This window comes from Hemicordylus capensis, chromosome 3, assembly GCF_027244095.1.
Source record: "Hemicordylus capensis ecotype Gifberg chromosome 3, rHemCap1.1.pri, whole genome shotgun sequence".
NCBI classification, from domain to species: Eukaryota; Metazoa; Chordata; class Lepidosauria; order Squamata; family Cordylidae; genus Hemicordylus; species Hemicordylus capensis.
This window is the reverse complement of record NC_069659.1, coordinates 22,494,523-22,566,611: the sequence shown is the minus strand read 5'-3', so window position 1 is coordinate 22,566,611 and position 72,089 is coordinate 22,494,523. Positions and strand designations below refer to the sequence as shown.

Here is a 72,089-nt window from a genome sequence, read left to right as displayed (position 1 = left end):
ATCATGTTGATCAGGGGCGTATCTATGGTGGGGCATGCAGGGCATGTGCCCCGGGCGCCACTTGAAGGGGGGCCCCATTTTTTAAAATTAATTTTTTTAAAAAAAAATGGCTGCTGAAAACAAAATGGCCACTGCACATGCTCAGATGGCCTCTGTGAGGCCTTAGCAGAGGCCATTTGAACACGTGCGGTGGCCATTTTGTATTCAGCAGCCATTTTAAAAAAACAAAATTTATTTTAAAAAATGACCACTGCACATGCTCAAATGGTCCCTGCAAGGCCCCAGAGGCCAGCGGGGGAGGGGGAACCTTTGCAGACCCCCCTATGACCTTTAGGAAGCCCCCCAAAGGGGCTACAGGTTAAGAAAAAGAATTATTATTTTTTATATAATATAAGTCACTGAACACATATTTAGTTTGGCACTATGTACAGAGAATCAGGGCTTGTGAATACTGAGCTGAAGCTAATGAGCTAGGACTGTATTCATTTGCTCTTACTTTGCTTCTTGTGATAAGTGACTTAAATGTGATGACTTAATAATATGGCTATTAATGGTGAATTTGTCTTTGAATCAGTGTGAGATCCTTAGTATTAAGGCCCACTGGGAGTTTCTTGCTCTCTTTCTCTCATTTTAACTGTCTTTCTGAAAGACTAGAATATATTCCAAGCAGTGACACAGTTTACTCTGCATGTCCTTTAATTATTTTCAGAGTATCTGGGAAAAGCCAAATTCTCCATTTATTTTTAAAACATATGTAATAGTGATGCTACAATGCATAGTAGAGAATTAGACAGACACTTCTGTTTCGTTTTCCAACTACGCCTCCACATAGTATTTGCTTATTTCATGAGCCCCAGCATACTGAAATTTGTAGTTTTCCAGCATTTTTTGGTCTGGCTGCATCCACTGCTAAATAGTTTTTGAAATATTAAAAGATTAATGAGCTTGCCTTGTATTTTTCAGCTGGTATTATGGTAAAGTTATCAGAAAGAAGGGTGTCAGATGTTTGGTAAGGGGGTGCAATTTCAGTGCTTGCCCTAGGCACTATTTTCCCTAGATACGCCTCTGATGGTGATGCTGTTTAAAATGTTATTTCAATGCTATGCTGTTGTGTTAATTCTATAATGGTTATCGCTATTGTTGTACACCACCCTGTGTATAGTGTTTTGTTTTTACAGGAAGGCAGCCTGTACATCTAAATAAATAAACAGAATACCCTGGAAGTCATTGCTGGGATGCACAACAGATAACAATGAAGAAGAGAACTGTGAGGACCATAGCCTGAAAACTACATGCTTGTGACAGAACAGCTGAACTAAAGGGAATCCTTAAAAGCATGATTATGTTATAGCCACTTTCAAGGTCACATTACAATAGGTGCCTTGTTCCAGCCAAGCTAAGCCAAAGCAATGACCATCAGTTGGAATTGCCCAGTAGCAGATAACAAGTTCCAGGTAGCAGGTCCAGAATACAAATTATGGCAATAAGAAGCCAGGTCAGAGTCAGCCCCCGCAGATCCTCGGAGAGTTCATGCTGAGAGCTTGCAAAAAAGATGGTTGTCAATCAGCAGAGCCCATGTGGATGACAAGACTACCCTGGGATGAGCTCTTTCACCCCAGAGTAGTTTGGTCATCTGTATTGTCCTGACACCTGGATCAGTACACATTAGGTACAAGTGTGTGATAGAATGTCTGATCAAATGGCCATCTGCAGCCAACCAAATGGGAAAAACTGGGAAGGCACCAAATATGTAAAAACGACAAAAAAAGAGACTACTTAAAGGCCCCCAAAGAGTCCTTATTAGCCCAATACTTTTGGAAGAGAGGAGGGTTTTTTTTTAGCCAGTTTGGTGCAAGTATCAGTAAGAGTCCTTGATAAAGGATTCATCATCTGAAATGCAATGGACACAATAAAGATTCTTTGAGGCATTTTGAGGATCTCCCAGTCAGAGTGTAGAGCTTAAATGAGCTATGATTTCACTCAGCAAGGTCACATATCAAGCAAAGCTGCAGTGTGGAATTTAAAAGAGTGGCATGCTGCTAACAAAGCCTCCCATGGTGGTGCCACTGAATGGTCTCAGGTTGCCTTCTCCTTCTCAGAGAGTGAACCACATTGGGTGGTGATCAGCTCCATGCAGATTCCAAATATTCTTAGCTGTCTCCCACTCTGAGTGAAGAGCCTAATCACGTGTCCTCCTCTTCAGGATGGTCTTGGAGGAGTTCCCTCTCAGCCTCCAGGTCTGGAGGATTTAGGGACTGTGGCTTCTTCTGGGCAGATTGTTCAAGAACAGCAGAGTACTGACACTGGCAATGGCCCATGTCTAGATGTTTTAGTTGCTCAGCCCACCACCACCAGCCTCCACAGTGTCCCTCCACTCACCACAGCTGTCATCGCCAGTTGTCCTTCACTCACCCACTGCTGGCCTCCATAGTCCCAAGTAACAGCTGTGGTGGGCTGGGCAACCAATAACCACTGAGCCACACCCTCATCCCCTAAGGGGAATCTCTTACAGCCAACAGAGCTCACATGAAATCACCCATCCAAATGCAAACCAGGGGGATCCTGCTTAGCAAAGGGGGCAATTCATGAACCAAGTCTCTTTTGATGCCTTCTCATTCTATAGAATATAGAGAATCCATAGAAACCACTGGATTTTATAATATCTGATCTACAAGCGAACAGGAGGGAACTGGAAGCACAAGTTTCATTGTGAATTTCTGCAAGAGAGGAATTTGTTAACATTTCTACTCAAAATGACTTGCAACATTTCACTTTATCTAGCTTTACAGCCAAATTCTAGATTTATCTTATGCCCATTTGCTCAGAAATCACTCCCACACAGTGCAAGGAATTTGCAACTTTAAGTGCAATTTGGGCAGATCAGAAACATGTGCAAGAAAAAACATTTAAGAGAAGTAAAAAAAGAAAGTTGACAAGATCAGTGATTTAGTAAAAGCAGTTCTTTTGTTAACCTCTCAGCCTGACCTGTCTCTGTGGCTTATTTGTGAACATAAATGAGATAAAAAATTGCAAGATGTATAACACTGAAAAGCTAATTGCTATGCAAGTTATTAATCATAGAACACCAAAAAAGCTATATATGCTCAAAGAGAAGAGCCACAGAGGCACTAAATGCCCACAGCATATCTTGTTAATGCAGCCAAGGTTAATGCAGGATTTTTGTTTACTTGGATGAAATGCTGGACCATACTGGAGGGCTGAACAAAGATGAACAAAGATGCTTTCAATTTAGTGAACTGGTGAACCGTATTTGGAGAAATGGCAGTCTTCCAGCACATCCATGCCTTGGCTGTCTTGGCCTTCTGTGTATTGCTCAGAGTCACATAATTAACACATGTAATTACCACCTCCTCCCACCACAAGAAAGAGCGCATTACCCTAATATTCAGAATCAGACTTTAAATAATATTGAACCAATGGGGGCAGGGGGCAGGGTGCTTCACATGATCCACTGTAAGTCCAGTGTCCAGGAAAATGTGATCAACTGGGAGAGCACACTCCCAGCAGGGGTCTAGTTTCTGAGCCTTTTGCCCAACATTCTCTGCCCAACTTCAAATGCTGGTTACAAATGGACGGAGACAGTTTAGTGAATGTCAGGTGGGAGACTTGGGAACTGGACTTTGGCAGGTTCAGATGACATGACCACTGGGAGTCGGGCATGCGCTCCCAGTGACATGCACTCCCAGTTGCTAACATATTCCTGGGCATTGGACTTGCAGCAGATCACGTGAAGCTGCCCAATGAATAAGAAAAATGAAAAAGATGAATTGCAGGGAGGGGGAAAGAAAGGTGGTGGTGTGAAAGAGAAACATTTTTGTTTTCCTAATTTTTAAATCTCAGTTACTTTCATTTGTATTCATTCTGCTTACCACTTGATTCATTTTCGTTATTGTTTTCCTTCATTTCATCTGGCCATTAGTTTTTATTTTGCACTGATTTCATCCCATCTTCTGATAGTTGTCACTTTGGTGTTTTCCAACCAAATTGCAAGATAGTTCACTGGCTTGGACTACTCTCTTGGGGCATTATACCTGCCAAACTTCAGAGAGATTAATTACAAGGAACCTGTTTTATATTGTTAAAAAGGCACATATTAGTATACAATCTCAATTTATTTTAATTAGAGAAATCCAGCAGCTTTTCTGCTGTTTGCAACTTTTGTGCTTCCCATCCAATTTAAAATAGTTTTGTGGATCTTCTACTCGTTTCATGTATTGTGTCTGGGGGGCGGAATTCAGATTTATAGAGCAAAAGTTTCAAATTTTATAGGCAATTTTTAAAAAATGCACAAGTACAAGCTTTTCATTAATTCCACTGGAGACCCAGCAGCTTTTCTAGTGCTTGTAACTTCCACTCAATTGACATTTTCAAGTATTTTACTACTTCCTTAAACCATCATGCATGAAAATGTTCACATATATAGGGTAAAGCTTTCTCACCTTATAGGCAATTTTTAAAAAGTGCTCAAGCAGTTAAAACTTTGCCTTGATTTCAGTGGGAAAGACCCGAAGGTTTCATGGTAGCAAGCATGACTTGTCCCCTTAGCTAAGCAGGGTCTACCCTAGTTGCATATGAATGAGAGACTAGAAGTGTGAGCATTGTCAGATATTCCCCTCAGTGGATGGAGCCACTCTGGGAAGAGCAGAAGGTTTCAAATTCCCTCCCTGGCTTCTCCAAGATAGGGCTGAGAGAGATTCCTGCCTGCAACCTTGGAGAAGCCGCTGCCAGTCTGTGAAGACAATACTGAACTAGATAGAACAATGGTCCGACTCAGTATATGGCAGCTTCCTATGTTCTGCTGCATCAAACTTCTCTATTTTCCAAGCTATTGGCAGGATATTTCTAGGCATTCTCCTGCCTTTCTAAAGACTCAGACCTTCAAAATTTCCAACACAGAGGGTAAACGTTTCTCACTGTACAGGCAACTAAAAAAGGCACACAGCGGGCACTAAGTGGGCACTAAGGATCAGTGGGCACTAAGGAAAGTGACTGACATACAGAGCAAAGAGGTAATGGTCCCATGAGAGCAGCCTAAGTGAACTTCCTATTTATTTATTTTATTTTATTTATGTTTTACATTCTTCTCTTCCTCCAAGGAGGCCAGAGCAGTATACATAGTTAAGTTCCTCCTCACAACAACCCTGTGGAGTAGGTTAGGCTGAGAGATCAGTGACTGGCCCAGAGTCCCATGATACCCATCAAGTATCATGGCTGAATGGGGATGTGAACTCGGGTCTCCCCGGTCCTAGTCCAACACTCTAACCACAACACCATGCTGGATCCCACAACATCACTCTGGCTCCTAATTTCCTAATTAACTGCATTAGTGCAACAGGGAAGTAGAAGTTTTTGACATCTTCTCCTTCCACATGAAGTCCTCTGTGACACCCAAAAGTATATCCCTAAGGATTACACAACCCTCAGGGACATATTTCTGGGTGCCACAGAGGGTTTCCTGTGGAAGGAAAGGGTGTCAAAAATTGCCACTGCACCAGCACTGTTAATTGGGAGATTATATTAGGCTGCTCTCTTGTTAAACTGGAGCATCCAGCCTATGTTAATAGTGTGATGGGGTCTGTATGTATGTTTGTAAAATGCAAATCTCAGGGACTAGATCAAATCAAACCATTTTATTACAGTCAGTGACCAGCTTAATACAGAATACAGAATATCTCTCTATATATTTCTCTTAAACATACCCATTGCTAATCCCATGCATGACATGCTGGATAGCAGCTGGGACAGGTGGACGGCAGCCAGGCTGGCCAACGGGAGGGGAGGGAAAGAGGTGGCCAGGCCAGCTGGCTGGGCGGTGGGTGGATGGGTGGTGAGGGAAAGCGCCGCTGGAGGGTGGTGAGAGAAAGTGGACTGGGAGGGGGAGAACTGACTGGGGCTGAAGGGAGGGGGGGAGAATGGACTGGGGCTGAAGGTGAAATGAAGATGGGGAGAGATAGGGAGAACTAGGTGCGCAGATGCTCAGCACCACATCAGTTAGTAATAATTAAAACAAGAGGCTCTTCACATGAGCAGTGTGGAGAGACAGATGGGGATTGGCAGGCTTGACCCACTCTCCCTGATTCAGTGGGCAGAGTGGCTTGACCCACTCTCCCTGCACACAAGCATTCAGCCTTCCCCGGGCAGCCGGATTGGCCACCCACATGATTACCAGCTCCATCACGGAGTCAGTAGGGGCAGCAGGGATCAGGGGCCGCCTGGCCCCCAGAAGCCCCAGAATGCCACGCGCGCATGTACGGGGCGTTCTGGGGAGCCCCCCAATGTCAGGAGGCTTGCTGTAGCCTCCTGGTCATGGGTCTCCTCATGAGTCACCGTGGCATGGAGCTGCACCGTGGTGATTCACGATCCCAAAATTGGGGTTAGCAGAGTGCTCACTAAGCCGTTTTCTCTGCACGTGTGAATAGCCTCCAAGAATATTTTACATGACTTAATACACATAACATAAAACTACTAAAATCTTGTGCATTGTAATTATTTATCAGGAGCCTCCATAACTAATCATTTTTGTGACTTATATGCTGCAGCTCAGAACTTAGTGACTTTACAAGTGACTCCTGTATGTTGCTCTGACAGTAACCAAGAAACATAGAATTCATCTGAATCCCCCCGGAAATTTGAATAATAAAGGGAGCAGCTATTCACTTCATGAGTCACGGTAAAATGAACAATATAATAATACATGTTCAATGGTTTCATCAGCTTCTGCATTGCAAGGACATTTGTGATCACTGTGGGGGATTTTATTAAACCTACCTTCCAGAAGTGCTGACGGCAAAGCATCAAATCTTGCCAGTGAAAAGGCTCTACTATAGGTCAGGATTGAAAGAGAAGAAAGGTACTCTGCTGGCCTAGTGTTTTGGCTCCATCTCCATTTTCTAAAACAATTGGATACTACAGCTAATCATTCTGGCAGTTGATATCAATCAAACACTGTTTAATTATTGCCTTTGCTTGCTTAAACCCATTGTTGATCAAATGGCCTGGTGCAAGACCACAAGAACTAAGTTTTTTGTGTAATGCTTGCTTCCATCCAGAGCTAAACTCATCATTCAGTATTAAAAGTGCTAATCCTAAAGGAAGCTATTTGAGTTTGTCAGTAAATACAGATGCAAATGCACATTCTAGAATCAATTTTGCAAAACCCTCAGAGTACAGCGCTTGGAACATATCTGGTCACCTGAAATACTGCCCTCAAAAATTTAGTTTGAACAGTTTCTATGAAGGCTGGGTTGACATATAGTCCAAGTTGTGACCCATATAGTAATTGTGACACAGTCTTGCACTCAAAGAGTTTAAAGACTGCCAGAATAAACGGCCCTCCATTGGATCTAAAAAACTTCAGGATAGCTGTCATGCTCCTTTGGGCAGTTTGAATCAGATATTCTTTTTGTGCCCTTCTTTTGCCAGAAGCATGTGGCACCACACCTAGATACTTAGAACTAGGGTTGTGTGAATTGATTCATGGCCGAATCAATTAGACTTCAATCTAGGTGAATCAAGAAATTCAACCTTGGATCAAATCACCCTTGAGGATGCTTACCACATTCACGGACAAATTGAATCACCCTCAATTAAAGCTCGAATCGATTCAGCGAATAGAGCCTCCATTTTGTCCACAGCGATTTCCATTTTGTCCCCTCTGAGCTTCTGCCATCACTGCCAGGAGTGCATTTTTAGGAATTTTTATGTGTGGATTCTCAGTTGGGAAATGACTTCTTCATAGGGAGTCCCTATGAAGGATAGGAATTTATAGGGAATGCCAATGAAGAAGTCATTTCACAACCAAGAATCCACAAAAACTCCTAAAAACATACCCTTTTGCCTGATTCCTTAGCTGGTTGGGTGGCAGTTGGCACGTATGAGATCCTGCAACCCAACCTGCTTTGGTGCCCCCTAGCCCTTAAAAAAAACAAATCTCATTCAATGATAGCAAATGAGATTTTTTTCAATTAAAGAACTCTCATGACCCCACTTTCACTTTTTCACACTCTCACTTACTATGAATATTGAATAAATCAATCTACCACACTGCACTTTATGAAGAAAAACTTCAGAAAATCAACAAAATCCAGCCCTCTGGCCAATCACTCTGAAACTGGGGACGGGTGGTAGCCTCCATCCATTAGGCACTATCTACCAGCCCAGCCCACTCTTTTGGGGCAGATCCACTTTCTGCCCCCAATCTGCCCCAAAGACACCCAAACTTCAAAAATTCCCAAAAAATCAGCCCTCTGCCCAATCCCCCTGAAATTGGGGTGTTAGCTGCCACCCATTAGGCACTACCACTCCAGCCCACCCTTTTGGGGCAGATACACTTTCTGCCCCCAAACTGCCCCAAAGACACAAAAACTTCAAAAATCCCCAAAAAATCACCCCTTTGTCCAATCCCCCTTAAATTGGGGTGGTAGCCTCCACCCATTAGGCACTACCACCCCACCCCACTATTCTGCCCCAGGCCTTTCTGCCCCAATCTGCCCCAATCTGCCCCAAAGGCACGAAAACTTCAGAAATTCCCCCAAAATCACCCCTTTGCCCAATCCCCCTGAAATTGGGGTGGTAGCCTGCACCCATTAGGCACTACCACCCCACCCCACTCTTTTGGCCCAGATCCCATTCTATGCCCCCGAACTGCCCCAAAGTCACTAAAACTTCAAAAAAAATTTCAGCCCCGAAATTCGGGTGATTCGGCTCGGCCCCGAAAAATATCGGGGGACATCGGGGGTGATTCGGTTCGGCCCTGAATCACCCAAAATTGCTCATTTCGGGCACAGATCGATCTGCGCCCGAAATTTTTTGCACATCCCTACTGTAGGCACATACCCTTGTGAAACCTCATTGTATAAGGCATAGTAAGTTTCTGTCAGTTGCAGATGCAATTAGAGTCTTCCATAGCCTACCTCTGGGAATGGATTCAAAAGCAAAATTGAAGTCTACGAATGCCACATATAAAGCAGATTTCAGCCTGCTTGTATACTTTTCTATTAGATGTTGCAACACCAATTCTTGGTCTGTGGTAGAACAACCACTCCTAAAACCCACTTGTTCTGCAACCATTACATTTTCTTGCTCTAGCCAAACTAGTAGTTTTCCATAAAGGTGCCTGGCTTACAGTTTGCTTATCACACTTAGTAAACTGATCATTCATTCATTCATTCATTTATTACATTTCTATATTACTCTATCCATACAAAGGCTGTGGGTGGTGTACAAAAACCAAAAACAAACAACCATTTAAAACAATCAGTATTAAAATAATATAAGAACAAATTTTAAAACAGTTTAAAACCAGTTTAAAAAACACATACGAACAATTCAAAAACCTTGGCAGGCCAGGCCAAACAAATAGGTCTTCAGGGCTCTCTTGAAGGCCAACAATGAGCCCTAACTATAAATTTATTCTGCAAATGCTACCCAGGAGCAGCTCCAGAGAAGGCTGGTTCTGAGTCGCCACCAGACGTACCGGTGGTAACTGGAGATGGACCTCCTCAGATGACTTTAACATGTGATGGGAATCATGCAGAAGAAGGCACTATCTAAGGTAACCCGGACCTAAACCATTCAGAGCATTAAAGGTGATAACCAGCACTTTGTATTTTGCCTGGAAACGTATCGACAGCCAGTGCAGCTGTTTTAAAACAGGCATAATATGGTCTCTCCGGGTTACCCCAGAGACCAGTCTGGCTGCCACATTTTGAATTAACTAATTTTCCAAACTATGTACAAAGGCAGCCCCACGTAGAGTACATTGCAATAGTCAAGCCTAGAGATTACCACTTGATGCACCACTGTTTTTAATGACAGAATGGAGCCCTGAGGGATTCAATATAATAGCTCCCATTTCAAAGAGCAACCATCAGCAAGCTCCACCATCTGGAATCTACCCAAGAGATAAGAGTGGAACCACTGCAAAGCAGTGCCTCCTAGCCCCAACTCCCCCAGGCAAGCCAGAAGGATATCATGGTCAACAGTATCAAGTGATCCAAAATAACCAACAGCTTCACACTCCCTCTTTCAATTCCCTGGTAAAAGTAATCCATCAGGCTGACCAAGGCTGTCTCAACCCCATAGCTTGCTCTAAAGCCAGTTTGAAATGGGTCTAGATATTAATCATTTCCAGTAGAATAAAATCACAACCTGGGGCCTTGCCTACTTTGAGCTGATCAAATCTGAGGGACATAACTGTCAGGGTCAAATGTAAATGACATAGGTTTGGTTCTGCTTTTGGAGGTGACCCACTGATTATGTAGCATTAGCCAATATGCCCACAAAACGTGCTGGAGAGAGTCTCAGTGGGCTGTTCCTGAAAAACTAATCCAGAGGGCTGTGAGGTGATAAGAAACAGGGAAGGAGGGCCCCACCCTGACCAGCATCTTGAAGAGAGGGAAAGCTTAAGCTGTATCACTGTTCATAGATTTGCAAGTATCATGCTGTCTCCAGCCAGCTATTTGGAATGAAGACATGACCTTCTACAGCCCCTATGATGTAGAGCTGCCCACCCTGGGGCGACAAACCTGACTGCATGCCTGGAGATACCCTTTGTAGGATTTTGTAGGTTCTAGAGCTGCATGCTAGCACTGAACAGCAGACTATGGGCATTGTCTAACCATATCAGAGAAACATAGAAACACAGGACGTTGCCTTATATTGAGTTAGACCACCTGTCCATCTAGCTCAGTATTGATTGGCAACAGCTTTCCAAAGTTTCAGACAAGCATCTGTCTCAGCCCTACCTGGAGATGCCAGGGATTGAACTTGGGACATTTTGCATGAAAATCAGGTGCTCTACCATCTAAGCCTAAGCATAGCCCCATCCAATAGTTGTTTACTGATTCTTCATAGGGCAACCATCCAGGTGCCAATGGAAGCTCATGAGTAAGAAAGAAAAGGGCTGGTCTTACCCCAGGGGCGTAATTATAGGGGGGGCAGGGGGGGCACGTGCCCCAGGCGCCACTTGGGAGGGGGCGCCAAAAAGTGCCCCTGCCAGTCCCCTGCTTTTGGCAAAAAAAAAATTTTGTGTGATTTTTTTTTCGGGGGGGGTCATTACGGAGATCTCCGGTGGGCGGGAGCTCCCATTGGCTGCCGGAGAACACATGACCACCATGCTGGTTGTCTCAGTTCCTCCCTCCCTGCTTGCTGCACACAGGAGGAGTGGAGCAGAGTAGCTTGCAAGAGCTGCTGCTGCTGGGGACGTTCCTTGACTCTGCCTGCCTCCCGTTTGCCCACCACACTGCCCTCTGGCTGCATTTTATTCTTCTGTTCTGCATTAACAAAGTAAGTTTCATTGCTCAAATCTCTCTCTCTCCCCTGTGTGTGTTGTGTGTAAGAGAATGCCCCTACTCCCTTGCATAACGTCCTCCTTTTAGCTCTTCTGTGCTTTGCATAGCAGGCTTCACCCCCCACCCCTAAACCAAGGGTAGCTGCCTGCAAGTGGAGCCAGTGGCGCTCTCCTGGCTTGCATCGTGTGAGTTTCTGGCTTGCATTGTGTTTCTGGCTTGCAATGTGTTTCTGGCTTGCAGTTTCTGGCTTGCATTGTGTGAGTCCCGGTGGGATTGCAAAAGGAAACTCACGCAATGCAAGCCAGGAGAGCGACTTGTGGCTCCACTTGCATTGCCCGAGTTTCCTTTTGCAATCCCACCTCTGCAAAAGGAAACTCATGCAATGCAAGTGGAGCCACAAGTCACTCTCCTGGCTTGCATGCATGAGTTTCCTTTTGCAGAGGTGGGATTGCAAAAGGAAACTAGTAGTACTAGTACACAAGATCTTTGCAGCTCTGCTAGTAATTACAACTTCTGGATCATCCCTTAGCATGGGGGGTGGGGTGGCAATTTAATTTGGAACTCATTAATATAATTTTTGAATAATGTTCAGTCTGTCTGGATTAATACTAGGTTTATTCTTTATAGCAGGTTTTTATTAGCAACATACAGTCTACAACATTTTCAGCCTTGTTCATTTGGTGCATATTGTAGATGTTCTGTCTCCAAAACATAAGTACAGCATCTATATTTTTGAAGGGGGGGAAATCCCATTTAATACAGTGTGAACAAATTGGTCCAAAAAGTAGCAATGGGAAGTTTTTCTTTCTGCCCCTGTAGCTTTAATAAGATAGAGTGCACAAATATCACTTGATTAACAGCTGCGATATTAATTTCCCTTTTTGGTTGCTTGACTCACAGCGAGAATCATGTCAAGGCAGTGGAGAACCAATTAAATTGATTTTAATCTTTGTTAAGGAAGATAACATGCCTTTTTCTCTCCTTGTTTAAATAATTAAAGTTTCAGTAGGTATTATTTCTGGCTTTAAAGAAATTGGTATCTTAATGTAATGGAATTCTTCTAATTACATACTTAATAGTTTTTTAAAAGTTAATCACGGTTTTTCATTCAATGTGTATTTTGTTTTACATATTAAACTTATATTTTCCTTTGAGAGAGTTTTAAAAATAAGAGGAAATTGGGAAGGCTTTTTTAAAACAAAGAAAAATCTCACCCCTACTTATTCATGATCTTTTTGATTTGCCTGTGTAATTTCAAGCAAGTCAGATGTAATTGCAAATAACATGCAGAAGATCCCAGGTTCAATCCCTACCTCCAGGTAGGGCTGGGAGAAACTCCTGCCTGAAACCTTGGAGAGCTGCTGCCAGTCAGTGTGGGCAATAGTGAGCTAGGTGGACCAATATCTGACTCTGTAGACAGCTTCCTACGTAATCAAACCATAACTTGCCCTTACGTTCAATCCAATTGGATGCATTCACATTCACAGCTTACATCCAATAAACTGCTGAGTAAGCCCTCCAAACTAGGATCACACAGTGTGGTTTGCAATTCTGGTATATGAAGGGCCCAAACCTCAGTTTTGCTGTTCAGGTGCATAGGCAAACGGTGATTTAATTAAACCAGGAGGTTATTTATTAAGACTGTGTATGAGAGGGAATCAGAAAGAGGAGGAGATCATGGCTCAAATAATGGTGGCTGAATGTGGCCATTGAGTTTCCCAGGAATACAACCAACGTAAAGTGTGCTACAAATAGACATTATTATAGAATTAATAAACATAGAATATCTGTGATAGACTAGAATATATGTCTATTATAATTTAAGTCTCTATTATAATATAAGCATAAATCTTGAATAGACTAGAATATCTATGATGGAAAAGACTAGAATACCTGTCTTGTCTTTTCCATTTTGGGACACAAAACCTATTACTATGTTTAAAAGCATTTATTTTCTGGCCATGAGGACTGCAAACTTAGGCTGTTAGTATGCAAGACATTTCTTTAAAATATATATTTCTAAAGAGCCTTGTAGCCTCATGTTTCCTTTTTCCTGTCCCAGTATACTTGCACGGATGCAGCCCACAACCCACATTTGACTATGACTGTGACACATTTCCATATTTCCGGGGGCAGCCGGGGGGAAGGAGAGTGGGGGGGGGTGCAATTTCAGTGCTTGCCCCGGGCGCCGTTTTCCCTAGTTACGCCTCTGTCTTACCCTGTTGTTAGTCTAGCCTCTAGAATCCAGAGGTGCATCGCCTCTCCATGCTTATTAGGTGATATTTATCTATCATACTTATTGTCTGTTGATATACCTGTCCATGATCCTTTTCAAAAACCATCAGAGCTAGTGGTTGTCTTGTGATATTGGATTTCATTACTTAATTACTGTGTTCAGTACTTTCCTTCATCTTTCCTGCACTTACTACCAATCACTCACCTTCGTTGAATGACCTTGGGTGCTAGTCTTATGAGAGAGGAAGGAAAAAAATCTTCAGAGTTAAGCCACAGTGAACCCTTTTTCAGAGACACTACTCTCTGACAACAAAGTGAGTGTAAACTGCAATGACTTGATGCCACTGAACTCGCAAATATTTGAAGATAGTACTGCATTCACGTGTGACAAGGACTTAGAGCTCCATCTGACTGTGATACAGATGTTCCCCTTTACAGCAGTTGTTTGTTCTGTTTCAAGGTTTTAGTATTTGGTCTTTTTAAAAGAATGCTCTGATCACACCACATCCACTCAATTTCAATTCCTGAAAAAAATGTTGATGTGTTATCAACTTGCAGCATAAGAGACACCTTTTCTTTTCCTTCCTTCTCTCTTCTTTTATTTTCTTTTCCTTCCTTCTCTCTTCTTTTATTTTCTTTTCCTTCCTTCTCTCTTCTTTTATTTTCTTTTCCTTCCTTCTCTCTTCTTTTATTTTCTTTTCCTTCCTTCTCTCTTCTTTTCTTTTCCTTCCTCCACACTCTCTCTCATACACTCTATCTCAATAAGCACAAAAGAACAGCCCTGCTGGATCAGTTCAAAGGCCTGTCTACTCCAGCATCCCATTTCCCACAGTGGCCCACCAAACAGGAACATAAAAGCTGTCTTATGCCAAGTCAGACCACTGGTCCATCTAGCTGGTTATTGTCAACACTGACTGGCAGTAGCTCTCCAATGTTACAGGCAGGAATCTCTCCCAGCCCTACATGAAGATGCCAGGGAGTTAACCTGGGACCTCAGATGCTCTTCCACTGAACTTTTGTCCCATCCCTAAGGGGAATAACTTACAGAATTCACATGTAGTCTCTCATCCAAATGCAAACCAAGGCAGACCCTGCTTAGCAAGAAACAATTCATGCTTGATACCCCAATCCACTAATGTATTTAGGAAGCCCCTAACCCAAAGATTAAGGCATGCCCACTCTCCTGATGCTGCTCCCCTGCGACTGTTATTCAGAGGAATCTTGCCTGTGAACCTGGAGGTATCTATATACATCGTGCAATGTTCTGTTTTGCTAATAATAGCTCAGTCAGGAGATTGTGGAGAAAAGGTGATTGATATCCCATTGCTGGCTTGTGTGTCCAGGTGAGGAATGGACACCAAGCTTCAGAATATGAGACTTCAATCTGAGACAAGAGAGAAGCATAACCCAAGGAACCTGACCCAAGGAACCTGTGTCAAGGAGCACAGTCAATCAGTCAGTCAATCTTTATTTACGGTCATTGACCAAACAAAGGAGCACAGTGAAAAAATGGGACTATGACTAAATGTAAAGAAGACTAAACTAATGACAACGGGTACAGCAACCAGCCTCAGAATGATAATGAAGACACTGCAGTGGTGGATAGCTTCTGCCTTTTAGGATTGACCATCAACACTAAAGGATCCAGCAGTCAAGAAATTTGCCTCAGACTAGCACTTGGTAGGGTTGCAATGAAGGCCTTGGAATGCCGTGACATGTCTATACCTACAAAGATGCAGTGACATGTGATGCCGTGACATGTCGATACCTACAAAGATTAGAATCATTTGTACAGTGGTTTTCCCCGTGACACTCTATGGATGTGAAAGCTGGACTTTGAAGAAGCAAGATAGAAAAAGCATTGATGCTTTTGAACTTTGGTGCTGAAGAAGACTTTTGAGGATATCCTGGAAAGCCAGGAAAACAAACAAATGGATCATAGGACAAATCAATCCAGAATTTTCACTTGAAGCACAAATGACTATGTTCAAACTATCATTATGTGAAGACCCAGCTCCCTTGAGAAGTTTATAATGCTGGGGAAAATTGATGGAAAGAGAAGAAGAGGATGACCAGCAGCAAGGTGGATGGATTCGATTATGACAGCAATGAATGACTCACTGAGAGAACTTAAAGGTCAAGTGGAAGACATATAATCCTGTAGAGAATCTATCTATGTGGTCGCTAAGAGTCAACACCGACTTGGCGGCACTCAATCAATCAATCAATCAATAAGAATCCAGGCAGCTCACACAGACACAACTATTCCCTGTTGATGAAAATCTCAAAAGAGGAGGTGCAGCCTCTCTCAGTCATCAGAAATGCAAGTCACATACCCGTGCCTTTGGCTCACCATTTGCCTGCAACAATCCTACTGTAAATGCTAATGACCAAAAAAATATTGTGGATTTTTTAAAAAAAAAAAATTGCCAGACACTCAGTAAAAGAAACCCTCAGAGCACGGATAAAATTAATCTTTAATTTGTAGCTGCAGTGTCTGTTTTTCTTCAGACTAACAGCTTCCCCTGTGAGGCACACCTGCAAACAAGCAGATCCTAACTATATTTATTCAAACACTTGCTTGCAGTAGTAAGAATACGCGTTTACATGCCGAACACTCTACTTCAGACTTGTTTACATGTTGAGAGATAACAAGGTCAGTAATTCAGGTTTCCTCTCCCACACATGGCCATAACCAGTCTTTCTCCCTCCTTACAAATCTGCTACATTACCAGCTGGGGCTTCCATTCAATGAATGGAAACCCAAACTGTTCCTCCTAAGCAATCAAAATTTCTGCAGCCCTCTCACCAGAACCAACCACCAATGTGTCTGAACTGTTAGTGTCAGAAATATCTGAGAACAGTAGCCCACATACCACACAGGGTAATGTGGGCACTTGCAGCACCGCCTGCACCCCTGCGTGTGTATATACACCGCTAACAGTGTTGCAGAATTCTGCTCCATCATAAACTCGCAGAATTCTGCTCTGCAGTTCTGCTACTTCATAAAGTGGTGCAAATGCAGTTGTGCAGCACAATGCCCACTATTACCCAAAGGGCATTGTGTTGCACAACTGAGTTTGTGCAGCTGTGTGGTGGAACAGAACTGCAGAGCAGAACTCTGCAACTTTATGACGGAGCAGGATTCTGCAACACTGTTAGCACTCCACACAGAGAGGGACTCAGGCAGTGCTGCAACTGCCCACACTGCCCTGCACGGTAAGTGAGCCTTTTACTTTCTTAAGTTTTTACATACTTTGCAATAATTAATACCTTTGATTAAAAAAACCTTCCCTATGTTGTCGCTTACCCACTTTATTCGCCCTTCTATCCTCACAATGATAGTAGGCTAACGGGGGTCCCCACCACCCCAGGATGATTTGAATGCAGTAAAGGTGATATTGATCTTGAACAATCCACACTGGACCAGGGGATTCCTGGATAGGCCAAACTAGGCTGGTCAAGTGGGTGGAATTTGCTATTGCCTGGGGTCTTTAGACACAGGGAAGGGTGTTCTTGCATGATATCTGACTTTTTAATGCTTGCTGCTACTTTAAATTTGTGTGCTTCTCTTTAACAGCTGCTTGCTATTTTCTGCATGGTTTTTATTATAAGAACTTAGGAAGCTGCCATATACTGAATCAGACCATTGGTCCATCTAGCTCAGTATTGTCTGCACAGACTTGCAGAGGTGTCTCCAAGGCTGCAGGCAGGAGTCTGTCTCAACCTTATCTTGGAGATGCCATGGAGGGAACTTCCAATCTTCCACATGCAAGCATGCAAGTTCTTTTCCCAGTGGCCCCTTCCTCTAAGTGGAATATCTTACAGTGCTCCCAGGTAGTCTCCCATTCATATGCTACCAGGGTGTACCCTGCTTAGCAAAGGGGACAATTCATGCTTGCTAAAACAACTAAATGTAAAGAATACTAAACTAATGACAATGGATACAGCAACCAGCCTCAGAATTGATAATGAAGACAATGAAGTGGTGGATAGCTTCTGCCTTTTAGGATCAGCCAGCAACAATAAAAGATCCAACAGTCAAGAAACACGCCATAGACTTGTACTTGGTAGGGTTGCAATGAAGGGCTTGGAAAGGATATTTAGATGCCATGATGTGTCTATACCTACAAAGATTAGAATCGTTCGGACAAAGGTTTTCCCCATGACACTCTATGGATGCGAAAGTTGGACTTTGAAGAAGCAAGATAGAAAAAGCATTGATGCTTTTGAACTTTGGTGTTGGAGAAGACTTTTGAGGATACTCTGGAAAGCCAGGAAAACAAACAAATGGATAATAGAACAAATCAATCCAGAAATTTCACTCGAGGCACAAATGACCTGGCCCAAACTATCATACTTCGGACACATTAGGCGAAGATCCAGCTCCCTTGAGAAGTCTATAATGCTGGGGAAAGTTGAAGGAAAGGGAAGAAGAGGACAGCCAAAAGCAAGATGGATGGACTCGATTATGACAGCAATGAATGCATCACTGAGAGACCTTAAAGGCCAAGTGGAAGACAAATCATCCTGGAGAGAATCTATCTCTGTGGTCGCTAAGAGCTGACACTGATTTGATGGCACTTAATCAATCAATCAATTAAAACAAGACCAGCTTTCCTCCAATTATAAAACCAGTTATAAAATTGGTTTTTAATAGTGAGCTTATTTTGTCTTAGGAGCTATTTTGGGAGCCAGATAGTGGGAGGTGTGACCTTGGAGATTGCTGACATTAATGCTATAGAGTAAGACTCCTTCAGTGCAAGCATTAGGAAGAAGGAGGATGGTCTGTTGCTGTGGTAGGTGGTTCATTTATTGGAATCCAAGAGTAATCTGCAACACTGTAGCCAACTCGTTTTCTTCCCACTGGGAATTCTAAGAGCAGGATTTCAGGGCACCCATCAACTGAAGAGCTTCTGTCAAGGGCAGGCTTTCCTTCTACATTCACTCGGAACTCCATAAAATTCTGTCTGCATGTTGAGGTCATTAGGGAAGACCTTACTTGGAGTTCCTCTGCTTTTGAAGGGGAGCATCACACATATCTGGGACATGGCCTTCTCAGTAGTTGTAACCTTTCTATGGAATTGCCTCCTCTGGGAGGTGCATCTTCTCACAACCCTTCCTGTCTTCAGGAACCTAGCTAAAGACCTCTTCCAGAAGGCCTTTTGACTTAGGCTGATCATCCCTATGGGGTACAATGCTTTGGCATTGGATTCTGTGGCTTTTCTGTTAGTGCATATTACTTTCTGAGATGTTTAAAGTACTGTTTTTATTTGCTGCTTCAAATTGTTGGTGTTTGATGGGGGACAGGTGTGGCTACTGATGGTTTTACCTTTTGTGAGGAGCCTTGGGTGCCCTCCTAGAGCCCACCTTGACAGGTGCTCTTTGGGTGATGGGTGCCCTAAAATCCTGCTCTTAGAATTCTCAGAAGGGAGAAAGCCAGTTAGCTAGAGTGATCCAGAGGACCACTGGATTCCAATAAATGGAAAAATAAATCTTTAAATTAATTTTGGATTGGACAAATTCATGGAGGATAGGGCTATCAATGGCTACTAGCTTTGATAGCTATGTATTTCCATCAGAATCAGAGGTGGCATGCCCCTGAATACCAAAAGCAGGAGTGGAAAAGCAAACCTCTTTTCCCACTTTCGTGCTTCCTGGATGCATCCGATTGGCCACTGTGTGAAGCAGGACGCTGGACTAGATGGGCCTTTGGCCTGATCCAGCAGGACATTACTTATGTTTTTATAACATAACCCAATAACATGCTCTAACAACAATTTTTGTCTTTGAATTGTACTCCTCACCACATAAAGACGCACATTTGCAAATTGCATTGCCACATTAGAAAGGTAACCCTCTTTCAACATGGCACCTGCATAAAGGGCCTTCCTGGCTGTTTTCATAGAGAATATGGTACATACTATGTGACCTTCTATGGTCTGTTACTATGGCAACACACTGTGACATACTTTGTATGTGGCCTTCTCTGGCTTTAGGAGAGAAGCTTCAAATGTCCGTGTAAAATTTCCATGTGCATTTTCCCTCTGCGTGGTAATTCCAAGCACCTGGATAGGTGACCATTGCAACATGCCATATTGTGTGTTACTTCAGCAACATAGTTCCGTGTATCACATCCACAAAAGAAGATTCCATGTAGGGATAATGAAGAGCAATTTCTTTGGTTGAGGCCTGTGCGGATGGGATCCTGCTCTGAGTATATATAATGGAGCTCTTCAAGAGACCTATTTTCTCAGGCTTGATAATAATTATAAGGCCTGTTGCTAAAGTTACCAGACTCTCCTTTGTGCTGCCTGGAGAGCAGTGCCGTGGGGTCCAAGGCACGCTGAACGAGTAAGCTTACCTCCCACAGTGCATGGTGTCAGATGTAGATTACACTCCACACAGAAACACCTGTAGCAGTGTTTCTGGCCCAGCAACCCAAAGGATGGAGCATTTTAAGCCTCTCTCTGTACTAAGCTTCCCTGGGAATTCAGGAGAAAATTGGATTAAATGGGAGCAGAAATTACCTTTATACCTAGCAGTTACAAAAGCTAAGTATGAGTCAGAGGACTACAAAATTGTGGTGATGCTGCATGATAGAGAAGAAAGGGTGTTAGAAATATATAACAACTCCTCTGAGATCTATGCAGACCCAGGAAACCAGACACCAGCAAAAGCACCTGATGCATTTAAAAAGTATTCTGAGTCCAGGAAAAAACCCTGTTTTTGAATGGTTTCAGTTCCAGCAACTTCCTTATCTATTATTTATTTATTTTTAACATAGTTATTTACTTATGATGAAGCAACAGGCTTCTTTATTATTTCTAACCACAAGGAAACAGTAAGTCATGAAGAGCTCTATTACACAAGTGGAGAGGGCGGGAGAGACCCTCACTTACAGAGGCTTCGAGTGGGGGAAAGAAGGCTAACTCTTGCAAGCTTACTTAAAGCTATACATACTAAAACATAGATCACAGTTTCCATCCCTGCAAGCTCGAAGTGTTTAATGAAAGTACATATGAGTCCTAAGGAGCATACACAGACACACAAGCCTGGTTCACACACAGTTGTTTGAATCCAAGAGGCTATTTACACGGTCTGCAAAAATCGGGCTAAGGGAGCCTAGCCCGATTTTTGCATACCGTGTGAACCACCAGGCTCGGCTGCGAGCCCGGTGGTTCCTGAACAAGTAACCCGCTCAAGTAACCCTCCCCTTAAACCGGGTTTGCGGAGCAAGCGCTCCGCAAACCTGATTTTTTTGCTCATGAGTTGCCGAGGCGTGTCTCCATGCCATGGTTACTCACGAGTAGACTCCTGGCCGTGAGGCTCAAAAGCATCCTCCCAGCTCGGGGGTCTCTCCAGCATGCCCTGTTGTGCTCACGCAGGCCATGCTGGAACTTCTGGGGGCCGTGTAGCCCCCGAACTCCCCAACCCCCACCAGCTCCGTCACGGAGTTGGCAGTTGTGTGGGCGGCCAATTCGGCTGCCCCAGCAGGGCTTCCCGATCATCTGCGGGGAAAGTGGGCTTAGCTCGCTCTCCCCGCTAACCCAGACAAAGCGGGTCTCACGGATCGTGAGACCCGCCTCAATGTTTAATGTGGGTTACTGACATTAGCATGATTGTGTGAGCCCACAGCATGGTGGTTTATGACCTGAGATGAATCTGTGATGCCTGCCTTGACATGGGTCCACCCAAACCCACTCATGTCAACAAACCACATTAAACCTAGCTTTGAATGATTCTGTGAACCATACCAAAGAGTTGGGAACCACCTGTGAGCCCTTTCTCACAACTGAGTGAGAGATCTTGAAGGGGGGCAGTGAGGAAGGAAGCAAAAGTTTGCCTTCCCCACAGACAAACAATATGGAGTTGCTGGACGTGCAAATCATGCGCCCAGACAGTCCATGGCTGCAACGGGCAGTGCAGAGGTGCGGGGGTCAGGACATGTTGTCCTGGGCCTCAGAAATCCCACAGTGCACCACGCAAGTGTGCGGTGCATTGTGGGACACACACACATCCCAGGTTGGGCAGGTGCCTGTCAGTGTTTCAGCGCCAGCTGAAAATAGCCGGCGCTGACACACAGTCAATTGAATGGGGTTAAGAGAGCGTTCACTCCCTTAACCTCATATAAATGCCCAGCTTCTTCCCTAGTCTGGTCTTGGAAGCTCATGAGAACAGCCTCAGTGAGTTAACAAAACATAATTGCTATGTTCCACAACAGGAGTAAACAGCAGGTAGGTCAGAGTATACAGTAGAAATATGAGGGATGTGAAGTAAATTGGCAAGATTTCTGACTCCCGGTTATTTAAAATGAACAGCAACAACCACAACAACAACAGGTTCTTCCCCCAACTCCTCGCCACTTAAGTAGGTTGCTGAAATGAAGAAAGCTTGAGGGGAAACCAGGAATGGGGTTTTCCTGTGAACTCACTTCTAGCACACAAAGCAAATTCCTGACTGAGCATGTGCTCAGAGACAATTTGTCCCTTAATTCTAAATGCATGCTAGAGTCATAATACTGCACCTGGTGGTATGTGTGGGCTTTGGGGATTTGGGGGAAAACACAGCAGGTCTTGCAAGCTTGAAATCTCTCTGCCCTTGGACTAAAGCAAATCCTGAAATTGTGAGAGAAACAGAAAATGACTCCCACAGTGCCTATTGGTTAAAAAAAGAAATCATATACATTTTTCAAAAGGGGGAGAAAATGTCACTAACTTTTTCCAAAGGAGAGGAGAAAGTTAAATTCTATCATGTAAACAGAATTTGTTCTTTTATTTTGTCTGTGGAAAAAAAACCACAAGAAACAAAACAGTTGTTAAAAATATTAATTGCTAGGGGTGTTGTAGCAGTTTCCTGCCAGCCAAAGACTTTGTGTGGGGAAAGCTTGAAATTAGAATGGCTTTGATTTTATCAACAAAAATAGAAGAGGTAGAAAGGGAGAGATTTTTCTTTTTCCTTTTACCATGAAGACATTCAAAATAAACTGCAGAACTGAAAGCAACAATTGCATTAAAATAGATATATGACTTCACTGGGGTAACAGATGTTGGACTATTTAGGGACATCAACAAGGATGCGAAAACAGTAGGACATAGCGTTATCCCATGAAGCATCAAGACTGAGAAATATTTTTATTTTAAACTCTGGAATTCACTGAGTCATCAGTTTCATTGTACAAATGGATGTACTCTGGCAAGGTTTGACTTTTGAAAACTTTATTCTGTTTCTCCCACTGTAATTCACAGCTCAAACAGACCAAGATGGCTCTTTCAGGGCATATCTGCCTCTTGTCATCAGCAACTAGCAAGATGCTACAGCTAGAGGCCCCACAGCCCCATCCAAAGAGACATCTGACCTATTCCATCAGACCCAGTCCCAGGTGAAGGTTACAGTGGGGACAGGGGTAAACATCCAGATGTGCCCATTTCCACACCAGTGTTCCCTCTAACAGGGATTCCTAGATGTTGTTGACTACAACTCCCATAATCCCCATGCAAAGGCTATTGCAGCTGGGGAAGCTGGGAATTGTAGTCAAGAGCATCTGGGAATCCCTGTTAGAGGAAACACTGTACCACACATGAATCAGTTGTGTGTACTCGGAAACCTGTTTCCATATATGCATCTCCCTTGCACAGTTCGCATGGTTATGTTTATGTCCAGAAGATTACTAATTAGCTATGAGCCTGTGCACATGGAGGGAGGGAAGTCTCAGCCTCCATCCCCACCCCTGTAATGAATTAAAGCCTTTGTCTCAGAGCAGCCCACGTGAGGCGGGAAATGCTAAATCATCCCTGGCGAGCTGGGTGGGCTTCTCATAAAACTATTCTGTATTTCCGCTAGATTTAACACGCTGCCACCAGATCTCTCCTGCAGGCTACTCTGAATGGGAATTGGGGTAATCAAAGATTCCCATTCACCGTTTCCTCCTTGCTAACAAGCAAGTGTTTAAATCCAATTGTTCTCCCAGGCCTACTGCCTGTATGTGGAGTTAAATTGTTAATCTAGCCAAGCTCTCACTGAGACACGTTTTGCACAAGGGAAAATCCCCCCTTCCTCCTTTTGGGTCAATAACCACCCTTGGAGGCTTGAAAAGGGTAAAGAACAAAGGAAAAAAAGTTTATTCAAAAGGCTACAAGAAGAAGATGTCATAAGCTTCCGTTTTAGGTTGCATTTAAGAATGCTTAAATGGTTACAGAGTCTTTTTCAATTACTACAGACTGGTTCCATCTGAGGCTTTTGGTTGCTCAGGTAAACTTAAAAATACTTAGTTGTTTACAAGAATACTTCAACAGCACCCCAAATGATACTCGGGCAGCCTACACAGTAAAATCCTAGTTACTTAGTTGCAAATAACTATGGAAATGCAAAGCACACTCCAATTAAGGAAATGCAAAGCACACTCCAAAGAAACAGACATTCTAACGCAAATTCTTATTAAACACTTTCTCCTGCCCTGGCTTCCCTTTTCCTTGAACACACCAAGCTCCTGATGAGTATCAAGCCTCCTGCAATCCTGTCTCTCCAGGATCTACAGTACTGCTGCAGCAAAACTCCATTGCTGCATGTTCTCCTGCACTCCTCCAGCTCAGAACTTCCTTTCTTCTTCCCAGAATTCCCAGCAACAGCTCTCTAGGTCCCACCCATCTGATGTACTGATTGGTTGAGCTCTGGAGTTCACCAGCCTGTCAGTCAAGACAAGGGTTCACTTCCTATTAACTCTTTAGAGGGAGGGTAGACTGCTCACTACAACCCCTTACAGATTTTGTTGGATTACAATTCCCATAATCCTCAGACACAAAGGGAACCCAAGTTTGAGAACCTCTGCCTTACACAAATGTCATTGCTGGCTGGGCCTTATTGTTATTTCTCATGCAGCTAATCTTTTCTCACAAGCAAACAAGATTAGTCATATTAAGAGATAATAATCAGAAAAATACCCAGTAATGATGCCTCTCTCCTGGGAAGGAGAGGTTCTTGTTAAAGGTGAGGATGGGTGATTTGCCTACCTCTCTTCCTCAGGTAGGCAAAGAAAGCCAAGGGGGAGCCAGTGCCTTAAGTTAGGGATGTGCACGAAATGACATTTGTGTTCTGTTTTGAGCTCGGAATGAAACACAAATGCCTGGAACGTTCCATCGGAACAACCAGTTAAGCTGGTTGTTCCAACAGAATGATCTTGGAGCACTTGAAACATTCTAGTTGCCATTTTTTAACTATAAAATGGTGCTCTTCTGGCCTCTGTGCACGTGTGGCAACCATTTGGTAGGGGTGCTGACCACACAGATTACTGCTATGCATGCGCAGAGGCCAGGAGAGTGCCATTTTTGAGTCCAAAATGGTGATCAGAATGCTCTGAACATTCCAACCCAGAATGGGGTTGTTCTGTTCCAAGCTCAGAACAGGCCCTTTGTTTGAAGGGCATTCTGTTCTGAGTTTGGAACACTCAAAACAGCCCATTTCAAGTCCAAACATTCCAAGCTCTGGAACATTCTGCGCATCCCTACTTCAAGTCTCTTGTACATTTTCTGCTTGTAGGGTGCACAGAGAACCAGGCCAATAATCACGGAAGCACCGGCCATCATGGTTATAGTGCTTTCCTCTTAACACAAACAGCTCTCTAATCTTGAAGGGCAAGGTGGAGGGAGGGAGTGACACCATGAAGCAGTAGAATCCATAGAGCGGCAGGCTGTAGCACACAAGAATCAGGCAATGGAGTATATAATTGTCACAAGCCTTTTGCTAAACTGTGTGTGTTTTTTAATGGTTTTGTTAAAACTATTTCATAAAAAATTATGTTAAAATTTGTTTTGTTTGAGTTTCATTTGTTGTTTTAAGTTGTATACACCACCCTGAAATAGTCAGATAGATAGATGAGAAATAAAAGCTTCTGGTTATTTAGCATAGCAAGACAAACACAGACAGCTTTCTCTTCTCCTGCTTGTTCTCTCTCTGCCCCACTCCCAGTCTAGGGAAGATTAAGGAATGGATTAATCAGAAACTCCACAGGTGGGCTTCCTGATGCCGTAACCATGAGTGCATTTTCTTTTTCAAATTTCGGAATAAGGCTTACATCTCATGAACATCTGCACTGGGTGATTGGTATTGCTGGATACAGGGAGGGAGGGAGTTATACAGCTTAGCCTGCTGTATAATTTGCATGCAGTCTCTACATATAATTCTCTAAGGCATACCCATGGCTAATCCTGTGTGTGGCAGCTCTTGCAAGAGTTTGTGAGCAGACGCACCTGATTGGGCAGTGGGGATTCCATATGCAGATAGGGAGGAGGAGCCTGTGATGTTTAAGGTCAGTTGGAATGCACCTGTTACTGGTCGGAAGATGTTCTTGATTGTAGAGGAGAGGATTCTATATATATAAAAGAATAGTGGGCAGGGGTTTGCAAAGAGAGGGGTCGTGAGGAAGGAAAGAGCCCTTCGGGAGAAGGAGGCTGCCGTTGTGTGAAGTAGATGAGGAAACAAGATGAACAAGTTCTGTTAACTCAGGGAGGGAGCGGGGAGAGCAGGGGGAGGAGAAGAGTCAGTCAGTCAGCCAGTCTTTATTGTTACGGTCACCAACCAGAACAGGAAGTCAACAAATAAAATTTTTAAAAATAGTTAAGATACAATGTATCAATATCAATAAAATGGATATTATAAATTAAAAGAAGGAAGGGTGAGGGAAGGGCCCAAGCCTGCTTGTCAGCGGCCTGAGGGGAACGAGCGGCCATGGTGGTGCCTATTGGCAGCAAGGAAGGGCCCAGTCAACCACTGCTGCTGTTTGGGGCTACTGAGGCCATTGTCAGAGGGAGGCAGGCAGGCAAAGGACGGGCCTGGGCCTATAAGAGCAGGGGCGTAACTATAATAGGGCAAGGGGAGACAGTTATCTGGGAGCCCACTGCCTGGGGGGAGGCAGAGGCAAGTCACATGACTGACTCCCCCAGCTGCACACCCGCCCAGGCTTCCTTCAGTTGTATTCATTCTCCGAAATTGATGTGAGTGTTAAGATCTGGAGCTACCAGAACAGCATGTCTTTCTCTAGTACCATTAAATGACTTGCATCGTCCACAATTTACAAAACCTGTCCTATTGTGGCACATAGGGGTGTGTGTGTGTGTGTGTGTGTGTGTGTGTGTGTGTGTATGCTTTTTGTTACCACTATTCAGCCTCATTTAAGATTTCTTTAGTTCATGAGCTGAGCTTAGGGGGAGGGGGCATTTAAAAATCTTGTCTCTGGGCCCTCTCCAACCTTGCTATGCCCCTGTGTCAGAGGCCTGAGGGGAACAAGCGACCATGGCCATGGTGGCAGCAAGGAATGGCCCGGTCAACCACTGCTGCTGCTGCTGCAGCAGCAGCAGCTGTGGGGAGGAGCAGGAGCAGGACTGGGGGGAGGGTGGGGAGGTCTCTGGTGATAGGGAGCTTGGTCAATAGGTCAATAGGCGCCAACAACACTACAGCTGCAACCAAGAGGGGTGAGGGGGATGAAGGGGGATGAAGGAGTGACCAAGAGGGGTGAGGGGGTGGAAGCAACCGGTTGGAGGAGGAGGAACAGGAATGTGGCTCAGGTGAGGGTGATCTCTGAGGTGAGGGGGGCTGTGGCAGGAGGTGAGGGAAGCAATCAAGTATTAGTGCACAGATGCTCTGCAAGAGTTAAGCTAGTCTACTATAAAGCCAGAAGGGGCACTATACTTTTCTCTGTACTGGTTGGGCTAGCTAGGAGTTTCTATTCTCCTTCCTGTTCATGTTTGTATCTCTTCTTTTGTGTATAAGTCAGCAAGTTCAGTGCTGACCTCTTAGTGCCGTCTCCCAAGTAAAGTTATCTTTAAAACCTTTCACTTTTCTTTGCTCTATATGTTACACAGACAGGACACACTCTACAATGTTTATCTGCTCCTGCTGCTGTCCAGCAGGAGCAGATAAATCTGGGCCCTTCACAGTTGTTATCTGTGCTCTGGAGAGGAAAGTTCCATTGGTGGTCAGTGCTCCTTCCCCACCAACACTCCTTCCCTACCCTCTCAGTCCCCAAGACGTTTGTTTTAAAGACAAACATGCAGACCCCCAATCATGCTATTAATATAATGTTCAGTTTGGCCCTGAGAGCAGGGAATTCCATGCTTTGGTAACTGATCAATTTCTATTACCTCCAAAATCAATTTTCCTCTCTGAAACTTCTGATCCTGCCAAATTAATATATTTCTGTTGTCAATCCCATTTCATTCCTCATCTGTGACAAGAGAGATGCATTTGATTTACAACCCCTATCATTCCCTCCCATTTATTTCTATCTCTCCAATTTCTAATCCTGACTTTTGCCCAATTTCCTCTAACAAAGTTGTGAATAGATGATTGTTTTATTCCTAGGTTCCCCTTCTTTCTTAATGCTGTTTCCTACTGTCCAACCTTTGCATGATAGATAGAGCTGTCAAAAATACTGGGTATGATCCCAGCAACAGAGCTCTCTTGCATCAATTACATTGGAAAGCTGTGTGAAATCACCTTTGCAAAGTGTGCCATATGCCAATTCACGTTCATTACCAGCTCAGCTGAGATAAAATGTAAGCCCTAATTAAAATGAAAGCTGGACTCATGGATTCGCCTTATTTGGAACAGGCCAATTATTTCCGTGTGTTCATATTTCAGCCTTCTGCAAGGTCACATATGAACTTCTTCTCCAGCTGAAGAATGGGCTACCATCATAATCAAATCAGCAGAATGTTCTACTGAACTTTATTAACTGGGTTGATATTTAGAAATAAACAATCAGGGATCCTGGTGCTTGATGCAGGAACCTCCAGGTCAGAGATCTACCACCTAGCCTTTGGAACAATCATGGGCTGTGTACACTTACACTCCAGAGGGGGGATCATCACACACAACTACACTTGCCTGAGGGATCATAAGAACACACTTTCCAGGCCCAGATTCAGAAGAACAGGGGAGTCAAAGGCCTTGGCCTGATCCTTACAGAAACAATATAACTATAACTATGTATAAACACACACACACACACACACACAATTTTTCATATATAATTGAAAAAAGCCTTTCTTCCATAATCACATAACATACCTGAAATCTGAAGGTGAATGAATGAGTTACATTGCTCACAGATAATACACAGAGCTGGGCAATGTTATACCTTTGCCATAGGTACCAGCACTCTGTGTTGAGATTCCAACACATACACTCAGCTGTGTGGCCATGCAGCACCACTCACCACATGAATATTGGCCATCACACAGTGAGCTTCTCTGCTCCAGTGGACATGGTGGGTGGCTGCTGGTTGGGGCAGGGGAAAATCTGGCATATCTGAGCTATAACAGGGCATACAGGAATCCATAATCCAGACCTAGAGGAGTGTGTGTGTGTTCAGGGTCCCTGACTGAGGTAAGTGGCTGAAGCCTGAAGGACAGCAAGCAGAAGGCCTTGTTTTGTTGATACCGAGCCTCATCAGTCCAGAGGTTTAATGTTTGCCAATTGCAGTGACTACAGTTGTATACCCTGGGTCCTTTCTGTGCCTGAAAAGGGATCTCAGAAATTATCCATTTGCTCTGTATGCTAGGTCTCAGTCTGAGCCCATGAGGTTGACACCTGGAGTCATATGAAACTGAAACTGATTCTACTTTTTCCAGGGGTGTAACCATAATTGGGCAAACACGTTCTGAGAACATGGGCCACCCTGGGCTACTATGAAAGGAGTGGCCATCGAGGACTCCTCACCTGTTGTGGTGTTGTTGCTCCTCCTGTTGTTGTTGTTGCTGCTCCTCCTGTTGTTACTGCTCCAGCCACCACCTGCCCACTGCCATTTTCCAGCAGGCGGCCATGGTGGTAATGAGCTGAATGTCTTTCAAGTGAATGAGAGAGGTAGGCGGGGGGGGGGAGCGGCAAGTTGCCATGTTGGAGCATGATCCCAGCGGTACGTATGTGCAGGCAAACCGGGCTGGGCTGCCTTAGGTAGCAGTGAAAACCTGGATAGAAGTGATTGAGCTGAGTCTCACGATCAGTGAGTCTCGCCTCTAGGGGGGATGCGGGGAGAGCAGGCTTAGCCCACTCTCCCCGCAGATGAGCAGGGAAGCAGCCCTGGGCGGCCAAATCGGCCACCCACACAACTGCCAGCTCCAACACTGGCAGGGGCTGCGGGGATCGGGGGCCACGCAGCCCCCAGAAGTTCCAGAATGCCCCACAAGAGCGCACGGGGCATCCTGGAGAGACACCCCCCTGGGTCTGGAGGTTTGTTTCAGCCTCCCAACAGGGGTCTCCGCAGGGGTCTTGCCGTGCCGCGGAGCCACAACGTGGCAACACACAATCAAATAGACGGGGTTAGCAGAGTGCTCGCTCCACTATCCTCAGCTAAGGGGAGGGGGAATTCGGAGAGTTTGCTGCTGGGAGCCGTGCAGCTCCCGTGGCAGCAGACGATGGGGCAAAAGTGGGCTAGGCTCCCTTAGCCTGCTTTTTGCTGATCGTGAGAATCTCCTCATTGTGTGAAAGCAAGATAGGAGGGAAAGCTACCCAAGCTTTCCTCCTACCTTGTGTTCACACAATCACTTCTTCCCAGGTTTTCCACCTGAAGCTATTCACATGGGCAGGTGAAACCGGGCTTTCCAAGTGGAAAACCTGGGTAGAAGTGATTGTGTGGACACAAGGTAGTTGGAAAGCCTGGGTAGCTTTTCCTCCTACCTTGCTTCCACACAATCACTTCTGCTCAGGTTTTCCTCTTACCTTGCTTCCACACAACTGAAAATTGGGAGCACACACAGCTCCCAAACCTGGATAGAACACATTTTCTGATTGTGTGAATGACCTCAGTATATTTCAGCTATCAGTGGATGAGTCTTTCCTCCTGTAAACATTCAGGGAGCAACTCAAATGATGACAGAATTCATGCATGTTTCAGAACAAATTCAGCTTCAGGTAATCAAGTTGGTCAGAGAACCTTTGGAAATATGATCTTTGTATACACACACACAGCAGACTGGTATAATTTGAAAGCCAGGAGCTACTTTTTCAGAGCATCACTTTGCCTTCCCTCAGACATTAAAACCACCATCGTCAGCAATGCCCTTTATTAGATCACCAAATTTCAGCCCACAAGCTTCTTTCATGTCTTAAGTGCAGCTTTTCAGTGTGCTCCCATAAAGGTCCCTTCTCGGAATCAAGAAATTGCACAAAAGTATCTCTGTTCATTTTTTTCAAAAGAAATTTTTTTTCCTTATTATATTCTCCGTCACATGAGAGTAATATCCTGGCTCGTAGTTCAGGGGCTTTGTCGTTGAAGCTGTGGTTCAGGTGTCATCCTTTGAGGAATGTCAACAATTCAGGTCCTTTAAATGGTCACTTCTTTTTGCTTAGGAGATTTTACATCTTTTGATAGCCAGCTATATGAAAAGGTATAGCCATTGTTTTAAAGGCCTTGCCAAGTTTTGACTTAACTTTTCTATGAGGGTCCATGAAAATATCCAAAGGGAAACAGTCTACTGCGTTCTATAAAACACAAGCAAGGAATTCAAGAGGAGATTAGGAATGAACCTCATTTAAAAATTTTAAAAATGCTATATTGTTTAGCAGACAGACACCTTGTATCCACCTATTCTTCCCTTCTCTGCCTTGCAAAAGAAAAACAAATCAATTGTATTTTGGTGCTGATTAAATACTCCCATACAATCATTTATACACATAGGGCACAATCCACACTTTTTGTGGGTACAACAACTCATGTAAGGATTGTTCAGAAACAAGGCTTAATGGAACTCTCTTCCTTCTCCTTGGCAAGACTTTGGGGTGGAGGGGGCAGGGGAGTCCATACATGTGTTTCACTGTGGGAAACAAGATATAAGTGTGCATACATTCATCCAACCAGCCATTGCTTTCTTTCCTGAGACTCTGGCTTGAGTCCTATGTGCAAGCCACAATGAGTATATGGTAGATTCACCTTCCATTCTTGAGATGGCCAATGTGCCCATTCCATCCTTTGCTGATCCATGCCAACACAGGGATGATTGTGCCCACAATCTTTGCTCAATGAAAAAAAAATTGACTATGCTCTCAACTCTCTCTGCTTCAAACAATATAAACAAGAATATAATCCAATGCCAAATTGTTGCACCTGTGAGCCAAGGACCATATTAATTCTCTGTCTCTTTCCAAGTTATGTTATGATTGGGCAGCACCATAACATCTGAGCCAATTCCATCACCAACCTTAGTTTAGTGCATCTCTAACAATTATAGGTTGAGGGAATACTCCAGATTAATGACCACAGTCTTATTGAGTTCCTTTCCTGCTTCATCCAACATTTCTCAAATGTTTCTACAGAAAAGGAAACGTCAACTTTGCTTCAGACTTTTAGTTTAGGCAAAATTCTGTGTAAAATCTAGTCCCAGACTCCCAGGTCATGCCAACTCGGTCCACAAAGTCTAGAGTTTCTTTAATTTTAATTTAATTTAATTTAAAAAAAATTACATTTTATATCTCGCTCTTCCTCCAAGGAGCCCAGAGCGGTGTACTACATACTTAGGTTCCTCCTCACAACAACCCTGTGAAGTAGGTTAGGCTGAGAGAGAAGTGACTGGCCCAGAGTCACCCAGCAAGTATCATGGCTGAATGGGGATTTCAACTCGGGTCTCCCCGGTCCTATTCCAGCACTCTAACCACTACACCACACTGGCTTTGTGAGCTTCAGACTCTCAACAGGACTTCCATTTTTGTTAAGAGACAAATGATACCCACTGCAGACAATGACTGATGTCTTGACTAAATTATTCAGAAGAATTCAAATATGTAATCTCCCACTTCCAACTTGAAGAGGTACAGTCCGGGATAAACATTGGTCATATTCGCACGTAATGGCAAACCACAGGTAGATGAACCTGAGGTTAATTTTTGTAACTGTGAATTGCATCGCAGACATTTGTCCAACTGTAGCTCAGCAACCTCTAATTTCAGGACAGGGGAGCCACTCCCTCTTCCTGGTCCACTGAGGCTGTATCCCAGCAAACTTTGTAGTGCTTGCATCACCAGACTGTGGGCAAGGCATCAGAACATCTGCAGAGTGGCAGCCATTGGCCACAGTCTTCAAGGGGGTGTGCTTAGTGCAATCATGCCTTTTCAGAATGGGTCACCTGCCCTCAGCAGTGAAAAGGCATTTAAATCCTTTTAAATGACATTCAAGCCCTACCCTGACACCAATTGCACCACCACCCTCTTAAGAGCCCTGCAGCAAAACAGTCTCACACAAGCAAAATTACTGGCACTGGGGGTATACAGAGGGGCACTATTTTTCTGTTATTCTGGGATCAGTGATCATGATGACTTCCTATGAGGGGATATGTATATGAGGGAGGGCAATGGATCCTGGGTCTGGTCCACTGTGACCAAGGAAGCTCTTGCAATGGCAGACCCCAGCAAAGTAGTCCAGGAACACCCAAGCACACTCCTGCCCCTGTGTTGACTTGCTGCTCAGGGATTAACCCTCTCATGAGAGGGCCAGTCCATTGGAGAGGCTCAGAGGCTCAGTGAGCTTTGGTCCTCGATCAGACTGCACTCTCATGAGGTAGACCATCCAAATCAAGGGAGCCCCGCTTGTGGGGGCCCCATTCTCTCTGGTAAATAATAGAACTTGTACACGGTGACACTATAATTTAGCGCCAACACATTGGGTCAGTTTAGATTATATCTATTCTGATCAGTTTCACTCCCATGTAATTAGGGTATCCTCTCTGCACCATTCTACTTTTCTTAATCATGGGGTGTGGGGGAGGAAAATGCAAGTAAAATCCTTTAATGTTGTACTCTGAGCTATACCATGTGGCAATCATCCTGACAACACATGATGCCAGTAGACAACAGTTTATGATGTGGCCCTCTCCCCACTGGAATCTTTGTGGGAAAAGGCAAACATTAGAACAAATTGGTTAACTCTTGCATAGAAAATAAGTGACTATTTTGTAGGCCTGATGTTGTGTGACTTGGGCCACTAATATCAGCCTATTACTTTTTAAAAACTTGCCTTGCCGCTAATTTCTTTGTAAATTAACCCAGAATTGTTTAAAATGAAACGGCGGGTTCCCTGCCTTTTTTCCCCCTTCAAGCTGTTAAAAAGCAATATGGGGAAATAAAACAATGCTAAATTTTTCACATTGCTACAGACGCTTTGAGTTTTCATTAAAAAGTTGATGTTTCCAATGCCTCAAGCCAAAATTCTAAGCAACATTAATGCAGTGCTATTCATGCCTCTCTCTGGAAAAAGCTGTGTCTCCTTAATAAACCTTACTTTCAGGAGTTTGTGGTAGCCAATGTAGATAGTTACTATGACTTTTTTTAAAGTGGCAAAAAAAATCATGCAGAATATTATGCTAGGCTGAGGTGTCTGTCAGTTTTTTAAAATGCATAAATGTAGATTTTATTTCTTTCCCTGTCTCCTGGAGCAAAAAGCCAGATTTATAATATGTTAGGCTTGAACTATGTTTGTTTAAATATATTTTTTAAAGGCATCTCCTCTTTCACACAAAACAATTGCAAGGGGTCAAATCCTGATCAGAACCACAGAGCGGGGAAGGTGAACTCTTTCACCTCACACTGTTTTCCTACTGGAAATTTCACCCTCCCATAAAGCTGCTTTCTGCCCTTAAAATAAAGAGTGGGCCCCCAGACAACTGTCTCCCCTTGCCTTATTGTGGTTATGCCCCTGTGTGGCAGTGTGTGTGTGTGTGTGTGGGCAGGGTGGATTTGATAACCTCCCCTTCCTCCAAAAGCCTACTGTATCACCTGAAAATATGTCCTTGAGGGCTGCATGGCTGTCAGGGATGCATTTTTGTGTGGCACTGAGCATTTCCTAAGGAAGAGGGGGTCATCAAATTTTGTTCCACCATTGAGCCATCAGTGGAAGTGAATTATCTGAACTTTTCAGAAGCACCAGCAGTTCTCCTGTTACACCAGTGGTTCATTAGTCAGGATGTCAGTCATTATTACTATATAGCTTTTCACAAAAATTTCACAAAGCAGTTGTAGCAAAAGGAAGGGGCACATGCTGAGAAAATTCATTTGACTTCTCTCAGCATTTAGAATTTAGAATTGTTTCTACATATACCAGCTTAGATTTTTTTATTTTTTTTAAGATCACAGCCTTGGACCTTTTCTATGAAACTATGTTATCCTCTGCTTATTTTCTCACAGAAGAGATGTCTTCACTTATGCAAATTCACTGTGAATTAGATCATTTGCCAAAGAGCTAGTTCTGTAGTTTTTACTTTTCTACTCAGAAATAAATGTTATACTATTTTTGTCATTGACAAAACCTTAATTATATATCCACAATCTGTATGGTATTCAAAACTGAAAAGGAAATTTATATTTAGGTATGCTTCAATTTGCTGCATTTTAAAAAAATTAAATATTAAGTGCAAAATATAATGATCAAAGTAACAAGATGGGGGGCACAATGTTTCTTTTGTCCTGTATTTCTGTGATTTCTCCCTCCCTTTTGTATGGATAAAATAAAACAAGGCAAAAAGACAAATATCCTTTTGCTGAAAAATAAGCTGTTGGAGCAACCTTTTGAAGCATTTGCCCCTTTGTGTGGATGTCATCAAATCATTGGCGGTGTTGTACAACTGTAACACAGAAAACATATTTCTGTTTCACGCTACATCAAAATGATCTGAGAAGAGAGACAAATGTAGCTGAATGCCGATTAGGCAGCAAAGAACTATAACATAACCCCAGCGCCTAAGTCAAGGTCTTAGAATTGCTGAGCTTATTACTAAATCAATGGTGAGTTTGTTTGTAACAAAATCTATTTGCTGAGAAGGAACGCTACTGCAGTAGTTTACCACAGGAGTTGAGGGGGACCACACACTAACAAAACCAAGATCTTTTTTCAGCAGATGAGGGCAGTTCTTTCACAAGTGAAGAGGTTCCTCCTGGTACCAGAGGTACCATGTGGCAGTATGTACCAGGAGGATTCAACCACAGAAAATAGAAGCAAAACCCAGTCATCTTATTCCCTGTGCCATCAGCACTGCACTGTAGTGCCACCCAGATAATGGCCAGTGTGGGTATTACAGCCCAGCCAGACCATGTGATCTTGGGAGCCAGTAGGGATCTGGCTGACCTACTCAGTCTGAGAAACTTGTGCTAGGGTGGCCATATAGCTATGCTATGTCTGTTGGCTTTTGGAAGCTGGCCATCTGCATGACCTTGCTTATGTATGGGCTTCTGGACTCTCTGTTCTTCTTCACTGCTCTGGACCTTAACTTTAGTTGGACCTGACTGGATACCTGCTTCTGATCTGTGTTCCTTCTGGATCTTGACTTTGACCTGACCTGGACTACCTACTTTCCTTTGGCCCTTCCATCAGAACACTTGAAATCCTGACCCACACATCCCTGACACATTAGAGGAAGCAGCTATAAGAAATCACTGCAGTTAGATAATCTACACATATTCTGCTCTGGGTTCATCCCCTACAACTTCAGAGGTGATGTGAGTGTTGGCTGGAGACAGAGCCCTTTTGGTGGTGGTACCACATGTTTGGAATACCCTCCCTACAGATGTCTGCTTGGAACAAACATGGTTTACATTTAGGAACCAAGACTTTTCTATTCTCTCAGATTTCCAGTGAGAAAGCTTCTGTTATGGTTTACCGTCCTGGCAGAGCCTGATACAAAATGAGCAGTTAAAATTCTAAACTGTTTTAACTGTAAACCGCCCTGAGCCATTTTCGAAGGGCGGTATATAAATCAAATCAAATTAAATTAAAAAAATAAAAATAAATAAATAAACATTTGTGCAGGTCAAAAATCCAAGTCATGCAAATAAGTTGTTTTGTGTTAGATGGTATAAAAAGTGACTGATAACAATAAGAAAAGTAAAGTGAGACATCCAGGCTCCTCTTGAACCCAGTCCCTGATCAAGCATACCCATTTCTCCTTGCACTGTCAATGACACTTCTTGCAGACTCCACAGAGTTTTCACCAATGAATATAACACTCTTCCGCAATAGTGCTGTCAAATTCCCACCTGATCATTTTCTCCCATGCTGTGTGGGCTTCTCAATGTCATGGAATGTGACTCTAGGCAAGAAAATATGCTTGCACAGACAAGGAAAATGCATAGGGGTGTGTGGTGATGCACAAGCTAGCTCGGACCACTGTGCTGTTCTGGGTTTTCGTTTTTTAAAGCTCTGTGTCCAGGCACTGCTGTGTTAGTCTCTGTTGCTGAATTGCTGTGTTTTGTTTATGGACTCTAAAGATTTCTTTGCAGACTTTCAGCAAAAGTTTTCAAGGTGGCTAAGAAACTTTAAAAACACACACACAACTAATTAATTATCCACAAAACCAATTAATATTTTGATTAGCGTTCAAATATTAAACACAAAATATTAACATCACAAGCAATGATCACTACAACAATAAAAACAGGAGGATAATGAAGGTCACTGCCATGTTGATATAGGCAATGCTCTCACTATACCCCCATTGTGCTTGCTAATTAAATTTCAAAATGGTGACATCCCGAAGTCTAATCTTGGTCCAGATGCCCTGCTCTCCATTTTGCCGGAAGATTTATCAAACTTATTTCAAGCCAGCCAGTATCGGGGAGGCCTGTTATCTCACCAAGCCTGAAACCATCCTCAGTGAATAGGCTGGCTTCTTTTAGCCTACACCTCATTACAGAACTGAACTTAGAAAATTATACTTTCAGTTCCATTTCCATAATGACATATTTTAAGAGAGAAATAGTCACTCGCCAAGTTTCTTATGATAGGGGTTCCCCCCCTTCTATGTCTTTTTCTCGTTACCATATATTTTTCTGCAATAAATTGATAATCCCATATCACAGAAAGGAAGAAATTAAGAAGGGGGTTGGGGGAGAGATTTATTAGTTCCTTGAAAAAAGGAAGGCAGAATCACTATTCTGTACATGCCAGTATCTGTCAAAGCTAATTTCAAGTTGCCCATGCAAGGAAAGATTTCAGTCAATTCCTCAGGGAATCTATGCTATGACTGAACACATCTCACTGCCAGGATGCCCTTGCTGCTCACATTCCTTCCCTCCATTTTCTCCTTTTATTCCTAGTTATAAACCTAACTTCCACGTGAAATAATTTTTTCTCAACCTCTGTGGTGTCAAGAGCCTTCAGTTAGTAGATGCTGTTACCCTATTCCCCCTTAATCATTATTTGGCCAAGCTACACGTATTTAGCTAGCTTAATCTTCCCTCATAACTCAGTCCCTTCAGCCTCTCCCTCTCGTTCCAGTTGCTCTTCTCTGAACATCCTCCAATTTGTCAGCATCTCAGAAATTATAGTACCCAGAGAAATAAATGTTTCCTACCCATTACAGTTTCTAGCGAGACCAATAGCTGCACTGACAAAGATTACAACCCCTGCTAACGGAGCAAAGAGGCACCTTTTAAAAGTGGCGATTCTCTCTCTTTTTTTTAGCGGGGGGGGGGGGATAATCCAACCCCAGCATAGCATCCCTCATTCCAGCATTCATTCCTCATTCCAGCATTCTCATCCCAGCATTCAACAGTGGCTGTTGCTGGTGTCTACCTTATGTTTCTTTTCTAGATTGTGAGCCCTTTTGGGACAGGGAGCCATTCATTCATTTTTATATCTAGATCTAGATACACACACACATATTGCCAGATTATAAAAACAACAGCCAAAAAATCTTGAAAGGATCACAAGTGATTTCAATGTATTTATTTTCCTAGCATGGCAGCTGAGAAATGCAGCAGACAAAAAACAATCTGGCTGGAATCCAAAGAACAAATAAATATTTGACTTCCTTTCGTGTAGTTACAAATTCTGTGAATATTATATCCACACATTAAAAACTTACATTGGTTTTATAACAGCCTTACTATTATTGCTGCTATAATGATGGCTCACCAAAGATCAGGGAATTGTAGTTTGCTGAGAGATGCTGAGAGCTTGGTTAAAAATCCATAGCCCCATTCATGAAACTACTGTTCCCAGGATTCCCTGGGAAGAGGAAATGACTGTTAAACCAGTTTAAGTTTATAGAGTAGATACAGCCTAGGTAGGTTCATGCATAATGCAGAACCTGAGGTTCTCCCAATCCAAGATATGTGGAGAACCTGAAGATGGCACTGCAGACAATCACATGTCTTGGTTTGTTGAAAGTAGCTGAATTGAGACAAAGGTATTGTTGCCAGCAAGCCATATTTCAGGGTAGCACAGAGAGCACCCCTCTAGCCAAATGTCTCAATCGCACTGGATCATGGGCTCACTATCTTATTACCCACTTTACTCTGCCTAGTCAAAAGAACTGGATTCTTGGCTCAAAACAGGTTGATAGCACAGGTTATGCTGGCAGTGTCCCTTCAGGTCTAAGCTATCAAGACAGACCAGGACACACACATGCCTTGCTGCTAACAAGGAACACCAGACTATTCAGACCCTACTTCAAAGGCAACTCACTGACAGGAGGGATTTCTTCATCTAAAAGAGATAACAGTGAAGCTCTCTTGGGAGTAATGCAGATTAACGTGGCACATTTTCCAAACTCGTCATGAATTAACAGAATTGTCTGGCAAGGACTCAGCGGAGAGGCTCTAAAAACTATAGATGTATAATCCTTCCACACCTGGTCTTAAGATAATCAACCAAGCACAGTCCTTTTCACCAGGTCCATCACACATAGCTTCCTCCTGCCTTTGTTGGGCAAGCTACCCTTGGAGTGATTAAGTTCAAGGGGCAATAGATTTCTTTGTCTTTCATGAAATCTGCCTCCCTCTGGCTAAACAGAATGGCTTGGAAACTGCCTCAGGGCATGTTTCAATATATACACATCTCTCTAGCCAAAGCCAAAGCTTCGGAAACTGTTTGGATCACTATCCTACAGACTCTCATACATGCAAGTTGTAGCCCTTTGTTCCTCACTCCTCTTCTAGGTTTTTTTTGCCTGTTCCCCGAGAGGAGGCCTCCCTGCCAACGTGCAACCAACACACCAACTTACCTGGGAAGGATAGATAAACTAACCTCTTGCCCTTCTAAGTCTCCTCACAGCTTCTCTCCCTTCTCTGTCTCCCTCCCCACCACGCAAGCACTTTCCACAGCAAGCCTTAAGCCCGGCTCTGGTATAAGAGCCTTAGCCAACCTGATTTATTTATTATTTTTATTTATTTTCACATGTATATTCCATTCTTCCTCCAAGGAGCCCAGAGCAGTATACATAGTTAAGTTTCTCCTCACAACAACCCTGTGAAGTAGGTTAGGCTGAGAGAGAAGTGGCTGGCCCAGAGTCACCCAGCAAGTAGCATGGCTGAATGGGAATTTGAACTCAGGTCTCCCCGGTCCTAGTCCAGCACTCTAACTACTACACCATGCTGGCTACTTTTAATTAGGACTTTAGCTAAATTATTTTCTGCAAGACTCATAGTTATAATATCAGCCAAGATTGATTGCATTGCCTAACTAAACCTGTGCCTTCTGTACCCACCCACCCCAACTCCATTTTACCCTTAATAAAGCCTTTGAACTATATCCCTATCGCCTCATTTTTTCAATCTGTCAAAACATGCTCAAATTGATCATGGAACCAAACTGCTTCCCACGCCAAATTAATTTCCCCAAGTCAAGCCAAAGGCATAGTTGAGGTGTGTCCAGCCAGCATCTCAGGGCAGTTCTGGTAACAGAACTTGCCTCCCAGCAAGGAATGGACTCAACTGGAATGAACCAGAGGTTCATGAAAAGCATGGGTTCCAATTTAATGCAATATAATGCACACCTCAGTGGGAGCATCATTTGCTTTGGCAAGCCAACTTCAAATCATGAGTTACACATCTCCATTTAAAGCCCCAGGTGAACCTCAAATTCCTGTTTTGGCATGGGTTCAGACAGTCACAGACAAGTCAATTACCAATGTTGCGAGTAGGTTCTGTTATGTGTGAACCTGCCCGGTTTGACAGTAGTTATGTTACCTATGCAATATAAGAAACTGAATGCTGTCAGTCATCACTACAAAAAGGATGGGTACTTCTGTGAGTTATGAGGGAATATTATGCGAAATTTGCCAAATAATGACTTCTCCCTCACCTCCTGTCACCTCCTTAATTATGTAGTGACAGGAAGGGATTATTTAGCAGCAACGCCCTTATTACTAGGGTTGGCACTGAGGTGTTGAAAAAGTCGGTTTTGGATATAATGGTAGGGTTCCTTCCAAGGAAAAACATCTGAGAATTTTCAAAGGAAGACAAATGAGTTTCCATAAGAAAAGTGAAGTTCCTCACAAATAACACAGCACCTGAGGTTGCCACAAGCTGCTGCAGTCCTGGGAGCATGTGGGATCCCTACTTCCAATTGTGGTAATGATATGCTGGAATTGGGCATGCCATACAACATACAACCCACCAACCTCAGCATATCCTGCCCTACTTGTGACACAGAACCAGTCATCTGTCCCTCAATTCAAATCTAAATTAGAAATGTTGGGTTCTGTGATGATTCCCATACCCGCTGCCATCATTAATCCTGAACAGTCCTCTCTTATAAGATCTACTGTCCTTGATAGTGGGGGGATACTTTAGGCATGGGATGTTACTCCAATAGAGAAAGTCCACATATTTTCAAAATAAGAAGCTGGCCCCATTTGCATGTAACACCAAACTGCAGTTAAATAGGGCAGAGACTGGAATTCCTGTACACCCAAAAGCATGACACCGCAATTTTACACCCAAAGCAACCTGCAGTTTCCCTCACCAAACTCCCATTTGAACCTATGGTTTGTAGTGAGTTTTGCCACACCAAACTGAGTTTTGGGGATGGCAGTGTTATGTCCAAACGCAGGTGCCACCACTAGGGATGTGCAAACAGATTCATCATCTAACGTGTTCAATGGCAAACCTGCTTGGATTGACTGTTCGGGGTCGAATTGAACCACCCCCTGTTCAGTCCAACCTCAGACCGAACACCCCAACCCCTGGCCATTCAGGGGGTTCGTGGTTTGTTTGTTTTTTGGCCTGGCCACGCAGAAGTCAATCGCACAGGCACAGTGGCATCCAAAATGGCCACCACGCCAGATGGGGAAGTCCCAAACAGGCCAAAGAGCTGGCCGAATGGGCCAGTTTGGCAGTAAGGGAGGTTGGCAGGGGGAGGGGAAACCTCCGCAGACCCACTGCTGCCTCGAGCAAAATTTAAAAATAAAATTGCAGAAACACACACACACCCTGCCCTGAGACTGAACCGAATCAGTGGGGTTTGAGGGGGTGCCAGACTGAACTGGCCTAGTCTGGTTCAGGTCCCGTTCATGCTCAAACCAAACCAGACCAGCCAGTTCCGTGCACACCCCTAGACACCATAACCACAGTTTAGTGCAATTTCTTATGAAACGTTGTTTCTTATGAAACAATGCATTGTTTCACAAAGAAAAGGACAAACAACCAAAACAAAAGATGGCCCTTTCCAAGAAATACACAGTTTAAAGCACAACCAGTTTCACTTTACTCTCCCTCAGTCTGATTCCATTTCTCCCAGCTTCTTCCTTGACAATTCACTTCCAACTGACTCTGTTTCCTAGGTTCTGAGATACATGGAACCCTCCCTGTCAATTGAAGGACCTCACAACAATTCCCATGCTTACCTCTGTAGCCCCAAGACCAAGCAACATATAAAAACACAAACAATTGTTAACCACTGAGTTCTTCATAGGTTCCTTGAGGAAAGTAGGACAGGATGTTCTAAGATTGATTAGTCTGTACAATACACCCAATCTCTGCATATCATTATTGGAATCGCAAGTAGAACTCCTGCATGTTCCTGGGGCTACAGCAGCCTCAGGGTGCCTCATATTTAAAGCTGGACTCAGAGGGGTTCTGGACCTCCAAACTTATTACTAGAAACAGCCGCTCAGCTGAAAATGGCCAATATCTAAAGAATCATGTGACTAGTTCCACAGGTCCAAAAGGGCTTTGAATGTGAGTTTCTTGAACACATGCTATCCTTCGAAACTCCAGGTAGGACAGCCATTTATAGAAAGTGGGAAGCAGCCCTCTTGAGAGCACCCATATCTTTTAGTCAATTCAGTCAATAGTTCAGCCTACACTCTCAGATATTGGATTTAACAATTAAATAGGCCTTGATGTATTAATAGTTTTGATTTTAGACATTTTTGTCCCATATGTTAAAAAAAATGAAGAAAGCTCCTCACATACAATCAATGAGTGCAATAATAGCAACAATAATACATAGCACACCTTGCTGAAGTTAAGTTGGTTTAGGTCCGGTCAGTGCCTGGATGGAAGACCACCTAGGAAGAGTTCTTGCCTGGAGTTGGGAGGCCACCACCCTCTTGATTACCTTGCCCAATCACGGAAGTTTGGAGACAGGCCTATAGTTGCTCAACTCTGAGGAATCCAAGACAAGCCTCCGTTTCCAGGAGCCTTGCAGGGAGGAAGACACCTTAACATCTTCCTCCCCTAGACAGCTGCTGCCCAGTGGTGAGAGCCTGTGTAGCTGCTGTCTGCTGCTGTCAGCCTGCCAGCTTAACACCTGTTAAGAACCTCTGCTGTAGAAAGAAGCAGAAGGTGATTGGTTGCTTCAGGTCACTTGACTCTGCTAGCTGCTTGTTGGTTTGAAGGGCCTATGGTTACCTTCCCCTAGAGGGCAGTGAGTGACTCTTTAGGGCTTCTGGTTGGGGTCATTCAGTCCCTCATACTTCCTTACAGGTGAGAAGATTTCCGCATATGGTTGCATTGTGGGGTCAAGCAAGAACAACACTCTCCTCTCGTTCTTGTCTACGATACAAACATATTTTAGGGCTTGTCAAACTTTCCCTCATCATTTCTAAATTATTTAGCTATTAGTGTTCATTCCAAACAATCTCCTCATATACTTCTTTTTTTGCTACAGATTGAATTTCCACTTTGGGTCACTAAGATTTCCCGTTGACTGAGCATGACAGACAAGGCACATCCACTCGCCTGTCTCTGGTGCATTTTCAATGAAGTCCCATGAAATGTTTTAGTATTGGTTTAAAAAAAAACAACCCAAAAAACAAAAAACAAAAACAACCAAGATACCTGGAAGCATTTGTCCCCATCTTGTGACAGGTACATGTCTGACAAAATCCTGATTGCATATTCATTCTCGGCAGGTCAGCACTGCAGATTCATAAACAGAGTGCATTTATGTGTATAATGTGAATAATGTCTCTAGTCTCTCAAGTATTTCATTATTCAATCATTTTCTTCATGAATGTATGTAAAGCAGAATGTGTGTGACACATAGCAAAACTGCCCTGAGTCAAGGGGGAAAGGCCATAAGCGTGCGGAACCTTTCAAAGAAGCTTTTCGCTTTATTAAACACACACACATTCTTTTCTTACAGTGAAAATGTCTTTTATTTCTATAAAATATTAGAAGGCTCTCATAATACCTTTTCCACTGCATCTGGGGCCATGCTTTCTAGAGATTTTGATGGACAGAGGCAAATTCAGAGTGGGTTAGATTCAGTGAACTACTGTGATGTAGTGCAGTGTTCTTCATTGTGTGACCTGCTGGTGGCCTTGGATTTGCCTCTTCCCATCGCCTCCCCTTGCCAATGGGGCACACACCCTCCCCCAGGCCTTCTGCTGCACCTTCTGCAAGTGGCAGAAGTCTGCAGGAGAAGTGGTGGTGGGGAAGACAAGAGGAGACCAGAGGAGGACAGGTGGAGAAGGCAGGAGGAGGGACAATTCATGCTTGCTGTCTTGCAGTAAGGTAAAGTGTGCCGTCAAGTCGATTTTGACTCCTGGCGCCCACAGAGCCCTGTAGTTGAATTTGGTAGAATACAGAAGGGGTTTACCATTGCCTCCTCCCACACAGTATGAGATGATGCCTTCCAACAGCTTCCTTTATCGCTGCTGCCCGATATAGGTGTTTCCCATAGCCTGGGAAACATACCAGTGGGGATTTGAACCGGCAACCTTCTGCTTGTTAGTCAAGCATTTCCTTCTGCTTGTTAGTCAAGCTGTGCCTATTAAGGTGGTAGTAAGCATGAATTGTCCCCTTTACTAAGTAGGGTCCACCCTAGTTTGCATTTGAATGGGAGACTACATGTAAGCACTGTAAGATATTCTCCTGAGAGGATGGGGCCACTCTAGGAAGAGCATCTGCATGCTTGCAGCAATGACAATGACAATTTATATCCCACTTTTCAACAAAAGTCTCCAAAACAGTTTACATAGATAAATAAAAATAAATGAAGATGTCTAACTGTCCCCAAAGGGCTCACAATCTAAAAAGAAACATAAGATAAACAACAGCAACAGACACTGTAGGGATGCAGTGCTGGGGTGGGATAAGGCCAGTTGCTCTCCCTCTGCTCAATAAAGAGAGAATCACCAGTTTTAAAAGGTGTCTTTTTGGCAAGGTTTTTTACAGTGTGTACCTGCACATCTGTAATGGGGGCAGCGGGGAAATGACTTGACTAGCAAGCCAGAGGCTGCCGGTTCGAATCCCCGCTGGTAGGTTTCCCAAAATATGGGAAACACCTATATTGGGCCGTAGCGATATAGGAAGATGCTGAAAGGCATCATCTCATACTGCACAGGAGATGGCAATAGTAAACCCCTACTGTATTCTGCCAAAGACAACCACCGAGCTCTGTGGTCACCTGGAGTCAACACCAGCTCGACGGCACATGTCACCTTTAATGGGGGAAATATGCAAATGAGCCAAATGAATGAAAAGTTATAGTAAACTGTGCATGCATAGTGCTCTGTGGGTCAGTTTCCCAGGAATCCAGGGAAACTTGCACCACGCATGCTTCCATTTAGCAATTGCGTATACCCAGAAAATCTCAGCGATCTCCAGTTGGCAATGTGCCAATCTGCTATGATATCATCAAGCCGACTTCAAATCTAAGATTGCTGGTTTTGGCTTGGTTTCAGATTGGTGCATTGCCAAACAGAGATTGCGGAGATTTTCTGGGTTTACATATGTTGGAAGTGAAGGACTATGCGCTGTCTCTTGTCTCAATGACATAGGAGGACAGACTAGTGAGTCAGAGGGCTAGAGGGTCAAGACATTGGTCATCCCTTCTCTACTGCTCTGACACTATCCCCTTGATATGTAGATTGCTAATCTCAGGGACTTCCTTCCTGCCACTTCCTCTTCCCTTCCTCTTCCCTTCCTCCTACCTCGCAACATGCAAGCTCCTCTCCCCTGCACCATGTGTGCAGAGATGCAGAATCTATCTGCATCCAGCTAGATAGATAGATCAGAGATTCTATCTCCCCACTTTCCTATCTAGAATGGAGTTCTCTAATAAATACTACTTATATTGATTTGAAACTATGAACTGGCTCCAAGTTACTTTACTCTCAGCATACACGCATGCCTAACTAAATTCCGCTGTGTTGTGCCTCTGTGCACTCCGCTATAATGAAAAAGGGTCTCTCCTACCAGAGAGAATTCCCAACAACATGATCACTAAACGTGAACACATGTGTGCCATGGGAATCCCTGGGTTCCCAGGAAACTGGCATTACATGAATCATGTGAATCTGCCCTGTATATGATTTGGAAGCAAATACATGCAACAATGGACAATTCCTAACATTGTTCTGGACTCTGGAATCAGTTCTACTTCCACCACAACATTAGGTTATTGGGAACTCCAAATTCGAGAGAGAAATGTAGATGAAAAAAAATTGGAAGCATCCCTAAATGGCTCTTACAGCAGAAATAGGTCACTCTGTCTCCTTGCTTTTTCATCCAACCAATGCCGAGAAGGAAATTGAGAAATAGTTGTCTTGGACTCCACCCCTGAACATTTTAAACCATTACCTCTAACAATCTCTATTTAGAGGCCATCACTGGACCTACCATCATAAGAAGCAAAGTGTACCAAAAGAATAGCATAAACACTGAGAGCAAGGCAGACACCAAGTGGAAATAAAGGCTATTACTTGTTTATTGGGAAATCCGCTGCTGATTACAAGTGTAAGGCAATCTCAGTACTGTACAAATAACCCCACTTTTCCAGACTTTCATTAACAAGAACAAGTATGACCAGAATTAAATTGAACCACATATACTACACTTGGGTGATTCCCCCTCTCCCTCAGTTCTATGAGAGTTTCTCTGTTGTGTTGAGCTGGAAATGGATAGTAGGTTTTTCAGAGTACTGAGAACTGTATTATTTCCGTGCTATGTGCACTCAATTTTTTATTTTTTATTTTAGGCACTGTCACTTCTGGCCAAGCATAGGACCGACATCAAGGTCAACATCACTGGAAAGTTGCTGAGAGGCCCTGTTGATCCCTGACGTGCCCACAGCCCAACTTCATGTAGCAAGAGCTGTGGAATGCACTCCCAGCAGAAATCTGCAATCTTAATTCTCTACTGACCTTCAAGAGAGCCCTTAAAACCTATCTGTTTGGCCTGGCCTTCCAGGGTTTTTAATTAGTTTTAATTGTTTTAATGCTCTAACCTGGTTTTCAGGGTTTTAATTGTTCTAATTGTTTAATTGTTTTTAAGGTGTTTTAATTGTTAATTGGTGTTTATATTTATATTTCTTTATTTATTATTATTGGTTTTAATGGTTTCTGTTTTAATTGTAAACCACCCTGAGCTATTTCAGAAGGGCGGTATAAAAATCGAATAGATAGATAGATAGATAGATAGATAGATAGATAGATAGATAGATAGATAAGCAAGCAACTCTCTTGGCCAAGAGAGTCACTGGATCATGGCCATCTAATCTGCAAATGGAAGCTTACCTATGTCATCAAAGGGTTAAAATGCCTTTTCCCTGCCAAGGGCAGTTGATTGATGCTCAGAAGGCACAATCACACTGAGTACACCCCCTCAAAGATTGTGGCCAATGGCTGCCTCACTACTGACATCCTGATGCCTTGCCCTCAGTCTGGAAATGCAAGTGGCACGGGGCTTGCTGGGATGCAGCTTCAGAGGAACGGGAAGAAGGAGCCAAACTGTGTCCAGTTTGCGAAACTGTGGCTGAATGATCATCTGTGGGACAATTCCTTGTTTCACAGATTAACTAAAGTTTGTCTACTCAAGGTTTGACCCTGTGTCCAAAGGCGCCCATAAACTCAACTGCTTTTCCCCCGTGAAGAAAGGAGGGGATCTTTATTTTTATTTTTTTTTAACCCTTCAAACTAGGCAAAGAGGCACTGTTAAAGTGGTGGCTCTCATATCTAACAGGGAGATAGAAAGTGCCCCTATGCATCCCTCCCAGTGGCTGTTTCTAGTGTCACCCATGTGTTTCTTTTTGGATTGTGGGCCCCTTTGGGTCAGAGAATCATTTTCTCATACTTTTTACTATGTAAACCACTCTAAGAACATTTCTGTTGAAACGCGGTATGTAAATATTTGTTAATAATAAAATACCTCAGGGAGAAAAGCAGACGTGGGAGCAGATTTTGAGCAAACAAATGAACTGTTGCTCTTCTGTTACAGATCTCAACTTTCTAAGACTGCTTTTTGTTTAAAAAAAATAGTGAGAGAAATGACTCTGGCATCTAGCTGAGCATTCATCTTGTGCATGTGTTTTGGGAGTGCTGAGAAGCTGATTCTTAAATATACTGGAGGATCATCTAACTGATTCACAAGGTGAATTGATGGTGACTAACACCAACAAATGAAGCACATGTGCAGCATGTGCTATGGGAGAAAGTAAATTTTTGTAGATCTCCCCTTCCCTCTGTAGCTGCCTGTGACTCCCCAAAATAGGTCTCTGAGGGACATGTACTTGGGAGTCACAGAGGGAAGGAAAGATTGGCAAAAAATCACCCCTCTCTCATAGCATGCAAACAGCATCACTGCACACATGCGCTGTTAGTCTGGATATCACAGATTTCAAAAGAGAGGAACACTTTCAAACTTCACAACAAAATGTACATCCTATAATGGATATCAATTTTTATATCATAAAAAGAAATTTCATATATATGCAATTTGAACTGTGCTGGAAGTTTCCCCTTTAACATATAGCTCGGGTGTCTCAGATCTATATGGTAGATTGAAATGCATTTGCAGCCCTCATTTCTTCCCTTTTCATAGTATTTTGGACATTCCAGAATTTTTCAAGTGTCAACCCGTATACATTTCAAATATGCCTCTCAGCCATTTAGATACTTTTCTCATTACTGGAGACAAGTTAGATTCATTGTTGGAGGGATAACGATATGGGTGCAGTTATCTCATTTACTCAGAATATTAGTTTGTTACTTTGCCATTTATAAGCAATAAAGCAGCTGTGCTAGGCATTTGCCAATCGTTAATTGTGGATTTTTTAAAAGTAATGTATATGCTAAGGGCTCTGAGGATTTAACAGTAGAAAATCCCATGAAATAAAACATATATGCCAAAATACTTTAAAAGACTGTGACTGGTGGCCAGCAATGCAGTCCCACTTTCTCTTCAAGGCCAACATCAATTTTTTATGAACTCTCAGGTGCCCAGTTGTATAGCCACCTTGGCAAATGCCCGACAATGTCACCGGCCAATACCAGACCTGTGCTCTCCCATTATTTGCAAAGACCTACACAGCTAAGGACCAGGGTACCTGTATGCATTTGCTCAAATAACTCTGCCAGTGACCTCAGATCTTCGTATCAAGACCTGATCTCAGCCCCACTACTAACACAGATCTGGTTGGTCAGGACCAAGGACAGGGCCTTCTCAGTAGTGGCCTCCGTAATGTCCTCCCACCAGTGCTTCATCAGTCTCCCTTCTTGATTAGTTTTTTTTTGGGGGGGGGGAATAAAACCCTGGAACCCTCATTTTAAAAGAGGCATTCCAAAACTGGTTTTAATTGCATTTTCAGTTTTAATTCTGGCTGCTGCTTTATCTAGCTGTTTTGTTATTTATGTTTGTTTTATTATTATTATTATTTATTGTTTTATTATGGATTTATTGGCTCATATACTATGCAACATTCCATGGACCTAGTACTTGCAGGCACATAAATGCAAAAATAGCGGAAATGTTGTCACATAGGAGTAAGCCTGTTACTTCCAATGGACATACTCTCATGTCACAGCATTTTCATGTTTGCACAAGCAGTGCAGTCGTGCAGCTAGCGTGTCCACAACAGTACGAGGCTCACATATCATTTAGATTAGGTAAGCCTTTGTTTTATGGTGTTTCTTGTAAGCTGCCTGGAGCAGCACCTGTGCTGGAGGAATGGGATGGGATAGGAATATTTTAATACATTTTGAAATGGTGTTTGGGAAAGCACTCAATGGACATGTGGAACTCTGCCATAGCTGGGGATGGGAGCATATAAATATATTTATATTTATATACTCCTGCTAACTAAGGAAAGAGGTACCTTTTTAAAGTGGTGATTCTCCTATCTTTTGTCAGGAGAGAGCAACTAGCCCTATCCAGCCCCAGCACAGCATCCCTCCAGTGACTGTTGCTGGTTTTTACCTTATGTTTGTTTTTTAGATTGTGAGAGTGTTGGACTAGGACCGCGAAGACCCATTCAACCATGAAACTCATGGGGCGACTCTGGGCCAGTCATGTATCTGTCATCGTAACCTACCTCACAGGGTAGTTGTGAGGATAAAAATAGCCATGTACACTGCTCTGAGCTCCTCAGAGGAAGAGCGGGATAGAAATGTAAGAAATAAATAAATAAATAAATCTTTATTATTTAGTTAGTTTGTTTGTTTGTTTGTAATTGTAGTAAGCATAGTCATAGTCATAGTAGTAAAACACTTTGAGAACTTTTGTTGAAAGCTGTACATAAATATTTGTAGTAATAGTAATTTATATGCACAGATTACCGGCCCCATCAATGGAGTAGCACACCCCTGAAGACAGAGAAGGAACATTTGCTGCATCCATCTTCAGAGCTTGCAGTGGGCAGAAGTAGTACCCTGAACCCCTGAAGCCTAACTGTATATTTATTTCTCCTAGGGATACCCATCGTTAATCCCATGGGTGAGCTTTGTCATCCCTCTACCATTAAAGGGGGCCAATACTAACATCTGTAGTGTGTTATGCAAATGCCACTTCAAATTTAACCTTTGTTTTTACTAGTCATCTTGGTTACTCAGTGCTGGGGGGCTACTGGGACACCCTTCTCTGCCAGTGAGTCTGAAGTCGCCAGAAGACTTCAGCTAGCCTGACTGGTAGTCAGGATCAGAGAGAAGTGATGACAAGGACTGGTAGTCAGACTGGCAGTCAGGATCAGAGAGAAGTGATGACAAGGACTGGTAGTTAGGCTGGTAGTCAGGATCAGAGAGAAGTGATGACAGGAGAAGGAGCAGGGGAGTACTCCGAGATAAGATTCAGAGAAAGGCATCAAGACACCTGAAGGCAGCAGTTTACCTGGGTGCTTTCCAGGTGGTGATTCAAAATGACTTTGCAATGTATAGGTTTGGTGTGTGTTCGTACAATCTGTGTTTTGAACCTGTCTTGCATATAGTGACAGCAAGGTGCTGTTCATGCCACCAGAGCCTGCTTTTGGATCTTATCTTGCCGTTGCAGGCTTAAAGCATTGTATGTGCTTTACAAAAAAGTAGCTGACTTTTATTTTATTTTTAGTTTTGAGAGACTTGTGTTTTGGGCGGTTATACACATGTGCTAAATAAATAAATAAAATAAAGTTTGCAGACTTGCTGGGTTTACTCAGAAGTAAACAATTCAGTTCAATGGGCTTCCTCCCAAATAAGCATAGGATTGCACAGAGGCAGACTATTTTTTTGCCAGGGCAGTGTGCTGCGTCCTGCACAAACAAGGGGTAGGTTTTGGTGGGGTCTACCCAGTGGCGCAGCTGTAGAAAGTGACTGCCAAGGCGAAGGGACATCTCCCCACCCATGTCCAGCTACAGCAGGGAGGCAAGCTCCTTAGTCAAGGGAAGAGAGTGGCAAGAAAGTTGACTGTGCACAAATTCACTGAAGGAAAGGAGGCAAGGGAAAGCCGTCAGTTCCCCGCCCCGTCCTCTTCCCTGTTTTTTGTTCTCTGGGAAGAAGTGGTGTTAAATCTGACAGCGATGTCAAAACCTTAGGGTAAAAACCATGGGATTTTACACCACTTCCTCCCACACTCTGGAAAACACCCTGGAGAGAGAAGGGGAAAGAAAGAGTTAACAGGACAAGGTGGGGATGGAATAAAGAAGGGAGAGGAAGGAGGGAAAGAACAAGGAGACAGGGTCATGGCATCAATACAAGCCAAGCAGACCAAGGATGACAACAGCTCCCAGCTCCCTACGGACTGAAAGAGGTCATGAGGAATTACAGCTGAGAAAGAGCCAGGCAGAGAGGAGGATTACAGTGAACAAAAGTCCCTCTCTCTGCAATTCTGAGGCCAAGCAGCTCAGCAGCAACCTACACGCAGACATCTGGAATGCAAAGACATTCCGTCCCCATTTCACTACTGTTTGTCTTTGCATTTTGCTGTTTGAAATGCTGTTTAGTAGCAGGAAGTAAACAGTCAAGAGAAAAATATACTAGGATGTAATGAATATACTGCCGGACCTTTCCCCCCCAAAAAAGTGCTGGCACAGCCCAGAAGGTCATGTTGTCACTGGAGTGTTATTCTATGAACTGCCTCTCAGAGAGAAAGCTTGGGGATGCTGTGTAGGAGTTGCTGCTGTGACCTTGCTTTAAAAACAACACAACAGAGCTGTTCCTTAAGTTTCATTGTTTTCCTTGACAAACATTCCCCGAATGCCTTTTATCAAGCTGGTAAACCCTAGCTGACATACTGGTCAATGTTACATGCATGTTACAATGCCACATTTGTGCAGTTGCACATGAGTGCTGTTGTGCAAGTACAAAAAAATGTGCAAATCCAGTTTGCACAACAGCATGGCCATTCTTTCCAATGGCTGTACTGTCGTGCAATTTTGCATTTGCACACGAACCCTCTTGTGCAACTGCATGAACATTACATTACATGTCATGCACAGTATGACAGCCACTGCTGCAAAAAGAAATTAAACTAATGGAAAACAGACGGACGTAAGAGAAGCCCTACTGAATTAGACCAAACGTCCATCTAGTCCAGCATCTTGTTTCCCATAGATACTATTTTAATAGTTTGTAACATTGTTTTAACTTTTAAATTATTGTAATTTTTAAAAACCTTTTTATTTTATTTTGCTTGTATTGTTTTATTGTAAACAGCCCAGAGATGTAGGTTGGGGGCAGTAAACAAATGTGTTAGTCAATGAATCAATCACGACCTGTGGTTTGCCTTGACAAATAACCACAGTTTAGTTCACTTTCTGGAGCCACAATAATAGAGATGGTGGTGCAAACATGCCTGGGATCAAGACACTCCATGCCAGTGGTGCTTCCCGCTGGCTGCCTCACCAATCCAACAAACCAGTTGCCTGGCAACAGGAATGCCACCACATCCCATCCCAAGCTCCGAAGCCTGTCAGATGGCAAAGTCACACAGGGGCATGCCCTCTTCTAACACTGTCCTTTGCTCCCCTCACCCCCTGGCAATCAGGAGAGAAAGGGGACAAGATGTCAAGACAGGCACCAAGTGATTTGCTCCCCGAAAATGAAGCAACAATGATGTATGTTCACAAGCACACTCCCCAAAAATGAAGCAACAATGATGTATGTTCACAAGCACACTCCCCGAAAATGAAGCAACAATGATGTATGTTCACAAGCACACTCCCCCAAAATGAAACAACAATGATGTATGTTCACAAGCACACCCTTTCGGCAACACAGGCAGGGCAAACCAATTAGAGTGCTTGGATGGTAACATATGGCAGGGCAGTGATACCCAGGGTTCAGTTTAAAAGCCAGCTCCAACAGGGGATTCTTGAATGGCCAAGGTCTATTTTTTGTTCAATGTTGTTGGGGAAGGGGGGGCAGGCCCTTCCCCTTGGGGATACCTGTGTGGTACCGAGGTTTACTCATGAGAAGGGCCAGGCAGCAGGATCAACATTGCTCTCGTGAAAGGAGTGATTGCTCATATGTTATGAAAATTGATGCTGATCCGGAGTGGACCGCTCACTCATGAAAGTGTAAGGCCATGGGGATACCCATTCAGGATTCATAAGAAGAACCATCTGTGGGGACAGGGTGTCAGGCAGAAGATCTAATAATGTGTGAGGACAGTCCCCCTTCTCCCATGCTCTTGCATGCTCTCCCATGCTTCTCCCATGCTCTCATGAAAGTGTCAGGCCATGGGGGCCAGACAGCGGATGCCAACCAGCCAGGTTGCTCTATATAAGAGAGCTATGGGGACTGGTACCCCACCGATAGCCCTCTCTGTCTTGGCGACTGCTGCAAAGAAGCTGTCAAAGCTGTCAAAGCCTCTGCCAGTCCATCCACCCATTTAAACATGTCCACCTTGGTTTGTGCCCGGAACGGCTACCCTACTCTCCTGAGTAAAGATCCATCCCTGAACCCAGTGTTTCCCAGGCTGCACATGTGGCTAGGCTTTGACACATGGAGTGTCAACATCTCCTTTGGGTGTGTAAAAGGCTTCTCAGGGGAGGAAGGGGCGGCAGTGCAGAGGTTCTATCATTAACCAGAGGGGGAGACACACAAGTGGGCTCCCCCAACCTGTTGGGTTAGTTCAATCATGAGTGCACAGTCCAATGGAAGACAAAACGCTTTCGAGCCTAAGGTCCTCCCCTAGACTGGCCCTTTCATGAGAGTGCTAGTTTGCTGGCGGCAAGTCACCATGGGAGTAAAAGCATGGTATGGTCTCCATAGACTTCTTTGCCAGGGTGAGTCATCACAAGAGCATCCTTTGTCACAGCAGGTCAGACCCCAGGATCTTTTGCCCTCCCTCATACACATTTCCTCTCCTAGGAAGTCATTATGTTCTCTTCCCTTTCCTGAGTAACAGGAAAATAGTGCCCAACAGGACCCCCCCCACACACACACACAAATTGCGCTTGGGCGAAACAGTTTTGTTTCAGAGCTCTTAGGTGGGCAACAGTGCAATCGCTGTCAGAAAAAGCGATGGCATGGCATAGCATGGCATGGCATGGCATTTAAAGAGATTTAAATGCCCTTTCCCTGATGAGGGTGAGTAGACCATTCCAAAAAGGCATGACCCTACTCGGCACATCTTCATTAAGATTGTGGCCAATAGGAGCCACTCTCGTGATGTGCTGACATCCTGCCCACAGTCTGGAGATGCGAGCACTACAAAGCTTGCTAGGATGCAGCCTTGGCAGACAAGGAAGAGGGAGGGGATCCCCTGCCCTGGAACCAAAGGTTGCCGGACTGCAGCTGGAAGAACATCTGCGATGCAATTCACAGTAGGCATGTGCATTTCTATTTGGGTACAAAACGTTTTGTGTACAAAAATGGCATTTTTGGACAGTTTGTACACCTAATGAACATGGGAAATGTCACAACAAAATTTTTTGTACCCAAATCGAAATAACCCCATTTCAGAAACGAAGTTTTGTATTTCAGGAAAAATTTTGGACCTGTTTTGCAATTGCTCCTTTAGTTCCTTAGTTCCTTAGCCTGTTCTGACGTCTCTTTGAATTTCCCACCCTTCAGCCCGCACAGGCAGAAGCAGGGCCGTATGTGGAAGTTTCCAAAGCGGCAGAGACAGGGAGCTTGCTGACCCGAGAGCCCCTTACTCTTGCAGGGCCTGCCATGGCCACAGCTGCAGCCACGACAGGGACGTGGCGGAGGACGTGGACAGTGGGGTATGGAGGCAGCGGCAGCAGACCCTATCAGAGGAGGCGGGTGGGTGAAAATGGCAGGGAGGGAAGGAGGGAGCCTGGCACCGGGGAGATAAAGCACTGCTGGGGGGCAGGGAGGGAAAACTGCCAGTGGCAGGAGGAGGACGGGGACAGACTAGGGAAGGAGAACAGAAGGCGGGGAATGGACTGGGAAGTAGATCAGAACAACGGGCAAAGGACTGGGGCGGAAGGTAGAGAAGAGGCAGGGAGGTTTGCAGCCTGCAATTTGGATTCAGTTTTGGAGCAATTTGGCTCCAAAACTGAAAATCGGGGGGGGGGGGGTCAGGAGGGTCAATTTAGGACCCTCCCCAAATTGGGGGGGGGGCGCTTCAGATTCAGCCAAAGCCAGAACAGGAAAAATACGAAATGCACACCCCTAATTCACAGTTATAAACATTAACCGTGGGTCCGGTGACTTCCAGTTTCACGTTACATGCAAATGCGGCCATTACTTTCTTCCTAAAGTCCTAACGCCCTTTTTCCTAAAGAGCACAGAAGGACTTTGACTGTAATTGCTAGAATGTTTTCCCCAACGGCAGCTTTTGCATATTCTTAGTTTTCTTAATGAAAAGAAAAATAAAATTCCCTGAATAGGAGGGTATCATAGGAGGGTAATTCTTTGGACTCAGCCAAAGAATTACACTGTTCTTTGTCCGTGCGTGCATGTGTGTGTTTGACTGGCATTTCTAGTTTTTCTCCAAGTGTGTGTGTTTCTGGGTAGTTGTCTCTTGAAACACAGCTGTGCTTGGTATTTGGATGACACCTCTTTATGATTTATGACCTCGGTGGTAGGTCTGACATGAGAAATACGCTCTTGCACACATTACTGGAATGCTTTCCATTCAGCCTTTTCTAATCCTCCATTGGTTTCTGTCTGATTTGGGGGAAGGCACAGCTGTTGCTTAGCGATTTTCTTTTATTGTACCCCAAAGCCTGTTTCTGATCAGCGGCGCTCATGCTCGGCACTCGGATCAGCAGGCTGCTTTATTATTGGGAAGTGCATTTGTGCCACAGAAGGCACCATCAGCGGCAGGAGCTTTGTAACGAATCCAGCTTTTTAATTGGTGGCTGGGTTTTTCTTTTTCCTTCGTCTACAGTTTTTCTGAAGATTTATCACTTGCAAAAGGTGCCGGGTTAATGACTCTGTCTGGAGACAGAAGACTTCTGTTTATCCACACGGCAAACACAGCCCTGGGAGCAGCAGTCGAGCTGAACGGCTGTCCACTCTGATGTGAGGGCATCACAGCCACACCTGTAAATCCTCTTCCTCAGTGCCACTAGTTCTGACACATGCCATTAGGTATGCGGCCAGCTCCTGATGCAGAAATGGCATCTCCATGGCTATCGGTGTGCTCTTACTTATTTGTATTCCCTTCACTAGCCTGCCAAATCTGCCCGCTGTGGGTTTTCTTGGTGGCAAACCACAATCAAAGGCAGCGATTAGAAACTATGCATTAAAACAAAGCAAGCCAAGCAGCAAGCTTGAAGCACCAGGTAAGAGACAAAAGGCCAGGGAAAGTCTGGGACCAGCTGTAAGCTGCCGTGGTCCCTCAGATTGTTAAAAGGCTCTTTTCAAGCACTACAGGCTGTTGTAATGGCTACTGTACAGGAGGCAGGCTTTGAAAACTAGTAGTATCAGCTCTGTGTGTGGGCTGCAAATTTGATCCCCGGTGCTGCTCAAAGGGTTGCTTCTCACCTTTGAAGTCCTTCACAGCCTGGGCCCCACATATTGGCCCCAAAGGACTTAAGAGAGCGTCTTCTGCATGATCCCCATCATCCACTGCATACATCAGGGGAGGGTCATCTGTGGCTACCTTCATGTTGCCTGGTGGCCACCCAGGGACGGGCCTTCTCTGTTGTCGCCCCAAGACTTTGGAACACGCTTCCCGTGAGAATAAGAGTCTCCCCATCTCTAGCAGCTTTTAAGAAATGTTTGAAGACTCATCTTTTTACCCAGGCTTTTTAACTTTTTAAATTTTAGACTGTTTATTGGTTCGTTTTAATTTGTTTTTAGAATTTTAATTGATTTTAATGTTTTGTTTATCGCTATGTTGTGAACCACCCTGAGACTTTGATTTGGGGCGGGATATAAATACGTTAAATAAATAAAAATAAATAAAATATGCCAGAAACCACCTCTCCTTCCATTGACCCCTCTGTCCTCAAAGCAGGGCAAGTACGGTGACCACCCCAGGCCCCACTCTTTTAGCCCACATTAAAGTACACTGGAAGGGGGCCCCTTACTGGCTGATTTGCCCTAGGTGCTTCACTCTATAAGAACAGCACCCATGCTTCGTTCATCCGGTTAGGCGCTGCTTTGTACTCCACCTTCATACAAAGTAAGAATGGTCTCAGCGGGGCAAATCACTCAGTGCGGACCCCCTTCCAGTTCATTCTAATGGGGGTCAAAAGAGTGGGGCCCAGGGCGGTCACCCTGCTTGCCATGCCCTAAAGACAGCCCTGGGTCTAAGGACCTTCAAGCAGCAGGACCTTCAAACTCATTGTTCCAGGACCAGGCAAAGCCTGTCTGAAGAGGAGGCCATGGGAGGAGTCACCCAAGTTTCTGCACTCATGAAGCCTCTCTGCACTTCGGATCAGCATGGAAAGGGTTTGGAGGTGCATGGAACCAGTGCATGCATCCCACTCTTGGATTGGTGGGGTGCTGCACTGTATGGAAGCCACTGTTGCTACGACTTTGTTTGTTTTTCATTTCTAATTGCCATGATCATGTAAGCTGCTTTATTATCATTTGATTAAAGGTGACACAGGTGGGTTATAAGCTGATGTTGCATAGTGATGAAGAACCTAATCCTGCCTCTGCAACATGCTTACCTGGTGGCCTTAGGCAAAACCATTCTGCCCAGCCCCACCCTCTCTGCAACACGGGAATACTAATGCTTATTTACTTTACAGGGTCGTTGTAAGGATTACGGCCATGTGAACACTTTCGTCACCCAGAACTGCTGTATGAATGGAAGTATTGTTATAAAATAAACAAATCTCTGAGTGGGCAGCTAGATGCATCTTGTCTCAAATGCACATGGATGAACATGAAGACCTCGATGTGGCTTGCCATTTCACACATTGGTGAGGCTCATTAAAAGCTGTTGTTAATAGAAGCCTTCCTTTGTTTGTCTGTTTGTCTTTCACATTTATATACCACTATATTTATATACCTGAGATATAAAATATTAGGGCGGTTAGACTAGACTTTATTTAGACACTAGCCGACCCCGCACAGAGCATCTGTGCGCTCTTTGGGGCCGGTGGTTACTTCCCCCCAGTCTCCGCTTCCGGGGCCAGCCGCCTCTTCTCCCCACCGCCACTTCTGCCCCCCCCTTTCTTACCCTCCTCCTGGGCCTTGCCTCTGCGGCCAGGCCAGGCCCACTGCCACCTTTGGCCTCCATGGCCGGGCCGCCGCCACGGCAACCAATTCTCCTGGGTGCTCCTCAGCCAATCAGGTGCGTCCACCGCCCAGCCAATCAGCTTGGCGCTGGGACGCACATTCCAAGGCACACCCAGGAGAATTATATATATATAGATTATGCTGTATTGCATTCCAATGTCTGTACACTCATACACGTGTTTGTGTGAATGACTGAACCTCTGTTCATTTTAAAGGTGAACCCGAATATAGGACCCCTCAAATGCAGGGTAGAGTTAGGAAGTATTCTGCTCTGCCTGCATTCGATATAACATGTGAATAATTACACCTGCATACAGATCTGTACCTGAGTGCACTACACACAGAGGTTATTCAGACATTAGGCCCATTCGCATGTTATGTTCAACACTCGTAAGAGTGTACAGTGTACACAGGTACAGATCTGTACACAGGTACAGTCATTCACATGTTATGGTGAATGCAGGTACAGAAGTACACATCCTATCTGTACCATGCATATGAAGGGCCTATACCCAAGTTTGCTTTTAAAATGAACACATGTACAGTCATTCACACAAACATGTACGAGTGTACAGACATCAGTACACTTGTACAGCATAATGTCTAAATCAGGGTACAAAAATGGCCTGAAGCTGGTCTCTAAAACATAGGTCAAGGAAATATCAGAACTGGAAACACACGAAACACCATGAGAAAAGACTATTATGTTGAACACAGGAAAAGAATTACACTTCATCTCTGTACCATGAATTCGAAGGGCCTGAATCCGGGTTTGCTTTTAAAATGAACACAGGTACAGTCATCCACACAAACACATGTACAGGTGTACAGACATCTGTAAACTTGCACAGCATGACGTCTTAATCAGGCCATTGTGTATTGATGTCGATACACTGATACATGTTTTTATGTGAATGACTGAACTTGTATTCATTTTAAAAGTGAACAGGCCTCTCAAATGCATGGGTGCAGGTAGGGAGTTTACTGACAGACCTGCATCCATAACATGTGAATCTATACCTTGTACACTGTACACTCATGCAGTGAGTGTATGAGCCAAATAGAGCTAGATCATATTGCTGTCAGACATAACGTGCAGGACTAGAATAGGTATTGATTGTATGGATGTTGAATACAATGTGTGAATAGGGCTAGAATGCAGAGCAATTATGGTTTTTCTCCTACATACTTAACCCAAAGAACAAGCTCACTTGACTTTGAAAGCTGCACAGCATCAATGAATACAGCATGCATTCATTGTTTCTAAATCATGTTTGGTGGTGGAAGAAGAGGTCCACCCTAGTGGGATAGGTAGGGGAAATGAACAGAGTGGCCCAGAGAGGTGAGGAAGCGCAGTGGTGGTGAATGGGCAGGCTGGCACTCATGGTGGTGGGGGCCTGACACTGGCCACCCCTTGAGCTCCTCCCCACACCCATGCCTGAGGGAACCACCTCACCCTGCATCAAGGAAAGACCACAGCTGGGGGGTGGGGATCTAGGGGGTGGTATGTGGCTAGTCAACACACTCACCTGCTGCCTCCGTCCTTGCATTCAGTGAACACAGGGAGAGAAATGCCTGAAGAAGAGTCTGAAGAAGAACGTATAAAACACATTTTTCTTGAGGTAAACCAGACGCAAGCTGTATAGAGGTTTAGAAAACAGCACCTTGAATTGAGCCTTGATGGGTTGAGGCCAGATAAATAAAAGGACAAGGACTGGGAAGAGCAAGTCAGTTCTATATCACAGGGAAGAGTTATTTTCCCATTAAAGGATGTAATTTATAAAAGAATTTGCTTCCTTATTTATTTTCTTTGTTTCTTATCATCTTGGGAATAATGAATCCATCTGCCCTAAGGACAGGCATTATTAGTTGGCAAAGGAATTCCCCCATGCTGTGGTTAGTCATTTTTATGCATTAAGGCAGAAAATTTCATTAGAGCTCGAATTCCACCTTCAGTTTTACCTTTACATTTTAAAATTATGAACTGGGGCATTTTGCTCTGTTCCAATATTCATACGTTATGGAACTCAGAGTGTATTTTTGGTTCCTTTAAAAAAAAAATCCTATTTTTCGGCCGCACAAAGCAGCCTACAATAGAATAAAAGCAATAATAATAATAGTAATGAGAATAATACTGAAAAATTAAACCATAAGAAGCAGCAGCAGCAAAACAGAAATCACTTAACATGAAATAATCATTACCAAGAGAATCAATCCCCGCTCAGCCATAAATCTCATCGGATATGGCTCAGCCATAAATCTCATCTTTGGGCCATTCATTCTCACAGCGTTGTGAGCACATATATAGGGACAATGGAGTGGGGGGCAGAATGTCCATGGGCTATGGGACCTGAGGGTCACCAAGCCACTCCTCCCCCACTCCATTTCCCTTATAATGCCTTCTTCATTAAGAGCCCCACTGCCCATTGAGATCATACAGAAAGGTCCATCTGCAGTTGCCACCAGTTTGTCTGGTGGCTGTTCAGGGACAGGCCTTCTCTGTTGCTGCCTAAAGGTTTTGGCATGTGTTCCCTGATGAAATAAAGAAATAAGAGTTTGTCTTTCTGATGAAACAATAATAAAAAGACAAAAGAAATTTTAAAAACCCCATCTATGACAGCTTTTTAACGGGCTCTTCTTAAGACTCATGTATTCACCCATACATTTTAATTAGAATGGTGGTTTTAAACTGTTTTAATTTCTGTTTTAATTGTGTGTTGTTTGTTGTAAACCACCCAGAGATGTGAGTTTGGGGCGGTGTACAAATGGACTAAATAAATAAATACATACATACATACATATATACATACATACTACTAGACACACAGAGGTACTGTCTGTAGGGGGTCGGGATCCGAGAGATGGTATAGATCTGCCTGTTCTGGATGGGGTTACACTCGCCCTAAGAGATCAGGTTCATAGTCCAGGAGGGTTCCTGGATCCCAAACTCTCCCTGGTTTCTCAGGTTGAAGCTGTGGCCAGGAGTGCTTTTTATCAGCTTCAGCTGATACGCCAAATACATCCGTTCTTGGAGAGTAGTGACCTTAAAATGGTGGTACATATGCTGGTAACCTCTAGGCTTGACTACTGTAATGCACTCTACATGGGGCTGCCTTTGTACATAGTTCAGAAACTACAATTGGTACAGAATGCAGCAGCCAGACTAGTATCTGGGTTTACCCGAAGGGACCATATAACGACGATTCTAAAAGAACTGCACTGACTGCTGATAGGTTTCAGAATGAAATACAAAGTGCTAGTTATTACCTATAAAGCCCTTAATGGCTTAGGTCCAGGGTACTTAAAAGAGCACCTTCTCTGTCGCCTATTAAGATCATCTGGAGAAGTCCGACTATGGGTGCTGCAAACTCGTTTGGTGGCAACTCAGGACCAGGCCTTCTCTGTGGCTGCCCCAGGTCTTTGGAACGCAATCCGTGCTGAAATAAGAGCATCTCCTTCTCTGTTTGCTTTTAGAAGGACCTTGAAGATGCACCTTTCCCCAGGCCTTCAACTGAGATTCGATTTTTAAATTTTAATGTGTTTTTAACATGTTTTTATGTAATTTTTATCTTATGGATTTTAAATGTGTTATATTGTTTCTTTTAATTCTGTAAACCACCTTGAGCTTTTTATACTAGGTGGTATATAAATTCAAAAAATAAATTAAATAAATAAATACTATTACAAATATTTATATACTGCTTTTCAACAAAATTTCCAAAGCAGTTTAAATAGGAGGGAGGGAGGGAGGGAGAGAGAGAGAGAGAGAGAGATGGCACAGGACTCACAATCTAAAAATAAACATAAGCTAGACACCAGCAACAGTCACTAGAGGGATACTGTGTGCTGGCGATGGATAGGGACATTTGCTCTCTCCCTGCTAATGAGAATCACTACTTTTAAAAGGTGCCTCTTTATAACCTTTATTTTAAAAAATCAATCACCTCCACCCCACCATGCTTCCCAATCCCAACCCCCAACTCCACCACCAATGTCAGGCATGCTACCACGTGTTGACCACACCTCTTCCCCCTGCATCATAACACCAATGCGGGGGGGGGGGAGGGGAGGTCGGCTCTGGAAATGAATGCACCATGCCCTCACTCCCTCTCCAGCTGACGAAGCCCTTTCTTCATTGACTGGAGAAGCACATACATTCCCAGCACTGGCTGTGCCCTGTGCGTTGGTGTGATGACATAGGGGGATGGGTTTGGCCAATGCATTGTAGTGCACTCATTGGCCTCAGTTGCTTGTCCCTGGGCCACTGGTAACCTGGCTAAGCCACTAGTTCTATGTTTGTTTGTTTAACTTGTATACCGCCCAAACTTTCATCTCTGGGTGGTTAACGACATAAAAACAATTAAAACAAATATAAAAGGTTAAAACAGTTTAACAATTTAAAAACAGTATAAAATTAAAACAATATAAAATTAAAACTACAAATTTAAAAACCTGAAAAAGCTTGGGTGAAGAGGTGGGTCTTCAGATGTTTTTTTAAAAATAGTCAGGGATGGGGAGGATCGCATGGCAGTAACTGGAGACGGACCTCTTCAAGTGACCTCAATGGGCGGTAGGGCACATAACAAAGAAGGCATTCTCTTAAATACCCAGGCCCTAAGCTGTTTAGGGCTTTATAAGTTATAACTAGCACTTTGTATTTTGCCCAGAAATCAATTGGCAACCAGTGTAGCTCCCTCAGCAAGGGAGTAATATGGTCTCTCTGAGATGACCCAGAGACCAACCTGCCTGCTGCATTCTGAACCAAGTGAAGTTTCCGGACTATGTACAAAGGCAGCCCCACATAGAGCGCATTACAGAAGTCCAGTCTGGAGGTTACCAACAGATGTACTACTGTTTTGAGGTCATTGATCTCGACAAACGGACGCAGCTGACATATCAGCTGAAGCTGATAGAAAGCACCCCTGGCCACCACCTCAACCTGAGAAACCAGGGAGAGGTGTGGATCCAGAAGTACTCCCAGACTGTGGACCTGTTCCTTTTGGGGAAGTGTGACCCCATCTAGAACAGGTAGGTCAGAATCATCTCTGGAGTTCTCACCCCACTCAATAAGTACCTCCATCTTCTCTGGATTCAGCTTCAGTTTATTCTCCCTCATCCAGACCATTACTGCCTCCAGGCAGGCATTCAGGGAAGATATGCCATCTCCTGAAGAAGTTGACATGGATAAATAGATCTGGGTGTCATCAGCATACTGATAACATCCTGCTCCAAAACCCCTGATGATCTCTCCCAGTGGTTTCATGTAGATGTGGAAAAGCATTGGAGGGAGTACGGAGCTTTGAGGGACACCATACTTAAGCTCAGATTTTGAAGAGCAACAATCTCCAGTCGACACCATCTTTAATCTGTCCAAGAAGTAGGAGCGCAACCACCGTAAAACAGTGCCTTTGTGAGGATATAGTGGGAAGAACCATGTATGCTGCCTTGAGCTCCTTATAGAAAAGATGGGATAGAAAGACAATAAATAAAGATGAAAGTGGAATGAAGTTTTCATTAATTTTCTAGTTCTCTACCATTTTCTGTTTGGGCTGTATGTCAGCTTAAAAACTGCAAGGAACGAATAATGCTCAGAAACCAGCCCAAATGCTCATTCTGGCCTTAACTTTACAGCAACTACTGCTGCTGAATATAATCACAGAATAACAGTACTTGGTCATTTACATTCCAGCAATAGATGTGTTTTAACAGCAATACGTTATGCTCTGGCTCAAAGCAAATTACCTATTTTCAGCTGCTTATGCTTTACAAGGCGTTTAAAGCAAATGGCTTAAAATTTGAAACACTTATCTCTGAGTTTCACACTTATAGAATATCAGTTTAAGCTCTGTGGAATTAGGTTCAGTTATTCAATTTAAATTTCAGCTTTACAAAAGTGTGGAGAAATTGCAAAGAAAGGTTAGAATGCCATGTAGCTCTGGGTCTAAATAAATAAATCAAGGTTGCTTTTTCCCAAGGGTTTCTGATGGAAGATCAATCAGAGCACTGATCTTCACCATTTTTCAAGCTGGGGCCATTTTGCAAGAAATCTTCAGTGTGAGAACCATTTCCCAGTGTTTTGAGCTCCATTCTGTACTACACTTCTATCGGTGTTGGGAGGGCCCTTTAAGAACTCCAGAGCCCTCCCTTAAGAGCTCTATGGGGGAAGCAATTAGAAAGTAAAGATGTGCACAAAGCATTTTGGCGCCTCTTATTCAGGGAGCTGAAATGATTCAAGTTCCCTCAATGGGGAAGGGAGCGGACTCTTTAAAAAGGGGGAGGCAGGTCCTCCCTGTGCCTCCGTCACTCCTCTGCCACCCCCACCACCCCAGCATGGTGCTGTCCATAACAAACAGCCTCATGGAACATTCTTACAAGTTACGCCATGCAGGGGCTTCCTGTTTGTGAACAGGAAGTTCCTTGTTCCCAGCATCCCATAGGCATCATAGCCATGTAAATGGTGACTGTACGTGTGTGGGTGCCAACTTGAGTGCTCAGCAACACTGCTGAGCACTCAAGATGGCATCTGCGCACGGGCAGACACCATTTACATGAGGACGATGACCACGAGATTCTGGGAACAGAGAATTTCCTGTTCCCAAACAGGAAGCCCCTGCATGGTGCCACTTCTTAGAAAGGACAGTGGGGCTGTTTGTTATAGACAATGTTGTGTAGGAGCAGGTAGGACCTGCATCCCTCTGTTTAAAGCACCCGCTCACCGACACCCTGGATGTGCACAAAATGCTTCATGCACATACCTCCTAGAAAGGGCTACACTTCCCAGCATTCTGTGCATGCCTTCCAAGATGTTTCAAAGGCTCAAAGAGGGCCATATCACTCTTATCTTAAAAGATCTACACTGGTTGCCGATATGTTTCAGGGCAAAGTACAAGATTTTGATTATAACCTATAAAGCCCTAAACAGCTTGGGCCCTGGGTATTTAAGAGAACATCTTCTTTGCTATGAACCGCACCGCCCATTGAGATCATCTGGAGAGGTTTGTCTGCAGTTGCCACCGGCTCGTCTGGTGGCTACTCGGGGATGGGCTTTCTCCATTGCTGCCCCGAGGCTTTGGAACACACTTCCTGCTGAAATAAGAGCCTCCCCATCTCTTGCAACTTTCAAACGGGCATTCAAGATGCATTTGTTCACCCAGGCCTTTAATTAGATATTGTTTTAATTGTGTTTTAATTGTGTTTTAATTGTGTTTTAATAGTTTTAACTTTTTAAATTTTAATTGTTGCAATATGTTAATCTTTTGATTGGTTGTTTTTATTGTCCTGTAAACCGCCCAGAGAACTTGCATTTTGGGTGGTATAGAAATATGCTAAACAAACAAACAAACAAACTTTGGTGAAGCCGCTGCCAGTCTGTGAAGACAATACTGAGCTAGATAGACCAATGGTCTGACTCAGTATACGGCAGCTTCCTATGTTCCTATGCCCACCCCCTTGTTCAATTATAGCTACATCCCTGGGCTGCACTTAGGGTCGCGGGGGGCGTGGTCCGGCTCCCAAATGGAGCCTTGAGATTTCGTTCGGGAGTTGGAGTTCAACTCCCGAAGGGGCCGCGTGGCCTAAGCAGGGAAGAGCTGCTCCTGGCTGCACTGTGAATGCAGCACCAGCCTTAGTTTAGCTCCTGAGGGGGCTACACAGCTCCCGCTCGGGAGCTAAACCATCACCCCCGCATCTGACATCAGATGTGGGGGGCGTGGCGGGGCCACAAGGCACAGCCCTTAATTGGGTACATCCCAGGTTCTTTGAACCCGTTGGCCCAATGGTGGCTCCACCCCTGGATCGGGCCCAATCCCAGTGGTTCTCACACACAGCTAACCCAGGCTGGGCTTCCCTAGCCTGGGTTAGACTGCACATGAGAGCAGCCTCAATGCTTTTAGTAATTGTGGACTCAATTCAGAATCAAGCTGGGGGGCATTTACCCATTCTTACCTTTGTATTTATTGACTTCCCATCAATGACTAAGCCATACCTAGTGAGAGAGCTGTTCCTTCATGTTGCAAATATACAGCCCCAATGACCTGCAGCAATGTGTTGCTACAACACACCCTCGGTTTCTTCTTCCTTTAATTCTATAATCTCTGTTGTTAAAACAGGAATCTGGACCTTCAAAACTGGGCAAGGTAGCCCTGAGATTCCCTTCCAACCCAAAGATGCTGCTTTAATTACCAGCTTCAGTCCTAACTCTGAACAGTTTTGTTAGCCTTTGTCACAGCTCTGAAAGGTCTTTTTGGCTGACATTTAATACTCTTATCTACTGTTTGCATTTCATGCAATTAGAACAAATTGCCATTAATGCAATTAGGGTCTGTAAATGTACTTCAGATCGATTAGAGAGGAGAGGAAATAATTGTGGTGTTGTAAACATTTCAAATTACATTTGGGATTCTCCAAACCATAAATGGTATGTCACTAATAAGAGATGATATGAGAACTGCCTTTTCAAATAATTCTGGCCGTGTGTGTGTTAAAGAGAGAGACAGAAATCCCAATGTAGCTTCTGGTAATTGAATGAGACATACTTAACCAAGTGATGATCAGGGCAGAAACAGTTATGCTAAGAACGTGTTTCAAATAAAAATATAAAGAATTGTCTGTGCTATATTTCTCCTTGGTTTCTACCAGCAGTTGGATTTTTTAATCACATCTCTCTACCATCTCTCACCAATTCATTGCATTTTATTTGGATGTAGTTATTTAGGTGGTCACATTTGTTTATATAAAGTGTGATGGGAAAACTGTTCCTTTATGTCCACAGAGGCTCCTGGTAGTCAGTATGCAGATAGCCATTCTGAAATGCCTCCCTCCAGAAGCCTCAGTCATTTAGCCTATCTGGTAATGTTTGAACTTCTTCTCTGGGTCACAGGATTGACTTCCACCTGTGCCTTATCATTGGTTGGGAGACCAATACAGGTCTTTCCAGTTTGGATCAAATCCCAGTCCTGGACATTTAGGGTTGACATATGGAAAAGAGGACAGGTCTCCTGTAATTTTAAGAGATGTGTAGAAGGAGGGGGGGATGTCAGCAGGTGCAGCTTGTCATCCAGGGGAAAGACAAGATGCACCTGCTGAAATTTCCTCTTCTGTGCATCTATTAAAGGTGCAGGAGACCCATCATCTTTTCCACATGACAACTCTAAAAGTACAGGAGTGAGATTGGACCCAAATTGGAAAGACCTGTATTGGTCTCCCAACCAATCAGAGGATACAGTTGGAAGCCAATCCAGGTGACAACCTGTGTCACCCAAAATTATCTCCCTGAGGATCACATAGTGCTCAGGTACATATTTTTGGGTGACGCTGGCACTTCTGAAACCAGAGCAAATCATCAAAATTAACTCCTCCTTGCTGTGTGCTGGAGGCTGCCCAGCAACAGCAATAGTAGGGATGTGCACAAATTGATGTTTTATGTTTCAATTTATACCCAAATAAAAAAAAACTTGATTTGTTTTGGGTCTGAATCTGACCCCCATCCTCACCCCGAATCACCCCAATTGGATTTGTACCTGAATTTTCTGAATCTGAATTGATTCAGATCTCAAAAATGGTCATGGGGCCAAAAGAGAGGGGGTGGTAGTGCCCAATGGGTGGAAGGTACCATCCAAATTTCAAAGAAATTGGGCAAAGGGATGCTTTTTAAAGAATTTTTGAAGTTTATGCATCTTTAAGCTTTTTCCCATAGGGAATAATGGGGACTACAGCAACCTTATAGCTCCACGTGGGGGATACTGGTGTGGCCCAGGTGTGGCCTTGGTGTGGTGGGTGGTAGTGCCCAATGGGTGCAAGGAAGCTACCACCCTTTTTTCAAAGGAATTGGGCAAAGGGGTGATTTTTAAATGATTCATTTTCAATGACAAACAATGAATCCACTCTCATTTGCTACCAGAGAATCTACACTCAGAACACCTCAGAAACAACAATACCCAGTACCTCATGGGCTTGTGGGTATAGGGGTGGTTGGCACCCTATGTGCAGTATGCCACTGCCGCCATTATTCCGTATGAGGAAAAAGCTTAAAGATGCACAAACTTCACAAATTCTTTAAAAATCACCACTTTGCCCAATTTCTTTGGAATCTGGGTGGTAGCAGACACCCATTGGGGCACTACCACCCGACCTACTCTTCTGCCCCCCAAGTCCCTTTTCTGCCCCGAATCTGCCCCCAAAACATACAAACTTCAGAAATACTTTAAAAATCAGCCCTTTGCCCAATTCCTTTGGAATCTGGATGGTAGCAGGCACCCATTGGTGCACGACCACCCAAACCACTGTTCTGCCCCTTTTTGCCCTGAATTATTTAAAAATTAACCCTTGCCCAATTCCTTTCAAATCTGGGTGGTAGCCCAACCCACTGTGGCACTCCTAGGAGGCACCCACAGGCAGAAATGGGCACTGTCTGTCTTCATTGTCCCATAGGGCGGATGCAGCACACATCTACAACAGCAGAGCTTTGCAAAGAACAAGGTTTCCAAAGGTCACACACATCCACTGTGTCCCACCCCAGAATGCAACTGATCTACACACAACAGTGAAACAACACAGTGAAATGAACTGCCCCTCCCGGGCTCAGGGGTCTCGCCGGGATGCCCCGCACGCTCACGCAGGGCATCCTGGAACTTCCGGGGTGTGTGGCCCCCAATCCCTGCAGCTCTGGGTGGCCAGATCAACCGCTCACATGATTACCAGCTCTGTCACAGAGCCAGCTAAGGCAGTTGGGATCGGGGGCCGCTCGGCCCCCAGAAGTCCCAGCATATCCTGCACGAATGTGTGAGGCATTCTGGGGGGACCCCCAACACAGGGAGGCTTGTTGTAGCAAGCCGGGGGTCTACTCATGTGTTGCTGAGGCGTTGAGCTACACCGTGGCGGCACACGATCACCAAAACAGGGTTAGCAGAGTGCTCGCTCTGCTAATCTCATGTTAGGGGAAGGTTATTTATGCGGGCTAGACACCGCTGAACCACTAGGCTTGCCAGTGAACCCGGTGGTTCTCACGACTGCTGGAAAGCGGGCTGGGCTCCCTTAGCCCACTTTCCAATGGTCGTGAGAATAGCCTCTGTGGCTTGTTAAAACATGCCAAGGTCAAACTTACAGTGATTAACAGTACAACAGTAATTACTGGGAAATGGCTGCCCTTGAATGGTGTTGGAGACGTGACTCCATAGGTATCAACTATTAGCATCAACAATTCCTATTGGCCACTAGGGACATTTTTTGGTAGGACAGAGAGTATAAGACTGCCCCCTTCTTTTGTATCTCTGCTCTTAGTCTCTTCTGATTGGTAGACAGAGAGGTCATTCACACAATCAAAAACTCTGTTCTACCTGGGTTTGGGAGCTGTGTGTGCTTCCAGTTTTCGGTTGTGTGGAAGCAAGGTAAGAGGAAAACCTGGGGAGAAGTGATTGTGTGGAAGCAAAGTAGGAGGAAAAGCTACCCAGGTTTTCCTCCTAACTTGCTTCCACACAACTGAAAATTGGGAGCACACTCACCTCCCAAACTTGGCTAGAGTTTTTGATTGTGTGGATGACCTCTGATATTCTTAGGACACTCCCTTTTCTCTGTCCTTTTCTCCTGCCTTCCACCATGAGGTACCCCCGCAGAGTGCCAGCATGCACATTACATCCACACATGTGTAGGTACCATTTGCATGGTCAGCAACACCATGCTGCTGCTGCTGCTGCTGCTGGCAAACCAAGAATTAAAAAAAAACAAAAAACTGGCTCTGCCACAATGGCACCTAGCCAGTCCTGGAATATAAATGTGATAAATAGTGAGGCCCTAGAAAAGGTCTCTATGACAGGGGAAAATGCATTTCAAATTCCTAGGTATTCCCCTTGGCTTCAGCACAGCCTATTGCTGGTAACATATCCCGTTGCTGGGTTCTATAATATATTTTCCCCTTCTTATCCTGTAGTATCAAGCTTTTCTACCAGGCCAAAAAATCACAGTGGGCCTCAAATGACATGAAATATGGGCCAATGCGCACAACAAAAGGCTCTCGGGAAACATTTGTGGAAGTATTTATGAGCCAAGGTCCTCAAGTTTCTATTGTGGAAATACAGAGCTGCTCCAGATATGAAGATTGTCAAATACAGGAAATAAAATGTCACCTATGCTTAGATTGTCAGGTGTATCACTCCCACATGCTGTGCATAGTGCATACATGTGTGTACAGTTATGCACACAGATAGGCCTCTTGTTATGTTTCAGATACAGATGATAATAAGAGAATGTATTTAAGAGAACATCTTCTTTGTTATGAACCCCACTGCCCATTGAGATTATTAGGAGAGGTCCGTCTGCAGTTGCCACTGGCTCATGTGGTGGCTACTCGGGGACAGGCCTTCTCCACTGCTGCCCCGAGGCTTTGGAACATGCTCCCTGCTGAATTGAGAGCCTCCCCATCTCTGACAACTTTTTAAAAGTCTTTAAAGCCCCTGGTGGCACAGTGGTAAAACTGCCGCTCTGTAACCAGAAGGTTGCAAGATCGATCCTGACCAGGGGCTCAAGGTTGACTCAGCCTTCCATCCTTCCGAGGTCGGTAAAATGAGTACCCAGAAATGTTGGGGACAATATGCTAAATCATTGTAAACCGCTTAGAGAGCTTCCAGCTATAGAGCGGTATATAAATGTAAGTGCTATTGCTATTGCTAAAGACGCACCTATTCACCCAGGCTTTTAATTAGATATTGTTTTAACAGTTTTAGCATTGTTTTAAAATGTTGTTTTAAAATTTTAAATGGTAATGTTTAAACTTTTACTATGTCATTTATTTTAACTACTGTTTTAAGTTTTTGTTGTCATTTATTTTAACTAATGTTTCAGCTTTGTTTGTTTGTTGTAAACCGCCCAGAGACGTGAGTTTGGGGTGGTATAGAAGTGTGTTAAATAAATAAAAAATTAAAATAAGTTATATATATATATTTAAGGGAGTCGTACATCTCTGTATATCTATATCTTATATCTATATCTATAGTTATATCTTTTTTTTAAAGAGAGTCGTACATAAAAGGCAAAACTATCTAATTTTGGGAGAAAACAAGAACATATAATCCTTTCATACGTGTGCCAATTTACAATGTAGGTCAAACCACAGATGATATCAGGAGATCCATGACTGAATCTCCCATGGTTAAAAATGTAAAAGGGAGTCAAAAGAGGGAGGAAATCTGACTAGAGCCAATGCACTGGTGGGGCTGGGAGCTCGCCCTCTTCGCCATGCTGCTTTGCTGATCTAAATCCTTGCTGCCCACTACGTTTTGCCTATGGGAGGAAATATATTGAGACCATACAGGTAGCTCAAAAATCCAGTAGCTTATACAGTGTGAAATAACAAGGTACGATACACTGTGTCCCTAACAGGGTTGCCAGCCACATGTTCAGGCTTGGTCTGGACAGTCCAGGAATTGGGCATCCGGTCCAGGATGTAGGAAACGTTTCATCCTGGATGTCCAGGAATTTGAGTGGGAAG

General features: G+C 43.9%; 1 long non-coding RNA gene across 1 annotated transcript; it reads right to left on the bottom strand.

The window, feature by feature from the left end:
* Window positions 1–30,590: 30,590 nt before the first annotated feature.
* On the bottom strand, window positions 30,591–58,649 carry LOC128351480 (uncharacterized). The gene is made up of 2 exons (XR_008319794.1): window positions 58,551–58,649; window positions 30,591–31,022 (listed from the first exon to the last, which is right to left on the bottom strand). It is a non-coding gene; the product is annotated as an uncharacterized LOC128351480 (long non-coding RNA).
* Between the last annotated feature and the right edge of the window lie 13,440 nt (window positions 58,650–72,089).